Source organism: Panthera pardus, unplaced genomic scaffold (genome assembly GCF_024362965.1).
Source record: "Panthera pardus isolate Hobbes unplaced genomic scaffold, ASM2436296v1 HiC_scaffold_1, whole genome shotgun sequence".
In the NCBI taxonomy this organism is placed as follows: domain Eukaryota; kingdom Metazoa; phylum Chordata; class Mammalia; order Carnivora; family Felidae; genus Panthera; species Panthera pardus.
In genome coordinates, this window is record NW_026526654.1 from 53990953 (window position 1) to 54063041 (window position 72089).

The 72089-nt window shown below is 37.2% G+C and overlaps 1 protein-coding gene and 1 long non-coding RNA gene across 2 annotated transcripts; one reads left to right on the plus strand and one right to left on the minus strand.

Moving 5' to 3' along the window:
- Window positions 1-9151: 9151 nt before the first annotated feature.
- Window positions 9152-31020, minus strand: LOC109247145 (uncharacterized). Its single transcript, XR_002071603.2, has 3 exons — window positions 30747-31020; window positions 28997-29102; window positions 9152-9307 (listed from the first exon to the last, which is right to left on the minus strand). It is a non-coding gene; the product is annotated as an uncharacterized LOC109247145 (long non-coding RNA).
- Window positions 31021-31025: 5 nt separating this feature from the next.
- Window positions 31026-36789, plus strand: PCDH20 (protocadherin 20). The gene is made up of 2 exons (XM_019415590.2): window positions 31026-31475; window positions 32519-36789. The coding sequence occupies exons 1-2, from the start codon at window positions 31344-31346 to the stop codon at window positions 35243-35245; spliced, it is 2859 nt and encodes a 952-aa protein (XP_019271135.1). The 5' UTR covers window positions 31026-31343; the 3' UTR covers window positions 35246-36789.
- The last annotated feature ends 35300 nt before the right edge of the window (window positions 36790-72089 follow it).

Sequence of the window (72089 nt, forward strand, 5' to 3'; positions counted from 1 at the left end):
AAGACACTCATAAATATGGAGAACAAACTGAGGATTGCTGGAGGGGTTGTAGGAGGGGGGATGGGCTAAATGGGTAAGGGGCATTAAGGAATCTACTCCTGAAATCATTGTTTCACTATATGCTAACTAATTTGGATGTAAATTTTAAAAAATAAAAAATAAAATTAAAAAAAATCTCCTGCACAGCTATGCAAACCATCAACAAAATGAAAACACAACCTATAGAATGGGAAAAATATTTGTAAACCATATCTCTTGTAAGGAGTTAATATCTAAAATATATAAGAAACTGTTACAACTCAATGGCAAAAAAACCCACCCTAAATACCTCAATTAAAAAATGAGCAAAGTCAGGCACCTGGTTGGCTCAGTCAGTTAAGTGGCCGACTCTTGATTTCTACTTGGGTTATGATCTCATGGTCATTTGGGCTCTGCACAGTGCGTGGAGCCTGCTTAAGATTCTCTCTCTCTCCCTCTGCCCCTCTTCCCTGCTCACACATACCCTCTCTCTCGAAATAAATAAATGAATAAATAAAATCTATTTAAAAAATGAGCAAAGGACCTGAGTAGATGATTTTCCAAAGAAGGCTTGAAAATGGCTAATAGGTATATGAAATGACGTCAACATCACTCATCATGGGGAAAGGCAAGTCACACCTGTTAGAATGGCTATTATCTGAAAGGCAAGAGGTAATAAATGTCAGTGAAGATGTAGAGAAAAGGGAACTCTTGTGTACTATTGGTGGGAACAAGAATGTAAATTGGCACATCCACTATGGAAAACAATATAGAGATTTCTCAAAAAAAAAAAAAAAACCTATCAATTAAAAATTGATCACCACATGATCTGGAATTCCACTGCTAGACATTTTTTTTTAAAGGAAATGAAGTCACTATATTGAAAAAAATAACTGCACCCCTATATTCACTGCAGCATTATTTACCACAACCAAGACATGGGAAATAACCTAAATGTTGATCAGTGGGTAAATAAACATTATCCAGCCAATAAAAAGAAGGAAATCTTGTCATATGCAACAACAGGGATTAATCTGGAGGGCATTAGGCCAAGTGAAATAAACCAGACAGTGAAAGGCAAATACTGTATAGTATCACTTATATGGGAAATCTAGTTTTTTTAAAAAAAAAAGTTGAATTCAGAGAAACAGAATGTCAAACAGTGGCAATGGGGGGGCAGGGGCAGGGGCGGTGGGGAGGGGAGATGTTGGCCAAAAGTTACAAACTTTTAGGTTTTAAAAAGAATAAGTTCTGGAGACCTAATGCAGAGGTGGTGGCTAGAGTTGATAAAAATGTATTATATATTTGAAATTTGCTAAGAGAATAAATCTTAAGTCTTTTCACCACACATACACAAAATAATAATTATGTAAGGTGATGAATACGTTAACTAGCTTGATTGGGGTGATCATTTCACAATGTATATGCATATGAAATCATCACATTGTACACTTCATAAAACATTACGATTGTATTTGTCAATTATACCTGGGGAAAAAATGGTTGTTGATACACAGCTGGCACTGAACAATTATTTGCTGAACAAATGAATGCCCAACTTGATTTGGATGACAATCAATCAATCAATCAATTAATAGATAGAATCGGCCACTATGATTATGGATTTATTTCAATTGCCTTGCACAATTTAAGAACATTATTGAGACATGAATTAAAATAGCATACTTCCTTGGTGAACTGAATGCTTTTTTACCATTTTGAAGTAACTTTTATTTCTAAGAATGCTTTTTGCAACACAGTATATTTTGAATGTTATCCATATACTTTACATTGCTTTATTTTGCTTGGTATTTCCATGCCTATCTGAATGTAAGCGTTACATTAAAACTTTTTATATTACTATATTTCAGGTTTATCATAAACAAGTTATGATTAGATTTTATTCTTATCAAATGATTATCATCTTTGAATGCAAACATACTTGTACACTAACATATAATATGATTGCTGCAAAATTTACATTGAATTCTATCATCTTATTTTATGCTTCTATTTGTCCTCTGTTTTTTCTGTTTTTGCTTTCTGTAGTATTAAAGGATTATCTTCTTACCATTCCACTTTGTATTTTCTACCAGTGTGAAACTTACATATTTTGCTTCTTTCATTGGTTACTATAGTGGAAAGAAAGGAGTTAAACAGCTAACCTCTAATTCATTCCTTTCTAGATTACAGGAAGGATATACCCAGGGGAAAGAAAACAAGGCAGGTGAACGTGGTCTAATTTCCTGATCAATACGATTACTGGTATTCTAGGTAAATAGATTAACAATATTTTCTAGGAGGTGAGTCTTTATCAATGGAATGTTTTAAATAGGAATCTCAGGCTAAATGATTACTTATAATAATAAACCTTTTAGAATCCATAAATTTATGAAGCATTTATCTGTACAAATACATCACGTAAGCTGGGAACATGAAATGGACATGAATGAACACTCCCAGCTGTGTGAGGTAATAACTTATGTACCTCACTTAGAAATGACTTCCTGGCTGGACCACAGACTGGATATCTTTCCAGAGAAAGAAAGACTTGGGTAGCTACCTCAGTGCCCATACCCTCCCTGCTATGCAGAGCCTCCTTATCACTTCTATTCTTAAAATTAGTAGTAAAGCTTGATAAGGGGTAGGAGGTTGATTTGAAAATCAGGTTTTTTGTATTGGTTCATTGGATTTCAACATGCATCCTTTACTTACCAAATGTAACTTCAATCAAAATCTTTGCTCTCTTGTTAAAGCAATTATATTAAAGTACTGAAATGGTTTATTCTTTGCCATTTATGTACTATTTCTGTAGTTAATTCTCTATTTTGTAATCCAAAATGGTTTCATTTTCTTCTCTGTTTAGTAGGGTTATACAATTAATGCTCATTTGTCCCCCCACCCCCGCCACCACCCCCAGATATTTACTGCATTGCTTTGGCTCCTCATTCTTTCTTATCCCTCAAATCTTCCACTTCAGATCACTTTCCCTGACACTTACACATGTCCTTTATAATCTCCTTTAGTGTAGTTCTCTGGGTGGTGAGCTGCATGTTTATGTTTGTTTGAAAATATGTATTTTGAAAGTGATTTTGAAATATATAATTCATTGGGCATAGTATTCCAGGTTCAATTAAAAAAAAGCAAACTTTCTCATTCTATTGTAAACATATATTACAGAAGAGAGTAATAGATTATTATAATTTTCATAGTATTCTCAACGTCTCTTATTTTCCATTTTGTATTTTCCAAATTTTTCTCTGTATTCTTCAATAATTCTGATTCATAACCTTCATATAGTTGTGTTTAATCTGTAGTTTTTCATTTTCATTTTTGTGTTTTTCACTTTTAGAGTTTCTATTTGATTATTTTCCAAATCAGTATTTGATGTTAAAATTTTCTTACTCTCTGTAATAATTTCCAGGATTTCCCCCATGTCTTTCAAAATCAGTTACTTTATAGCCTGTGTCTGATAATTTCAATGTCTCAAGTTTTTGTGCTGTTGTTTCTTTTAGGTTTTTCACTGATTTTTATTCATTAAGTCTTATTGTATGTCTAGTTATTTTAGGCTATAACTTGAACACTGTGTGAAAATTAATTTACGGGATAATTTGAGGTCAGGGTTAGCAGATCTTCTTCCCAGGAAAGAATTTCATTCCAGCTTCATCTGGAATCCTATGGGCAACATATTTCCAGGAAATATTGAGTTCAATTATACATGTGAAGTTTACTGGACCATTCAGGTACCAGAACACTGAACTGTAATTATTGATGAGGTCCTGATAATTCCAATTACTTTTTCCATGAAATTGTAAACAATCAAGTCTCAGCCTCAGGTGGGGAAAGGTATCAAACTCTGTCTTGTGCAAAACCTGGTTTTGGCTTTTATTTCTTTTTCCTTGAATACTGCCAAAAACTGCCCAGTTCTATATAAGCAAATGTCCACAGGCTAAAGGCAGCTTGTAGTGTTAGGTTTAAATATCTGGATTCTTATCTTTTCCTAAAGTTTGGCTGGATTAATAGTGATATTGTTAGCGTTTCATTTGCTTTTCTAATGTTCTTTTTTTCTTTTTTAAATAATGGCTACACACTTTATAGAATTTTTTATAGAGAGAAAAATGGAAAACATTGATGTCACATACTTTTTTTTTTTCTATTATTTCTCTCCTGGTAGTACTTGTCCGATGACACTGTATTGCTGCTGCTTTATTTAAAGTAAAATAGGGCTCCTAGGTGGCTCAGTCGGTTAAGCATCTGACTTTAGCTCAGGTCATGATCGCAAGGTTCATGAGTTCAAGGCCTACATCAGACTCTGTGCTGACAGCTCAGAGTCTGGAGCCTGCTTCAGATTCTCTCTCTCTCTCTCTCTCTCTCTCTCTTTCTCTCTCTCAAAAATAAATAAACATTTAAAAAAAATAAAGTAAAACATGAGAATATGCTATTGGCAAGAAATGGTGAATAATTCCCCATTTATAAGTAATTTTACACATAGAACAGCTAAGTGATCCCAAATAATCACTATTAATTCAGTTCTAAAAATTATCAAAATATACAAATTCATAATATGAATGCTAATAACTAGGTCTCAAACTAAATAGAAAATTATGCCTGAACTTTTTTGTATAGCAAACTTTATATTTGTAAAAAAAAAAAAAAAAAAAAAAATACTGATAATACCTACAGGTATGTAATCCCTTCCTTAAAATAGTTGTTTCCCCTGAAAACAAAAAGTACTTTGAAAGACTGAGAATAAGATAACTTCACAATTTTATCAAATGGATTTAGAATAGCTTGTCCAGGTGGCTTTGGGTTCTATTTCTCCTCTCTTCCCCCTCCTATTCCCTGAGTTTCAGACATTCAAAAGTACATGGTTGTTTGAGGTTGATAATTAAGGGGGTTTAATAATACATAACTCTACTTCCACTTTTTAACATTCTACTTTACTGGCTAGGTAAATGTTGAGTTTGTGAAATAAACCATCCAATTAAATTATCAAGAACCAACTTGTTTTAGTAAATTATGCCTCCCTTACTTGAATGGAGTTATACGGGACATATAAGTACTCTGAATAATCTTGGAATGAATTTATAAAATTTATATCTAAAAGTTAGTAAACTTGTACGTTTATATTTTAGAAAAACAAAATTTAAGTAAACAATTATAGTCATTATCCCATTTTATTAATTCTTTACAAGCTGGCATATGTCCTTCTTATTTCAAGAAGCATTTTCATGTCCTAATGACTCATAAAACAGAACCCATAAATCTTATCTTAATGGAGAAGTATTTCACATTTATTTTAGAAGATTTATCATGATTAGGAAAGTTGCATGCTTTACTTTGTTCCAAAATAACTTTCTCAGGGGACATTAACTTTTGCAACTTTGTCCTGCAATATTATATATTATATATTATATATCTATAAGATATTTTTATGTCTTAAGTATCTTTCTATATCCATTTTTATATCTATTTCCAACTTTTAAAATTACTTTCTTAATACAATCAAAGCTTTTTCCATGTTATATTTTCAGAAGCAAAAGCTACTCACTTCCTTATAGGACAGCTAAAAGTTGTATGTACTCTTGTAGGGGAGACAATGTATTGGGCAGTTTTAGATGTGTATAATGAGTAAGTTTACAGTTTTCTAAATGATTTGTGGGTTGAAAATGTCTTATATTCCTGCATTTATTTTTCTGCCTTTTGTAATGAAGATAAACTAATTAACTCCAACATCTTTAACAGGCTAATATGATAAATATTTTCAGAGAAGAGTAAATCATGTTCAATGTTGCAGTGTTTTTCCTGATTCATATTATTATGAGACAAAAATTAAAATTAAAATATCCTTAAGAACAAAATATATACATAAGAATTAAAAACATGGGGCACCTGAGTGACTCAGTCAGTTAGGCATCTGACTCTTGATTTCAGCTCAGGTCTCAGATCTCACAGTCCATGAAATTGAGCCTCACCTAGGGCTCTGTACTGACAGTACAGAGCCTGCTTGGGATTCTCTCTTTCTCTCTCTCTCCCTCTGTCCCTCCCCTGCTTGCTCATGCATGTGCATGCACACACGCACATGCACTCTCTCTCAAAATAAATAAAATTAGAAAATTTAACAAAATTTCACAATGATTAGAAGATAAAAATAGTTGACTTATTTAAATTATCCTCAATTACTCCAATATTTTCATGAATAGATACATATTTTAAATTTTTGATTATATTAAAATGCATGGCCATAAAATGTACAATCTTAATCACTTCTAAGTATACAGTTAAATAGTGTTAAGTATATTAACAATGCGGTACAATCAATCTTTAGAACTCTCTCATTTTGTAAAACTGAAACTCTACATCCACTAAGCAACAGCTACCTATACCCCTCCCCCAAGTAAGACACATACTTAAATTGAAGACAATCTTTAAAATAAGACGTAGTGGCAATGGTTCTTGCCCACCCAGGATCGATTTCTCCTTTCTTTTTTTCAACAGAACCCAAACTTAACTCAAACTTAGTCTCCATTGCCAACTCCAGGGTGAGTGTGAGCCAATGATAAAATCCCTATTTCTAATGGAAATAGGATTTCTATTGGGAATCCCTATTTCACTCAGAAGTCCAGGCTTAGGCCAATCACCAGATGACATTCTCCTGTTCATCATTACTGCTCTTTAGGAGGGAGCATGTGCACTGAGTTTACTAACCACACCATGAAGAAGAATTTATAGTCCATAGTTGGAAGATAGATTTTCTTCTCTCTCCAACTAACCTTAAAGAAACAGACTGCTTTAATTGCTACTGAAAACCATGATACAACTGAACAAGACAGCCTTCACAGTCCCCTAGGCCTAACTAAACTTTAGACAGGCTTCTCCCTGACTCAGCAACCCCTGACTTTCCTTATCCATGAGATTTACTTTAGAAAACTTGTAATTATAAATCTTTTCTCTGCCCTTTTGAGATATAAATCTTTTAAAAAGACTCTTGCCAGTTTTACAAACCAGGACTGTCTTTCTCAAAGACTTTAAGCCATCTCCTTCAAATGTAATCAGGAAGGAGGATGGAGCCCCTCCCTCCCAATCCCATGGGAGAGTAGGAGCCTACCTTCTGCAAGTCCCTTTGCTCCAAGTTCTGAAACTACTTCCTGTCATGGAGGTATGAGATAGCTTAGTTTTCCTTTAGGTAAAGCCAATTAGCAAACACAGATGGGCTATGATACACCCCACCCTAGCTCTTAAAAATCCTCTGCCTTTCACCATACTTGAGTTTACACTCAGTTCTGACCTCTCTCCCCTACTGCAATATTATTTATTATCATTTATAATTTAGTATTATTATTTATTGAAGTATAATTAACATACAGTTTTATATGAGTTTCAGGTGTACAATATGATTCAACAATTCTATACATTATTCAGTGCTCATCATGATAAATGTACTCTAAATCTCCTTTATCTGTTTCACCCATCCCTGCCTCCAACTTCCCCTCTGGAAACTACCACTGTGTTCTCTGCATTTAAGAGTCTGGGGTTTTGTTCATTTGTTTGTCTCTTTTTGCTTTGTTTGTTTGTTTTATTTCTTAAATTCCATATATGAATGATATCATGTGGTATCTATCTTTTTCTGACTTATTTCCCTTAGCATTACACCTTCTGGGGCCACCCAGTAGCTTTGAATAAGATCTTCAATGTCTGACTTTGTCTAGTGAAAATTTTACCTTGACATAATCATGAGGTTCGCCAGCCTGGGGACAAAAACATTAATGTAAGGAAAAGAGTACAGAGAAGAAAATACAGGAGGAATGGAACAAGAGCCCAAATGATGCCATGTCTAGAATTCACCTTATATTTAGGTCTTCTGTCATATGGCATAAGTGTCATAAATGTTTAAGTCAACTTGATTGGGAATTTTGTGGACACTTATAGTCATTCATAATCATATATTTTAATATCAGATAATAAATATTAAATTACTGTTGGCTCAAAATAACTAAAGTCAGAAGTTAAGGCAGTTCTTGAGCACCCAGATGGCTCAGTAGATTAAGCATCTGACTCTTGATCTCAGCTCAGGTCATGGTCTCACAGTTCATGGGTTTGAGCCCTGTGTAGGTATGGAACCTGCTTGGGATTCTGTCTCTCTCCTTCCCTCTCTGCCCCTCCCTCACTGGCTCTTGCTCTTGCTCTCCTTCTCTCAAAAATAAATAAATAAACTTTATTTAAAAAAAAAAAGAAGTTAGGGGCACCAGGGTGGCTCAGTCAGTTGTGTCTAACTCTTGGTTTTGGCTCAGGTCATGATCTCACAGTTTGTGAGTTTGAGCCCCGTATCAGGCTCCATGTTGACAATGCGGAACCTGCTTGGGATTTTCTGTCCCAAAAATAAATACATAAAATTAAAAAATTTTTTTAAAAAGAAGTTAAAGTAATTTCTGCTTGTCTTCACTACTAAGTGTAGACGGGCTAAAGATTAAAGCTGTGAAAATTATAAGGAAACGTTATATCAAAGTTGATACCAAATTTTTCTTTGAGTAAGGTCAATTCTATTTCCAAAAATGATCTAAAAATTAATCAAGTTTAAGTACATTCATTTTATTGTGCTCAGTTCTTAGGACAGTGTCCGAAGTCTCTGAACAACGAATAAATGTGAATTGATTGAATGACCATTCACCTACACCTAATACACAGTAACTTTATCTAAGTCATACTAAAACTAAAAGAGGGTACTCAAAAGAAAGTATATTTTTTAAGAAATTATACATCTATTTCTAGATGACTATCAGCACATTTTATATGTATTGAACGAATGTCTTCCCTATCTACTTTGCAAAAAGAAAAACTTACAAATCAGAAGTCACAAGGGAATAGAGATTTATTCACTGCCTTTTTTTTTTCTTTCATTGAGAAAGAAGCAGGTGTAATACAGAATTACACAGTCAAATACACGAAATGGCTTAATGCCACGCAAAGTACTTATGCAAAACTATCAGCTTAAAGGGGATCGATAGTAAACTGTCAGATTGCTACCTCCACAACTGCAAGAAAGTCAGCAAGAAGACTGGCAATAAAGAAATAGAAAACTCTACAGACATACATACCTCTCCTTTTGCTGCCAACATGGTAGATGTGCTGTCTGTAGCCCACTGGTCCTGTGTAGTCAGCTGGATGACACAGCAGGATATCAGAGTCTTCATTCCTGTGTTCTGAGAAGTATCTGGCAAGGCCTACTCCTTTCTCTCAGGTGCTGTGCTCCGCTGCAGGTGACAGAATCTTCCTTGAGAGAATCCAACTTCTGGAAGAAAAAAGAAAGCCAACCTCAGCTGTTAAGCCATAGCACAGAGTCAACAAGAGCTTTTTTACAACTTTTAAATATTCATGAATCTCCAATAGTTTGTAGGCAATGGGGAGACTAAGCTGGCCAGGAGAGGAATGCTGTCCCTGTGTTAATGTGATAAGAAATGGTAGGAAAGACTTATGGTATTAAGCATTTCAGCTGTATCATATTAGCACTGTATCATAGACCTCGTTTTTCTCCAACACAATACAGAAATCATTATTATGTTAAGATTCCTAAGAATCTTATTCCTAAGAAATAATTGGGAAAAAAGCTAATGGGATCAAAGATCTAAAATGTATTGAGATTTCAACTTTTTTCTTTAAAAAAAAAGTGTATCTTTAAAGCTCTTCCCCAAATCAAAATGTATGAAAACATTTGGTTTACAGTATTTTCTGGAAATGTCATAGATATAATTTTGTTAAGCATTTTTTATTACAGCTTATTCTTATTACATATTGGCATAAATGTGGGTATATGTGCACATGTGTGTTTTGGGGGAGCGTGTGTGTGTGTGTGTGTGTGCATGTGTATGTGTGATTGAATATGTGTGAAGGTCTGTATGGGATGTGAGAATAAGGTATGTGAATGTCCACTTATAGGAATGGGCAATAACCATAAAATTAGAGCTGGAAAGGGTCTATCAAACCATGTAAGATGTTGACCTTCAAATTTTCCAAATGACTTGTGAAGAAAATACACACATATATGTCCTATAGAATTCCTATTCCGTTCTTTAGAAAAAATGGACACATTTTAAAATAAAAATTCATGAGTAAATCAACATTTAACATCTATAAGCAAAATTATCTAAAATGTTTCATCCATAAAATGGTTCAGCTATCTTATCTGAATACATAGCATATAAGGAGCTACGTTTTCTATTTACTAATTTCATTTTCGAAGGAGGGAGGGGAAGGAAAAAGGAAGAAAGAAAGGAATGAAAAGGAAGTGTCAAAAGTTAAAAATAGATGAAGTAAAACCAATGAATTACTGAAGTAATAATTGTAGAAGTTCACTGTGCACACACCAGAAAGACAGTATGTAAACCAGGAGCCCTCAAACTAAAACATGAAATGAGGCCCAGAGGCATATTGTTATAAAGCAGTGTATATAGTGAGAAAGCAGTGACCATTTATTCTTCCAGTGATTGGATATAATATTAGAATTTTCTTACATGAAAGGGAATTGATTAGTGGTTACCTCATATCAATTTGGGATAAAAGTTCAAGTTTTGCTGATGATTTCCAGAGGCACAAGCAAAAAATTACTCAGGTCATGTTAGTCTTGGTAAATAAGCTAACCTAAGCTTTGTTTGTATGACTAAATTGGTTTTGTCTGCTCAGGGAATTTTCAAGCCTGGCCTTCATTTGTTTTTTTACTTTAACAAAATAAAGGAAAGAAAGAAAGAGGGTGGGAGAGAGAGAGAAGGAGAGAGAAAAACCAAGAGTGAGATCTCTGATCCTAATATGTACATAATTAATACGTAAGCATCTGGGCTTACCTAGGCACACTATTGAAAGTTTCCCTCCCTAGCCACTCACACATTCTTGCACTACCTTCTGTGATTTCCCCCCCCCCCCAAAAGTTTAGGGATTAGTGTTGGGTTAAGAACAAAGGAAAAGATGAAAAGTACCAAATTCAAGAAGAACCTATTTTAGACACTGTCAGAACTCAAATTGGAATAACAGGAAAGGATTACAAGGATTCTCAGTCCAATGGCCTCATTATACAAATGGGTAAACCAAATAAGTCCTGGAATACCGTTTCAGTCAATTTAAGCAGCTATAATGAAACACCATATGGACTAAGTGGATTAAACAACAAAAAATACTTTCTCATGGTTCTGGAGGCTGGAAGATGATTAAGGTACCTACATGGTCAGTTTCCCTTTGCATGGCCTTTCGTTGGTGTGCACACACCTTGGGAGATCCTGTGTCTCCTCTTCTTTTTATAAGGGCACCGATCCCATCATGAGGACCCCACTCTCATGGCCTAATCCAACCCTAATTACTACTTAAATCCTCCCCACACTCTGTTCCAAATGCCATCAACATATGAACTTGGAGGAGACACATTCAGTCCATAGCAGACACTGAGACTTGCCCAAAGTCACTCTGCTGATTAGCGGCCCAAGGAGGAGACTCTGCCTCAGATATACTGACAATTTGTCTAATATAATTTCCACTGCAAGATAACCCAATACCCGTTATTCAAAGGGGTTAAAAAGAAGGGAGAGAGACAAATTATCAGGGGGTTCACTCAAATGTAATCTTTTGCAGGCATATGATTCAACTCTATGCTATCCACCTCCTGTAAGGCACTGAACCATCCGCTTTGCCATCTTCAATTTCTCTCTCTCTCTATTCTAGAGACCCTTCCTCCTTTAATTCCATTATCCTGTTCAACTACATCTCTGGTGCAATTCTTTTCACTGTCAAACGCTACAAAATACTCTACATTCATTATCTCCACTACCGTATTCCCATCTGCTCCCTGGCATACTGCAGTCTGGTTTCTACCCTTCTCAACTTCTATTATCCACTGCTCATACTGACAGATTGTATGTATGTTGCTCAATTTATCCATCCAAAACAAATTGAGGATTGTTTACATTTCAGAGGGGAGAAAACTGACACTATTAAGTAACTTGTCCATTACTGTTCAGTTTCTCTAACTATAGACATCATTGCTGCCTATCATCTTTGTCTTATAAATTCCTTGGTAACCTTCTTACTTCCAAGTTACATTTTAAAAAATATTTTTCCATGAATTCCCCAAGGTTTAATTGATTCCTACTAATACACCAAACTTGCTCTTACTAACTACTAAAGCTAATGACCTCTCTTTCAATCTTGATTTCATTCTCTAATTAATTTCCATTTGATTACTTTCTGGCTTTGGGCATTATCAACTCTCAATTTATTCTGGTACAGAGGGGCATTTAAGAGTGAGAGCCGCGGTCAGACAGAACAGAGTTTGAACTTCATCTCTCACGGTTACTAGATATGTGTGGCATTAAGCAAATTTAACTGTTCTCTGCTTCATTCAACTCATTTTTAAAATTAGGAACATAACATATTACTTCAGAGCCTATGGGGAGGACGGCATGAAATAAAGAGTGTGAAGGTCTCAGTAAAGTGTCTAACATCTAAGCACTCTATTAAGAGTATCCTTTATTCCCTACTGACATGATTACCTCTTTTGTCAGCCTTCCCAATCTGATTTCTCTTTCTCAGCCTCTTATGGCAGCCTCTTGATTATTACAATCCAGATTTCTGCCTTTGACTCATTCTCTCATTTCCCTCACCATTATCCCTAGATGTTTTTATTGAGTCCCTGGTTCACCTGTCACTTCTAAGCTGATGTTTTTAAAATATAATTAACATCTCCAAGTCTCACCTTTCCCCAGAAATTGGCCTGCACGTCCAAGTAATCTTGCTTATCATGCTTTATCAAATAAGGAATATGAAACCTAACAAGTGTAATAGATTGTCACCTTTCCCATTAAATATGGTCCCAGTTAGCAAAGAAATAAATCATAGTCATCCAGATTTTTTTCAATTCCTTACCAATTACCACCCAATTGTATTAATATGGAGGGCACACTCCTCATATCTTGATTTTCTTCTCTCCTCTGTTAACATACCCCTACAACTCTACTTCATGGCCTCAAAATGTCACACTCACTGGGCAACTTGATCTTCCCAAAATGTTTTGCTTAAGTATTCCTGAGCATCTGTGACCATGCTGCTTGCTCTTTCTTTTTCTTTTTTGTAATGATTTTCCTTTTGTAATATTTTTAACTTTAAATGCCATTGATTCCCTAGGAATCATCGGGGATTTCTTTTATGTGCTTCCATTAACACTTTGCAAGTGCTCTTCGTGTGATAGAATATTATAATCATTTCATGTCCCTCTGCTTCCAGAAGTCTAAATATTATTCACTTTTGTATACAACTAGATCTTGAAGTTCTTTGATACCAATTCATTGAATATTAATTTATACCCTAGTAACAATTTTTTCCCTTGGGGAAAAAGCTCACTGTTATATAACGTTTCTTATAGTTCCCGAAAATAATTTTAGTAAAACATTGAGATTCAATTCATAAAAGTACATATTTGCTATAATTACTAGTTAATGTTTACATTGCATAATACTTGATACAAACAAAATAATATGTCACATATAAATAAATTCTGACTAAAGACAATAAATTAACCCACCACCCAACTTAAGAACTAGACCAAAACCCACAATTCTTGAATCTTTGTTTCTTTTCTATGCCATCCCCTGTCTTGTTCTCAGATACAGCTACTAGTCTGAGTTGTATACTCATAATTTCCTTCTTAAAAAAACAAAAACCAAAAAACTACAGTTCTTTTACATATATAAGTATCCTTAAACAGTGCTAAATTGTTTCCTAAGGGAGGTGGGGGGTTGCTCTACCAACAGACTAGGAGTATATGAGTATTCCTACTGATTGTCATGTTCACCCACACTTGGTTTGGTCACACTTCTTAAATGTCACCAATTTAGCAAATATAAGCATGCCATCTCAATAGTCTTAATTTTAACTTCTCTGATTACTAATGAAGCTAATTCTATTTCTTTGTTGGCCCTTTGATTAAAATAAGAACTAATATTTTCTGCTTGTTGCTTCTTGCTACGCATGGTGAGTTTCCAGGGCGCCTGGATAGCTCAGTCGATTGGGCATTTGACTTTTGATTTTGGGTCAGGTCATGATTTCACAGTTTGTGGTTCAAGTGCTGACAGTGCTGACCGTGCTGAGTCTGCTTGAGATTCTCTCTTTCTTCCTCTTTCTCTGTGCCCCTCTCCTGCTGTGCACTCTCTGTCTCTCAAAAATAAATAAACTTAAATAAATAAATAAAATTTAAAAATTGCTTCAATACAAAAAAAAAGTAAAAGCTTCTCATTACACTATATACACAATAAAAAGTTTTATTTTCTGTAACTATTCATATCATAATCTCATAGACTCTATAAGAAAATAGGATTTCTTCTTTGAGATGACTAAAGTGGTATTGAAAGAGGATGTGAAATAAGAAAGAATATGTAATATGTAATATCCTTACATGAAATAAGAAGACAAGAAACCAGTGAGCCTTCTAAAGTCACAACTAAATTCACTATGATGTCAGGTTAATCGGTGCCTAATTCATTACATGCCACTGAGAGGTCACTTCTGCGTTGCCTCAATGCTGTTGTTGCTTATTCTATGAAATCTAAGGAATCTGTAGTAGGCATCTTCATCTATAATTATAACAGATCATAATACCCACAACTGAAAAATTTTCAGAACTGTAACTCAGTGAAAGATTAAAAGAGAGACATGTATCATTAGAAGGTAACTATAAATGGAATTCACATGTTCTACCTTGCCATTAGTGGCAAATTTAGTGGCATCACCTACACATTTCTGAGCCTAGTTTCCCCATCTATAAAGTGAGAACTTTATAATGTGGATTGGGCCCTAAGGCATCTTCTTAAGCTAAATGTATAAAAATATACCAGATAATTCTAATTTTTCAAATTGTGCAAGACAACCAAGTCTGAATTTACCTACGTTTATTCCATTTTGTATTATTAGACGGGTTTTTATTAAATTCTTCATTTAAGGTTTTATACTGTTGTCAATGATTTCAATGTTTTTCTTACACAGTAACAAAATAACTGATTAAAAGCAGTTAAAATTGAACCCAAATCAAAAGAAAGACACAAATCCCTAGGCACAAAAAATCAGGACATTCGATATCCTAAATTCTTTATTTCATTATTACATATACTCTTTCTAGCAGACCCATACAAATTTGTAACCTTATGTACACCTAAATTCCTTTGGCAATAAAATGTCTTTCTTTCCCCAGTAAGCACTCTTCAGAATGAGCTTAACACACCAGGGAGCTTTTTTTTTTTTTCCATTCCCACAAGAAATTCAGCATCTTCTTCAAGACTTTATGATCCTCATATTATTTACTGTTGAGCAGGCAATAACAAGAAGGTATCCTGAAATCTAATGTGTGGTTAAGTTTTGTTTTCCTTGACTAGGCTAAAGGAAATAGAGTAATGGGTAGGAAAATCAAATTTTATCATTTATAGCTTTTGCAGAGTGAATGTAAATTATAATATAGAAAATCTGAAATTAACCTGCTGTTTACTTAGGACATTAGGCAGAGTTTGCCCGTGCTTCTACTTACTAAAATATTGTTTTCTTTGTAGACTGAGAAAAAAGAATTTCGATAGCCCCGGGATATGAGTCGATTGTCCTGAATGCTTTGTCCTCCTTCTTGACTAGTAACCTTATAAAGTAACAGATAGAGTGTGATACTTAAGAGTCTGAAGAGAATGAGCAATTAAGGTACACTTTTTTAAAATATCAGATAAACCACACAGACATTGGAACAATCTCAGTTATTGTTGTTTGTTGGAAATATCATGTATATTTATATGCTAGTTATAGGTATGATACTTACACATAAGATTTACATATATATATATATATATATATATATATATATATATATATTATTTAAGAACATGCTCAATAGCTGTACTCACCTGTGGATGTATATTAGATAAGAGTAAATCTATGAATTTTTAAGTTTATTTATTTATTTTTTGAGTGAGAGAGAGAGAAAGAGAGATAAAGCACAAGGGGGGCGAGGGCCAGAGAGAAAGGAAAAGAGACTATCCCAAACAGGCTCCACACCATCAGTGAGTTTGAGCCCTATTCACAAACCGTGAGATCACAACCTGAGCGGAAATCAAGAATCAGATGCTTAAAAGACTGAGCCACTCTATGTATTTTTAAGAAGCCACTATTTTGTTCTTTAAATCAATGGATATTTGAAATAAATGATTACCAAATAAGTCAAGAAGAGTATAACTTGGAGCAAGACAGAGGTCATAAAATGACATCAGGCATTATCAGATATTAACAATAGTGAAGCTGTTAAGAGTACAGGGTCTGGAGCCAGTGTTTGTCGATTTTAATCGCAGTTTCACTGTTTACCAGTTATTGGACCTTGGACAAGCTACCTAAACTATCTGTTGAAATTATTCTGAGGGCTTAAATCTGATTCTCCTTTCCTTCCTAAGCACAAGGGAGGACTATATTTCTCTATCTCTTACAAACGAGCAGGAGATGTGATGAGTTCTGGCTCCTGAGCTATGAGTGGAAAAGATATGTGCATAATGAGGTAGAGATCAGTATGAGATCTCCATGTTTTCTCCTTCCCAATGTAGTGTCCCCGAAAGTTAAGAAATGGGATGAACCAGGGCACCTGGGTGGCATAGTCAGTTAAGCAATGGACTCTTGATTCCACTCAGGTCATGATCTCTTGGTTCATGAGATCCAGCCCTGGGTCAGGCTCTGCACTGAGCATGGAAAGAGCCTGGGGATTCTCTCTGTCCCTGTCTCTGCTCCTCTCTCTCTCTCTCTCTCTCTCTCTCTCTCTCTCTGTCAGAAATAAATAAACATTAAAAGAAAGAAAGAAAAAGAAAGAAAGAAAGAAATGGGATGAAAGGGTCACAAGAAAAGGAAACTCCTTCAACCTGATCCTGATTGACAGTACAAGGAGACCAACAGTGGACAAGTAATATAAGCAAGAAATAAACTATGGTTGTGTTAAGCTGCTAAGAGTTTGGAATTAATTTGTTAGTGTAGCATAACCTTGCCTAATATGGCTAATATACTCACCGTGCCTCAGTTTCCTCATCTCTAACTGGCATAATAACAGCATCTAATTATTTTTATGGTTGTCAGCTAGACTTACTGAAGCACAAGATCAATGTAGTTTTGTAATTCCTATTAATAGCGTACTTTTATACACCCTTACTGAATAGATTTTCAAGTATAGAATATATTATCTGTCATTAAGTCCAGATTTAGCCAGCAACGGGTTCACATTTCTGCAATGCCTATCATCTCAAATTAAAAATCAAAGTCTCAAATTCTGCTTTAATATAAAGTAGCTCTACTAGGACATATAATATTTTTGTGAAGTGAAATATCTGTATGTTGACAGAAATATCCCAGTAACTGTCTTACTTACTACCTTTGATTTTTAGAAACAACATATTTTTTCTATTATACAGAAGGAAATAGAAACTGGATAAAAGGGAGAAGTGGGGAGAGGGTAGAGAGAGACAATGGTGAAGAGTAATAGACATTGCAGTACAAAGATTACTGCAGGATTCTTCTGTAATGCTCTGGCTACAGCTTTATCAAGATTTGGGATTGAAGACCACTTGAACCCCAAGAGTGAAAAAAGAACGTTTTTTTTTTCTTCAGAAATGTAAGCTCTTTACCGACACACTTTTAGTTAATCCACATGACATCAGAGAAAGGTCTTATTTCCTGTACTTTGCAGATAAGAAAAATATACCAGAGACCTGGGAAGAGTAAAAGAGAGTCACTCCTCACCCAAAGACATTTACTCTATTGGAGAAGCAACTCTGTTTTCATTTTCATTCAGTTGTTCACTTATTGCTCTCCCTCATGTTTTAAACTGGAGCTAAAAATGAAAAGAACAGTTTATCAAAGCAAAGAAAAAAGGAAACATTTTCCCTGGAGGAGCAAAGTATCTTTACATGATTGTCATTTTGCTGAACTCTAGGGAAGAAATTATTGACCAAGAAAAGGAACAAATGGATTAGAAGATCTCATGGGACCAATCATCTCTGGATGCTAGGAGGTCCATCCAGCAGAGATGAAAATGAGAACATAACATTTCCTATATTGAATTTGAAAAGAAAGAATTTCATATTTCTTCAATAAACAAAGTTAGCCACATTATACTTTAACTCTGGAATGTTAATTATACTGTGTATGTTCACAGTAGAGTACTACCTTAATACATATTATAGTCAAAGTACCTTAATGTTAACACACATTATTATATTCGTTAAAATTAAATAAATAGTGCTATGCAAGTTCTGTATAAACAGGCAGAGTCTCCTGTGTTTAGAAATTTATTATCTGTGCTGCTAATGAAACTTAAAGACATGTAGAATATCTAATAAATAATTAAAAGCTAAGAGATTAGTGCTTTAACTATTTAAACATTATTAGTTGAGCGGGGCACCTGGGTGGCTCAGTCAGTTGAGCGTCTGACTTTGGCTCAAGTCATGATCTCACGGTTCGTGAGTTCGAGCCCTGCGCCGGGCTCTGTGCTAATAGCTCGGAGCCTGGAGCCTGCTTCAGATTCTATGTCTCCCTCTCTCTCTGCCCCTTCGCCACTCACTCTCTGACTCTCTCTCTCTCTCAAAAATAAATAAACATTAAAAAAATTTTTTTAAATTATTAGTTGAGCATTAACTATTTGCCCAGTCCATGTTAACCATGATATATACGCAGCTTGTTACTTAGTAGGGGAAATACAAGTCAAGACCAGAACAAATGAGAAATTTACCAAACATCTGAAAGAAATAAAATGGCACTGTGTGCCCTACTGTATAATGAGCTTTATAAGAAAAACCACCAATTCCCCCAAAAAATGAAAAACATAAAAGAAATCCATTTTTTGAAATTATTACTATTCCAATGAAAACAATAATAAGCGCTATTTGGAACCATAATATAGAAAATAAATTAAAAATGTATCTATTATCAGGTAATGATATCAATGTAGACAAATGACTATCCTCATACACTGCAAGTGCTATTACAAACTACCAAAAAATTATCAAGATATATTTACTGAAACACACTGAAAAGCCTTAAATTTTTACATCCCATTTTAAACACATATCCAATATTTAGTAACACACTAAATAATCATTATACCTCATATTGAAATAACAATAGTTGACAGTATCTAGCTTATATAATTGTTATAATTGTTTCCATGAACGAAAAGTTGTGGATAAAGGACACTTCATTAGGATGATATTTATATGAAACATTGAAATAAGTAAAATGTTTACATCCACATGGCAAACCTGCATGAGTATATTCTATTCTGTCCAAAAATGATATAGAAGAAAATGTGGAGACAGGCAAAAATGATCATAACTTATTCCAATGTTCGAATTAACAATAAAACTCACAGGGATGAAAACTGATGTGAAGGCACCACAAAAGCAGAAGGAGAAACGTCCCATACCCTGAACTGTGAAGAATAAGCATGTTTTTGAAAAAGCTCAGCAGAGAACACGGGATTTCCAAATTGAGGAAAAAGGTTTGGAAACAGCAATAATTACGGAGTATGGGAAACAAAAACAACCACGGTCTAATTTAAGTGAAAATGAAGAATGGGAAGGAGAGGGGAAGGAGTGAATGGAACTACTATTTTTACAGCTAGCACTTATAGAACCTTACTTACTCTGTGCTAATGACTGTGACATGCTTTAAATTCACTCTCTTATTTAAATATGTAGCACTAGTAGTAAGTACTCTCAATCCTGTTTTGTAGGACAAAGTACAGGGGAGCCGGTAAGTATAGGTTCTGGAAGCACACTCCCTCATTTCCAATCTCAGCTCCTCCACTCCTGGCTGTATGATCTGGGGCAAGTTACTGAGCCTCGTTATACCTCATATTAAAATAACAATAGTTGACAGTATCTAGCTTATATAATTGTTATAAAAATTAAGTGATTTAATATAGGTAATGCTCCTATGACAGTGTCTGGCAAATGGTAAGTGCTGAAAATTTTAAACCATTTTTTATCAAATGGAAAAATTGAGTCTTCAAAGTTCTAAGTAAAATTCAAGGGAACACCATCAGTAACTTGAAGAATGGGGAATTGAAGCCAGGTCTGTCTGACCACAAAGCCTAGCCTCATGGGCACAATGCTGACTGTCTCCTTGTCCCTACCTACAAGCTACAGTGGAATGCCCTTCCACACCTTGACAATAAGGAAAACATCCTCTTCCCTGATCACGCAATCAGAGCAGAAGCATGAAATTGCTCTTCAATGAAAAGGAATGGTTCCCAGATATCAGCTTCTTGTCCGACCCTGAGAAAGGGTTTTTGTTTGTTTGCTTGTTTGTTTGTTTGTTTTTTAAAGCAGCTGTTCATCACCACAGAGACCAACCAGCTTTGGAAATAAAAAAAGGAGCATCCTAAAGGATGTGTGCATGGAAGCACTGAGCAGTGACCTGGAACTGAAGCCAAATGGCTTTAAGGATCCCATTTCCATTGGCTGCAAAGTCCAAAGCTTAGTCTGCTATGAATAAACATTTGATTCACTTTACAGTTTGACCCTCCTTGTTCTTTTGCTTCCCACTTAGATCTGTCTTCAGAAAAGAATGCACTGACCATGCCACAGAAGTATGAAAGCCTTTGTAACAGTTATATTTTCATTGCACATTGAGTTTCTGCACCAATCTTGTAAATACAGTTCACTTAAGTTGGTCTTATATTTCATTATCTCAACCACAGTATTTTAAGAGTGAAAGAGGGTATGCCCTGGGACAACAGGCTAAAACAGACTTAAGAAACTGGGACATACAGTCAGGTTAGGTCAATATGAGTTAAGCTTGAGATTTTAAAATGTAGTCTCCCCTCCTTCCCCAAATTAGAATTTTCAGTTTGTGCTATATAGCTCAGTAATATATAGTGTCTGAATTAAGGTAATGTTTGGAAGGTTTTAAATATGGCTGTGTGGGGGCGCCTGGCTGGCTCAGTCAGTAGAGCATGCAATTCTTGACCTCAGGGTTTTAAGTTCTGAGCTCCTTGTTGGGTATAGAGATGACTTAAAATTTAAAGAAAAAAAATTCTTTCAGTGTGGTTGTGTGATCTTGAATAATGTACATAATGCTTTAAACTGGAATGTCCCCATTCTTAAATTGGAAGCAGTAATTCCTACTGATAGGGCTATTGTGAGAATTTATGTATGACACACACACACACATATAGACATGTATGACATATAGATGTAAGATACACACAAATCTATATGTGTGAATACGCATATATGCATATACAATGATCCCTGAACAACATGGGTTTGATATGCAGAGGTCCACTTACATGCAGGTTTGTTTTTTTTTTTTTTTTTTCAATAAATACAGGACAGTGGTGTAAATGTATTTTCTCTTCCTTATGATTTTCTTAATAACATTTTATTTTCTCCAGCTTACTTTATTGTAAGGATATAGTATATGATACATACACAAAATATGTGTGAATTGACTTGTTATGCTTATTGGTAAGGCCATTAGTAGTTAAGTTCGGGGCGAGTCAAATGTTATGTGTGGCTTTTTGATTGCGTGGATGGTCAACCCCTTAACCCCTGTGTTGATCAAGGGTCAACTGTGTATCTTAGTCCAGTGAATGCTCAAAACTCTGTGGCTGTTATTATTTTCTTACTACTCTAATTCAACTCTCTGGAGCCTCTTGCGAGGTAGGTTGCTGACTTTTCTCAGGCAACAGTGCTCTGTACTGCTATGTGATTTCTTCAAACTTCTGTATGTGCTATTTTCTAGGAACAGTCGTTATTTATGTTATCAATATGGTGAAAACAAAACCATGCACCTCAGTTCTGCCTTCCCTCAACAAATGGCAATAGCAGCTATTGGCTTCACAATATTTATGAACTACCCTTCAGTAATTAGTATGTTTTTAAGCTCTATGCTAGAAGCACTGTCATAGGTTAGGTTATTTGACTGAGAACAGGCCATTTTGAAGAAGGAGCAAGTATCCTTAAGGAGGGACTTTGGTGTCACCTAGGAGAAATACATTTTCAACTGTAGATGACTTCTAGTGACAGGAAAATTTTTAAATGTGTAGGATTTGGGGACTTTAGAAATGGTATTGGGAAGCCTAACTATAGAAAGAGATGACTAGAATTGTAATGAAAGGGCTCCCCAGTAAGTGACCAGAAAACAGAATCCTTGGAGAAACCTATAGCTACAAAGTGAGAAGAGGAAATCCAACCAAATCAATAAAGGTCATAGGTAGTGGATACAAAACATACTTAAGTGTAGCATCAGACATTCAGGAAAAGTAGACTATGAACATGCAAAGTCAAGGAAAGTGGGCTATAAATATGCAAAAGCAACAACAATAAAGAGTCTAGCACCTTCTATGTTGTATCTGCCATTCTTTAGCCTCTAATAAAGTCTAAGGAATATGCTGTCTACTTGCCAAAATCTGTTGAAGGAAAAAATATAAAGGTGACTCAAGACTTCTAATATTTTTTTATTAACAGTAAGTAGAAGTGAAAACCTATCCTTTTACCCCCCCAAAAAAGGTCACTGCTGGTTTGATTACAGTATGAAGGAGGTAAACTATAGGCTGTGGGGTAACTTCAGAGAGCCACTGGCAATGATGCAGATTCAAAGGATCCGTCTAGCCTAAAGAGCTTCTCTTACAGGGTGCCTGGGTGGCTCAGTTGGTTAAACTTTCAGTTTCAGGTCATGATCTCACAGTTTCTGTGAGTTCGAGCTGCATGTGGGGCTCTACATTGACGGTGCAGAGCCTCCTTGAGATTTTCTCTCTCTCTTCCTCTCTATCTACTCCTCCCCCACTCATGTGGTCTCTGTCTCTCTCAAAATAAATAAATAAACTTAAAAAAAGTTTTTAAAGAGCTTATCTTACATATATATGGATATGTAGAGATGGCACCTGGAATCAATTTTGATCCAGAAATACCACAAAAATGCTAAAATATTCACACTTGCAGCTAGCAAGGATATCTTAGATTTCTCAGCTTTATGCCTACTATATGCTGTGTGTAAAATGCCTTTTATGATCATTACTTAATAGTTTAACAAGCTCTGACAGGACTTTAATAGATTTAGATCTTCTTTAAAATGTACTGGACTATGGAAGTGGGGATTTTTTTGGTTGTTGTTTCAAGAAACCATGCCATATATTTCCACATTTAGAATTTAAAAAATCCCTTTTATAGAGAATATATGTCATGCTTATGGCACATTCAAGGAATTTTTAATCCTTTCCATTTAGAGAAAAATACCATACAAAAAGTTTGCTTCCCACATAAATCAATCTTTTTTTTTTTCTTTATAGCTTTCTTTTCTCCTTTGTCTATGAGTGTTATATCACACAAAATCTAAATTCTGGGTAATGAGAAACATTAATCTAGTAATAGTCACCCATCTACGTTTGTCTGACTTATTTTAAATCCTAAAGGAACATACAGATATCTAAATAAAGTTAGTAATACAACTTTGTCTTTAATAGCTAGTTATTATTAGTGCTGTTTCACTAAAATCTAGTTAAGAATTTATCCATAGGGAGGGAAAAAAACCCTATAATTATTATTAATGTATTTTAAATAAAGTTGATATCAACTTGACCAGATTTGAACATTATCTATAATTAAGAATTAGATGGCCTTTGGGATATTTACGGTTTCATTATCAAGAAGCATATTACTTTCACCAACTGATGTCTTATTGGCATATAATTCCAAACCATTAATGAAAATTAATTTATAAAATCTCCTTCCTTTTCTTGATAATCCAAATAAAGAAAAAAATATTTGTTATTTCATAAATATGACATTTACCTTTTGTCAATTATTATTTAATTTTTCTACAAGTTTGGTAGTTTTTAAATGATTCTGTTGCTGTCGCATTCTTTGCATTGTTTATAATGTGCACGTATTCAATACTCAATATATGTGCTTATTTCAGTGAATATGTAGGGCAAAGATTCACCAACATTAAAATAAACTACCTCAAATTTTTCTTGTTCAATCCTAACTTGGCCACTTCCCAGCTGTGTGACCTGGAACAACCCACTCACCCTCTTAAAGTCTCAGATTCTTTATCTTTAAAATGGGGTCATCATTAACTTGCAGCGTCCTTGTGAAGATTAGAGCTACGGTTCACCATGCACCTGGCAAAAGTTACGTGCTCAGTAATTGGTAGATGTTACCAGTAAATGAAATTGAGGTCAGCAATCTCTACCCTCTTCCTAAAAGGATATCCCAAAAGAAGAGGCTAATGATGACAGCTTTCACCACCATGAAAATGTTGACTTTTTACGTCACAGAAAAAAGCTTTCCTTGACCCTACAGTACTAGTTGGGTGCTTTTTTATACCCCACACAGAGAGATCAGAACAGTCATGCAGGTTTCATCCAACCTACCTTAGATTCAAAGAATTAGATGAAGAGATTTTATAAAGCCAGGCAAAAGATCTGTCGATCCATGTAAAAACATTACCTAAGCACAAATTTTCATTAAGCTTTTCCAAATGTAACATTTCAGTTTGTGAAGGAAGAAGTGGCATCTGAAGAACACAGGATATAGGATGGGGGGGATCAGTGCCCTCAAATGAAATTCGCAATGGTGTCTCTCCTTCCATGGATTTCTTTTGCCCCTGACCTAATTTCTGTGCTAATTTATAGGGCTTATGATTACTTTATCCTCTCACAGCCCATACCTCTCCCTTCCTTCACGTCTCCCAGGGACTGACTCAGGGAAGTAAGGCATACGTGTCATCAATAAGCTGCATGCATGCAGTTAACTGTTCACGATTCAGCTGATCTACTTTGTGGATTTTCCATGCCTTTCATTTTTGTCTCCTCCTCAATCCTACTACCTTTCTTCTGATGATTTCACTGCTCATTATCACCTCTACCAGAAGTGAGAAGAAAGAACGTGAAATTTAAATGAGTGGGAAATGGCTTTTAAGATTTATTTGGAGGATAAGGAGAGAAAGTCGAAAGTGTGAGCTAAAATTAGGCCTGGGGTTTTCTGATGACTTTGCCTTGCTATACTTACCCCTGTTAAAGTGATGCTAATTAAGCTCTGAAAATAAAAGAACTGCTCTACCCTACCTTGACTGTTCTACCCCACTCCAACCTTCCTCTTGCAATATGTGGGGAAAGAGGAGAAATGTAAAACCCATTTACACGAAGTTTTCTAAAACAAAAAGAAAGTACTCATTAGTATAGACAAATGCTTTCAGGAGTCACATACACTGCACATTCCCATGTTCAATGTTTTAGAATACAAGTTTGTATTATAGTAACTTATCTTATGTGCATCCTTGTATACACAGAGTATACATGCATATTTATTTACTAAAGCAATTATACAGCTTTTTAAGCAAAAGAACCAATATGCTCATTTCCTATTAGCCACACAATTAATCTCTGAGTTGTGTAGGGAAAATGCAATGTAGGCTCTTTCTTTTTTTAAGTTTGTTTGATATACTTGACCAACAATCTACCTAAATTACAGTCATCCCCTCCTTTTCCTCTGTTTTGCTTCCAGGGGTTTTAGTTACCCCCCCGGGGAAACTGTAATCCGGAAGCAGATGATTCTCCTTCCACAATGCTGTCAGAAAGACAATAGTAGCCTAATGCTGGTCACAGTGTCTACATCATTCCCCTCCCTTCATCTCATCACGCAGGCATTTTATTATCTCACATCATCACAAGAAGGATGAGTACAATACGGTAAGATATTTTGAGAGAGGGAGACAGGAAAGCCACATTCACATAACTTTTATTACATAACCTAATTTATAAGTTAAGCTTTCAGGGCGCCTGAGTGGCTCAGTCAGTTAAGTACCTGACTCTTGATTTTGGCTCAGGTCTCAAGTTCACAGTTCATGGGTTCTAGCCCTGCATTGGGCTCTGTGCTGACTGTGCGGAGCCTGCTTGGGATTCTCTGTTTCCCTCTCTCCCTGTTCTGCTCTCTCTCTGTCTCTCTCTCTCTCCAAAAATAAGTAAACTTAAAAATAATTAAGTTTTAACATTGGTATATATGTATAGGAAAAACAGCGTTCCGCACTATGTGTGGTTTTAGGCATCCACTGGAGGTCTTAGAACATTATGCCCTGAAGATAAGGGGGAACTACTGTAGTACTGATTCTTAAAAATACTTGTGAATTTGAAAAATAAAATAATATGAAGTAACTAACTGGTATTGATGGCAATGTTTGAGGTTAAAGTTTTAGGAAGGCATAGAAGGTATGAAAATAACTGCTTTTTGTCATAGTTAGCTTCTAATATCAGATACATTCCTGAGGCCAAAATCTACTATTCCATGAAATAGGAGTACTTCTAAACTTTGAATTAGTTATGCACCATCTCTCTTGCTCTCAACTAATATATAAAATGAGGGTTAACTAGGCAATGCATCTAAGTAATATCATTACTTGGAACTTTGCAGGACTTTCAAGTATACACAATAAATATACTTACATAATATATTCTAAGTCTACAAATCTTAAGAGTGAAGCTGGCCAGACACAGAGGAATTTGTGTTTCTGTATGAATATCTGTTTAGGACATAGCAACTGACTAAAGAAGTTTTTACTTCATAAAGGCATCATATAGCCAATCTAGGCTGACGGTGTTTTTCTTACTGTAGATCAGTGATAAACATTTGTTGGCTTGAAAAACATTTATTTATTTATTTATTTATTTATTTATTTATTTATTTATTTTGAGAGTGAGTGAAAGAGAGAGAGAGTAGAGGGAGGGGCAGAAAGAGAGGGAAAGAGAGAATCCTAAGCAGACTCTACAATGTCAGTGCAGAGCCCAACGTGGGGGGGTTGGGGTTGGGGGCTGCATCCCAGACTGTGAAACCATGACCTGAACCAAAATTAAGAGCCAGACACTTAACCAATTGAGGCACCCAAGCACTCCTTGCAATACATTTAAATATATACAGGGCCTAGATCCATCCATTCTGGTGAGGAGGGCATACCAGAGTAGAAAGACCATTTGCTTTGGAGGCCACAGATTGGAGCCATAGATATTGACAGACATGTAATTTATGGCTGTAAAACTGAACTAATAATACCTACATTTAAAAACTGTTGTCAGGAGCAACCAAATAGATAGCATGTTCAAAACATAACTGAACCTCAGTAGTTGGTCAATTTTATTATTTTTCAAATATTGTATTGGCTTTATAAATGTGATCATATCTCAATCTTGATTGTTCATTAGAAAAAGAATGTGTGTCTGTATACACATACATTCCATTTATACATATTATGTAATGTGTATAAATATATAATTTATATTTATAAAATAATAGATTTTAAAATATATATTATATAAATACATACTTAATTTAAAAACATTATATAAATATATATTTAATTATTATAATTATATTTAATTATAAATACATATTGTAATTATTTTATATTATACCATATTTATATTATATGTCCTATATTTTACACTATTTACATTTACATATATGTAATATATACATTATATGTTTACATGCATATATCTAAATCATCTAAAGGGGCTTCTCATTTCATATATTAATAAGCAAAAATGTAATATTCTTAAAATAAGGTCATATTCTAAATTTATACTTATTTACAATCCTGAATTAATTAGAACATTTATAGGACTATGGTTCAAAATAGCTTTAAATATCAGTGTATATATTAATTCCATGAACCTTTGTGAATACTATACTGTTATTAAAATACGTTAAATGGTTCGATATAAAAGCTACCTGGAAAACAAAACACTCCAAATATTTTTAAAGTTTAGAGTATGTTTGATAGATGTACAAAGTTTGAAGATGGTATCCTGAGAGACACCTATAAGCATGCTCACCCCTTATAAAGAGATCAGACTGCAATGGGAGAAGCCTTGCAGTAAATGGAAATTATTATTCATATTAATTAACATTTATTTATCATTTTACTAATTATCATTATATTAATTATTACACTTATTTATTATAGTAATTATTAATTATATTACTTGTAATATTATTTATTATTAATTATGAATATTAATCAATAATTAAACATTGCAAACGCAGTAAGTAATAATCAAATTGACCTGTGCATCATTATTCAGTGTCTATTAATGACAGATATTAGGTAATCCATTTAATGCTTATTAGTCCATGTAGTGTATAGGGGTGTATTTATAGGAAATTGAAACAGAGAAGTGTGATAACTTACCTAAAGTCACACAGTAACCTAGCAACAACCCAGAAAATGGAATCCAAATTTCCTGGCTCTGCTCAGTGTGCCATCTATTGTATCATATTGTTTTCCTTGTCTATAGAAAAAAATAGGCTCAGGAGGCATATAATCTAACTATTCTTCTAGATCAATTTTTACAAAACACCTGGGAAGCAGGCCCAGAGCAATTGAGACATCTGAGAAGTTCATAAGTATTATTTTTCAAGGGAGTAATAGCATAAGCTCCCTAAGTCATCTTTAGAAAGAAATATGTGACACCAGATGGTAGGTCACAGGGCTGGCCTCATAAGGAACAGGAGGGTGGGAATGCTTTCACTGTACCCAGGATGAAGGTACAGGAGAAGAAAGAGGGGTATTTGGTCTTCTTTCATTCAGTGTAAAACTGCATGAAACCTCTGCTTAGATCTTCAAAAAGGAGACACAATAACAAGTAGCTCAGTTAACAGCTGGGACTGTGACAGGAAAGTTTTACCTCAAATTGTGCCCAGGTCTTCCAGTTTTGATGACAAACTTCCATCCAGGGACTTTGCAATCACAAAGCAATGGGGCTTATTACTGACATTCCAAACGTTATCTCCAGAATGTTTAACTTCTGTTTCAACTTACATTATAGTTCATTTGGTCATGCTTTGTAGAAACACTCTAGCAAAATTATTGCTAAAACTATGTATTATAGAATACACAGATTTAATTTCTTGCCTACTTAATAAAGCAGAAGAGGCGCACTAACCTTTTCCATAGAGAGCAGCTGGATGGTATAGTCAGGAGACCAAAATTCTGCCGTGATGTGGTGTGGGGGACACTTGAAAATGGTGCATCTGTGCCAAAACTATCCACTGTAGAAAAAGAAAGAGTTTAAGAGTCCACAGACAGAGTCCAAGGAGCTTAAAGACAGTCAACAAAATAAATACAAAGAGGCAGTGTCCCTTCCATAGAATTATCTTCATAAACTACAGCTCCCATGTGGTGTCATTGTAAACAAGGGACAAATTAAGGAAAGAGATTCCCATATTTTCACCAAAAAAAAAAAAAAAAAAAAAAAAAAGGTGAGTGATTTTAACCTGTTGGAGAGGGCATGAACTGTAAGGGGGACACACAGTCTACCACTGTTGCCATCTGTACAGATGTAAAATTAATTCAGACTGTGGGTCCAGCCTACATGTACTCTGACGGCTGACATATTGCCTGATTCTAGCCATGTGCCCCAAACTTCCGGAAGCTGTGGGTAAGGTGTGAAGACGTAAATTAAACACATTTCAGAAGCAGCTTGGTACTGATTTTTGGAATCGGACATGTTTCAACTACAGATCCGTGAGTAAATATTTACCAATTATGGTAAAAGGTCAGCGGTAGGGCAGAATTAGCAGCTGAAGAGGTAAGGACAGACAAATCATACTTCTCTGACGGTACTTTGTTTATCAGCTGTATAGTGGCCTCACACCCACCTGAACACATTCCCATGTGTTCACCACTTTACTCCCGCTCAATTTTCATTCTAAAGAGCTTCAGGGAGCTAATTTTGTAAACCAGATCCCTAGCATATGCCAGATATGTATTATAAGGGATTCTGTTTGTGCACTCTGTGTATGGTCCTATTGCTCAATAAGAAACTTACATACACCAGGTGTTTTGATGTAGTGTGTTGTCAATATTTAGGACTCCGTGTCTCTAGAATTAGTTGGGATGAAGAGAAAAGAGGAAAGAGCAAAACAATCAGTTCAGCCAACCAATTTATATTCTAGTTAGTGTAAGGGAGAATAGGAAGATTGAAGTGGTGCCCATGGAAAGTACAGGGATGTTAGATCTTTCTCTGACCCAGGAGGAAGATTTTTGTATTCTGGGCTCAGTCACTAAATATTCAGTGGGGAGGATTTTATGTTCAGGGCAGTGCACAGGCTATCTGGAAACCCAGTGATGAAGAGAAATGTCTACGCAGGGAAAGACCAATGGTCTTTTCCATTATTTATATGGCACCCTGCAGATCAAAAAGTGTTTCAGAGACTTAATGCGTTGGAGTCTCTCACCAGCCCTGATTTTATAAATGAAGAAACAGGTCACATGGCCCTTGAGTGTGAGAGCCCGAGGAAATGTCCAAGCATTTTTGCACCACACTCCTCCAGGATTCCTTTCTAAAGGCCTGCTTTCCCAAGAAGTATTCCAAGGGGGATGGGGGGGGGGGGGGGTTGTGATAATTTGAAAAGTAACCAATTTTTTTTTTTTTTTTTACCTAAGCTTCAGTGAGTGAAAAAAGAAAATTCACCCCAAGAGAAGTATGTTCAAATTACTTACAGGCAGAACTACTTGTGTTACCACACAATTGTTTCCACTCCCCCCCCTCCTTGGCTCTTCCCCTGGCCAGAAGCCACAACTGCCTCTAAAGTAGGACCACAAGGAAGACACCCAGAGACCCTGGCGCGTACAACTAGGAAACTGGCCACCAACGGCGAAGCTTCAAAATTAGAGCAGGTCAAATCCCTCACCGAATTCATAGGTTTGCTTTTCAGGCTCAGACCACCTTAGGAAGAGTTTGGGATTCCTTCCCTCCGCAGAGAAGAGCGGGTTTTCTCTCTCTGTTGCAAACACCGCCTGATCCAAGTCTCTCCGAAGAACTGGTGGCAGGAGCAAGCGTTTGGGGCTCGCGCCTGTGGCTGCTCGGTAGCGCCGACTTCCTCGCTCTCTCTATTCAGATATACAGAAGCAGGCTTATTTATTTATTTATGCTAATTCGCCCTGTCGTGCTCGCAACCTGTGGACTTGAGCTGTGACTGGTGCGGCGAGGAGGGAGATCTGGTGGGCACGCGCTCCGGGGCCAGACCGGGTGGCGCCACGTCGCAGTCTTGAGAGGCAAGTCCCCCCGTTCCGGCTCCTCCGGCGGGGTCCGGACTCACCCACGTCCTGGGAAGGAAACCATGACCGTGCCCTTCAGCCCCGCGCCTTTCCGCCCCCCTTTCGCTCCCATCCTTAATTGACGAGCCAGTGACTATTGGCTGAAGTTCCCCAGCGATTTGCATGAACAGAGAGGGAGTGTCTTCTGCCGCCCTCCCGTCAGGAGCGCGCTGACTGCAGCCTCCCTGGGAATGCGCGGCCGAGGGAATGCGCGCAGCTCGCGAGCCCTGGCAGTGAGCTGGCGCCCGGCGACCTGGCACCCGCGCCTGGATATGGGGCGTCTAAGTCGTCCCAGGAGCAGCACCAGCCACAGAAGCCTGCCGGTAAGGGTTGGGGTCCAGACAAGTTGCGGTGCTGTGAGGCAGTTCCTACTCCTTGACGGTTTTTCGAACCTTTTACCTCAATCCAAACTTCACGGGAAGGTTGGGGGAGGGAAAGGGAGTTTGGGATAAGGTGTCTTCATTTTAGCAAGGAATCGGCTAGTCCTTGGGTCGGGAGAGGAAGTTTCTGAAATAGGAATGTAGGCAGATGAGGTGGGGGGAGGGGGTTATCGGCTTGAGACACAGGGGTGCGGAGATTATGTCCTGCTGCCGGCACCTGCTAGCACTGGCCGCTGTAATTGACAAATTGTTTTTGCGTAAGCATTTTCCGCCTCTCCTACTCTTCCCTTAGGGGAGGGGGATTAGTGAGGGCTTAATAGTAGGTGGCGATCCAGGTCCTTTCGGTTTGATAGATGAGAGCTAAAATGAAAATCACTTCTCTGACCCAAAGTGTTTATTTAATGGGGGAGGGGGGGGGGGGTCCGAAGGAAACGTGTCACTATGTTTCCCGTATTATTATTGATATTGTTGTTGGCAGCGGTGGTCTCACAAAAAGGGATGTAGCACATTTCGCGTTCCGGGGACCTTAGTGGTAGAAACATTTCAATGGGAAATAAATTGATGAATCGCCCATCATCGCTCATTCCTCTCCACTACCAACCTTCTCCCTCCCCATAGCCTACCCCGGTGGTTTCCCTGCGGCGTTGCGCAGTCCCTGAGCGGAGTCCTCTCCACTCGGCCGCGTGTTTCCAGGGATGCTTTATGGCTTGGGATTCCGATTATTAACTCAATGAGGGTGCTGATGGAGAGCGGGGGGAAAAGGGGGGGGGGTTGCAGAAACTGAACAGAAACATTAAGTTTTGGCGACAATGTTGCCCCAAAGATCTCCTTTACAGCAAGTTTCCTCTCCTTCCCTCTCCGACTAGAGGGTTTGCCTTTGGGAACGGGGATGGGGGCAAATAGGACCCCGTGACACTGGTTTCTGACTCCAATCTCCGTGTTCCCGCGTGTGTGTAACGAGCCTTCTCCCCTCCCCCCACTTTCAGCATCTCTTTCTGTTTTTCCTCTTCGTGGGACCCTTCAACTGCCTCGCAAGTTACAGCCGGGCCACGGAGCTTCTGTACAGCCTGAACGAGGGACTGCCGGCGGGGGTGCTCATCGGCAGCCTGGCCGAGGACCTGCGGCTGGTGCCCCGAGCCGCCGGGAGGCAGGACCAGCTGCCGCAGCTGCCTGAGCGCACCCTGGCTGAGCGGAGCCCCCCTCTCTCCTTCAGCCTGGCTTCCCGGGGACTGAGTGGCCAGTACGTGACCCTAGACAACCGCTCCGGGGAACTGCACACTTCTGACCAGGAGATCGACCGGGAGGCCCTGTGTCTAGAAGGAGGTGGAGGAGGTGCCTGGGGCGGCAGCATTTCCATCTCCTCCTCCCCTTCCTCTGACTCTTGTCTTTTGCTTCTGGACGTACTGGTCCTGCCTCAGGAGTACTTTCGGTTTGTGAAGGTGAAAATCGCAATCCGGGACATTAATGACAATGCCCCGCAGTTCCCCGTTTCCCAAATCTCAGTTTGGGTGCCAGAAAACGCACCTGTAAACACCCGGCTGGCCATAGAGCACCCTGCCATGGACCCAGATATAGGCACGAATGGGGTGCAGACCTACCGTTTGCTGGACTACCATCGCATGTTCACCCTGGATGTGGAGGAGAATGAGAATGGGGAGCGCACTCCCTATCTAATTGTCATGGGACTACTGGACAGGGAGACCCAGGACCAGTATGTGAGCATCATCATAGCAGAGGATGGTGGGTCCCCACCACTGCTGGGCAGCGCCACCCTCACCATTGGCATAACTGACATTAATGACAATTGCCCTCTCTTCGCAGACTCACAAATCAATGTCACTGTGTTTGGGAATGCTACAGTGGGCACACCGGTTGCAGCTGTCCAGGCTGTGGATAGAGACTTGGGAACCAATGCTCAGATCACTTACTCGTACAGCCAGAAAGTTCCACAGGCATCCAAGGATTTATTCCATCTGGATGAAACCACCGGAGTCATTAAACTTTTCAGTAAGATCGGGGGGAGTGTTCTGCAAACGCACAAGCTCACCATCCTTGCCAACGGGCCAGGCTGCATCCCCGCTGTGACCACGGCCCTGGTGACCATTATCAAAGTCATTTTCAGACCGCCTGAAATTGTGCCTCGTTATATAGCAAATGAGGTGGATGGTGTTGTTTACCTGAAAGAACTGGAGCCTATTAACACTCCAATTGCATTCTTCACCATAAGAGATCCAGAAGGTAAATACAAGGTGAACTGCTACCTGGACGGTGAAGGACCATTTCGGTTATCACCTTACAAACCATACAGTAATGAATATTTGCTGGAAACCACAAAACTTATGGACTATGAGCTACAGCAGTTCTACGAAATAGCGGTGGTGGCCTGGAACTCTGAGGGATTTCATGTCAAAAAAATTATTAAAGTGCAACTTTTAGATGACAATGACAATGCCCCTATTTTCCTGCAACCCTTGCTGGAACTAACTATTGAAGAAAACAACGCACCCAATGCCTTTTTGACTAAGCTATATGCTACAGATGCTGACAGTGGAGAGAGAGGCCAGGTTTCCTATTTTCTGGGACCTGATGCCCCATCGTATTTTTCCTTAGACAGTGTCACAGGAATTCTGACAGTTTCTACTCAGCTGGACCGAGAAGAGAAAGAAAAGTACAGGTACACAGTCAGAGCTGTTGACTCTGGGAAGCCACCCAGAGAATCAGTAGCCACTGTGGCTCTCACGGTGTTGGATAAAAATGACAACAGCCCTAGGTTCATCAACAAGGACTTCAGCTTTTTTGTGCCAGAAAACTTTCCAGGATATGGTGAAATTGGGGTAATTAGTGTAACAGATGCTGATGCCGGACGAAATGGATGGGTCGCCCTCTCGGTGGTGAACCAGAGTGATATTTTTGTCATAGACACAGGAAAGGGCATGCTGAGAGCCAAAGTGTCTTTGGACAGAGAGCAGCAGAGCTCCTATACTTTGTGGGTCGAAGCTGTTGACGGGGGCGAGCCTGCCCTCTCTTCAACTGCAAAAATCACAATTCTCCTTCTAGATATCAATGACAACCCTCCTCTTGTTCTGTTCCCTCAATCTAACATGTCCTACCTGTTGGTACTGCCTTCTACTCTGCCCGGCTCCCCAGTCACAGAGGTCTATGCTGTTGACAAAGACACGGGCATGAACGCTGTCATAGCTTACAGCATCATAGGAAGAAGAGGTCCTAGGCCCGAGTCCTTTAGGATTGACCCTAAAACCGGCAACATTACTTTGGAAGAGGCATTGCTGCAGACAGATTATGGACTCCATCGTTTACTGGTGAAAGTGAGCGATCATGGTTATCCCGAACCTCTCCACTCCACGGTCATGGTGAATCTATTTGTCAACGACACTGTCAGTAATGAGAGCTACATTGAGAGTCTTTTAAGAAAGGAACCAGAAATTAACATAGAGGAGAAAGAACCACAGATCTCCATAGAACCAACTCACAGGAAAGTCGAGTCTGTGTCCTGTGTGCCTACCTTAGTAGCTCTGTCTGTAATAAGCTTGGGTTCTATCACACTTGTTACAGGGATGGGCATATACATCTGTTTAAGGAGAGGGAAAAAGCATCACAGGGAAGACGAAAATTTGGAAGTACAAATTCCACTCAAAGGAAAAATCGACTTGCATATGAGAGAGAGGAAACCAGTGGCTATTTCTAATATTTGACATTTCATTGTGGAATAACCCAGAGATGTTTTCACTGACTTGGGGTAGTCTCATCACCTAAACAAGAGTGTGTAGATGGCAGTTCCAATGGAGGACAACTAATTTATAACTTGTACTATATTGTAAATAAGCTGTTTACAGGTTTTTAAATTCAAAATCAGAGGTTATAAAATGTGTACAGCATTTTCTAATGAAAATTAGTACTAACAGCTATAGAGAACTGTTATTAAAAAAAAAAAAAAAAAAGCTTGGACTGATTTGCAGCTTTCATTCACCAAGCAGATTGGTAGAACCTGGGAATAAGGTAAGAAAATGGTACATTGCATTTTTTTGTCTAAAAAGTCCTTTAGCCACAAGAGGGCATCAACTACTCCTTTGCAGGGAACTGTTTTGAGGTATTGTACATGACAGTTGTTGTACATGAAATTAATGAAAGAGTATATTTTAAATATATTGTTTTTAACATTTAAGAAATATGACATTGAAATAAATTGAATTTCACTGCACTTAAATGTATGATAAGAAAGAAAAGAAATGCATTTGTAAGCAGAATGTTTATTACCTCACAAGTACATCTTGTATAGTTTGAAAGAGAAGGCATTAACAAAGAAGCGCAATTCCTCTTTAGCAAGGGTGAAAACATGGCCACGTGTTAAGGATTTGACCTGCTGAAGAGTATTTCACTTTCCATGTACTCAGATTGCTTTCTGTTTGCTTTACCACTGCACTTGCTATTACTACATGGGAAATGTATATATTCTCCCTTCCAAACATTGTAACTGGAAATTGTGTCCAAGGAAAACAGCCAGGAGCAAAGAAATGTTTCAATCTTTAGTTGCTTTGTAGGTGTTCACGACATTTTGGTGCTTTGACAACTTGTCAGGTATACTTTATGCTTGGGTTATATATTAGGTTTTTATGTTCTTGGACTCATTTATCACCTGAGTAAGTAAAAATCATATTAAAACGGAATTATTCTAGATGCTAGTGAGCACTACTGGTTGTTTTAGTTGGGCCCCTTATATAAAAGTTATACTTCTTTTTTTGTTGTCCTTTAGGTTTGTTGGCCACCATTTCTGGCTTCCTTCCTTTGGCTTTGGATTAGGTCCAAGAGTTTATTTGTAAGCCCAGCAGCAGATTGCTTTGATAACTTAGCTTTTACTGAATCCTTTGCAATGAAGCAGGCTGGTTCCTCGGTGATTGATCTCTTTCACTTCATTGTGTGAGCTGGGAATTTTATTTTATAGGAGAGCTATAGCAAAATATCTGTGTAAACAAGGAATGTGTTAGCTTAAGCTGGACCATTCTACTTTTTGGCATCATGTGTCTGTACTGTACCAAACGTGTTTATATGTCTGCAAATTAAAGGTATATATTTTCATAATTTCTTTCTCATTTTTACCATTTTATATTTGAACACAGGCTTGTACTTTCACTGAAGTGCCTGTTATTGGCATTTGTTTGCTTTTAGAGATAAATGTGGGTACAGTATAAATATTCTGTTTGCTAGAGTTTATATTAAACTAATTCATTACTCAATTAAACATTGGGTAAAGCATTGAATATGTGTGTGTGTGTGTGTATGTGTGTGTGTGTATATATGTGTGTGTGTGTGTGTGTGTATGTGTGTGTGTATATATATATGTGTATATATATATATACACATATATATATATAAAATAGAGGGTATGCCTATATGTTTCACAGAAGTTCACATGAGAATTTATACCCACGCATGTGCACACGCATATTAATTTTTGATTTAGTATCAGCTATAAACATTCATCTTACTACATACTTATAACAAATCCTCTGTTAGCTGTGTTACAATAGCTTTCAATACATTTTAAAAATACATTGCAAAAAAAACTGAATGCAAACACCCAAGATCTTTTGAATTTGTATTAACTCATTTTTCTTGTTTTCTTCAGTTTGACAATTTGAATAAGTATAGGAGGCAGTACTGTTTGTTAAAAAAAAAGGAAATATATTTTTATTGAAAATTCCTTTTGTATGAGAGGCACCTGAGCTAAGAAACTAAGATCATTTAACCCCCAAAACTTTTCATTCCTAACAGATCTACAGCAATGGAGGAATCCATCCTCTACCATTTTTATACCTTATTTCTCTTTTTTAAAGGAAGGAACTAGGTATGAAACAAGTGGTGATATTAATTTTAAAAAACCCTCCAGAGTGCAGTGGTGTCAACAGGAGTATAAGTAACAAAATATTTTATTTATTTCTAAATTTGAAGACCGTTTTTGTGTTTCGGGGTATAGACTTCATCTCTAGCATGAGAGATGCCTGTAACATTAATAAAAAGACATATTTCTGAATAACGTCTTGTGCCAGGATTTCCTTTAAAAAACCATCTCCTTCACATTAAAAATATTTATAACAAGGAAAGTTAAAGCAAATTAAGCTCAAAGATAAAAGCCCCTTTTTACTAACACCTTGTGCTAGCACAGTTGCCAAAATGTATGCTAATCATGTCAATGTTGCTAGTTGAGCTGGCACAAAAATAAATGTTCCATTCATTAAAAACCCTAATATCCATTTAACAGTTTGAGAACCAGTGAGTCCTCTTTGCCCAATTTAATGAAGAAGAGATTGCTCTGATCTTTGCACTGCCAAATCCATTCTTAGACTACTGAGAAAATTGTTCATTAATTTGGATTGGGAAACTTAAAACCAACATAGCAATTTCAGCTACGGGGGAAAAAACAATTTCCGTTACTTGAATGTTTAGAGTCATTCCCTGACCCTATTAAAAAAAAAAAAAAAAAAGTTTTCCTGGCAGTAACACTTCTATCAATGGTGGTTACAAAGGAATAAAGAAAAATAGATCCTTCTTTTAAAATAATTTTGTAGTATGAGTGTATTAAAAACAAAATCCAAATCCTTTGTATTTTGGGTGTTCTGCATGTGTTTTATGAAAACAACAAGCATGATCTTGCTATGAAATTATACCACCGAAGCCGTATTAGACACAGTATGAAGTTGCCTTGATTTCAGTAAGATAGTTCATAAGGCTTCTAATTTGTACTCCCAGAAAATGTTTCAGATAACAACCATAAAAGGAGGAACTATATGCAATCCTCTCCTGAGTCTATGGAGACTCGGGTTCCAATCTCTCCTTGAAGCAGGGAAGATTCTGTGGGGTCCTGACCTTTGAAAGACAATGGAGAATGTGAGGAAAGACAGTACTGAACATAAGGCGCTTTTTGACTCAACATTGGGCAGCCTCAGCTCACAGAGGCCAGATAAATAGATATCTGAGCCTTCCCTTCCGTCTAAAGTAGTTTCACACTCCAAGAATGCAGCCAATTGCTGCAAAATACCATTTTGCTGACTTGTGCAATCTCTACCTAGCAATCTGGCTTTACAGTGTGAGTTGTAAATAGATATTTATTAATATGTAGAAAATTGACAGTCATGCAAATAGACTTAAAGCAGGAAAAACATGAATTAAAAAAATTGGTAATGCCTGAGGAGAGTTAGACCTGAGGAAAAAGGCCCACTGTAATGTCTTTTCTAGTTGCTTCTGTATCTGATAAGAAAAAATCATACATATTTTTCAGATCAATATATACATACATGCACACAGTCCATAATAACTTTTCAAATGTCAGTCATTGTACAAAGTTGTTTTTAAAATGGTTGCATTTTTTTCTCTGATAAACCCCCAGATTGGGAATGTATTCCTTTAAGGGTGTAGGACAAAACTGGATGAACTTTTAAGACTTAGCCCACTAATGTCAAAAGGTAAGAATACTGCAATGATTAAAAAAAAAAATCAGGCATTCATTCCATTTATATTTATTTTAGTTCTTTCATTTCATTTTATTTCAATCCAAGATAGTTAACATGTAGTGTAATAATGATTTCAGGAACAGAATTTAGTGATTCATCACTTACATACAACACCCAGTGCTTATCCCAACAAGTGCTCTCTTTAATGCCCATCACCCATGCAGCCCATCCCCCCACCTAACACCCCTCTAGCAACCTTCAGTCTTATGGTTTGCCTCCTTCTCTGTTTTTATCTTATTTTTCCTTCTCTTCCCCTATGTTCATCTGTTTTGTTTCTTAAATTCCACATATGAGTGAAATCATATGATATTTGTCTTTCCCAGATTTATTTCACTTAGCCTAATACATTCTACTTCCATCCATGTTGTTGCAAATGGCAAGATTTAATTCTTCTTAATTGCCAAGTAATATTCCATATACCATATCTTCTTTACCCATTCATCAGTCATTGGGCATTTGGGCTCTTTCCACAATTGGGCTATTGCGATAGCACTGCTATAAACATCGTGGTGCATGTGCCCCTTCAAATCAGCAATTTTGTATCCTTTGGATAAATAACTAGTAGTGCAATTGCTGGGTTGTAGGGCAGTTCTATTTTTAATTTTTTGAGGAACCTCCATACTGTTCTCCAAAGTGGCTGTACCAGTTTGCATTCTCACCAGCCGTGTAAATGGGTTCCCCTTTGCATCCTTGCCAACATCCTTGCTTCCTGAGTTGTTCACTTTAGCCATTCTGACAGGTGTGAGGTGGTATCTCATTGTGCTTTTAATTACTAGGGATTTAACTGAGAACAAGACAGAGTCTTCGACCCTTGATAACTTTAGATTACAATGCAGAAGCCCATTAAGAAAACAATCAATCCCAAAACAACGTGTGGGATAAATGCCTACCCCCAGGATGCCAAATGGACAGCACCTACCCCAATCTTAGAAAGTACTGGCTTCCCAAAGGAGGCAGGTTTCTAATTTGTAGCTTCTCAAAGGAGGTGATATCTAATTTAAAACTGTAGCCAGGGGAAGTTGGCAGAAACAGAGAGAAGGGTATTCAAGGAAGGGGGAATAATGTACAGGCACACAGGCAAAAGTGAGCATGTCATGATTGAAGACTTCTAGTATTTGTGGTTGAAGGGATGAAGAGAATCAACCCTGAGCTTGGAGCTGTCGGTGTGCCGCAGGTAATGAAGGGGGCCTCTGTGTCACACTTGGAGCTTGCAATTTGATCCCAAAGGTATCTTTGGGTATCCCAAAGGGAACTTTGAAGATTTTGGTCAAGGAATTTATGTTTTAAAAAGATCATTTTGGGGCACCTGGGTGACTCAGTCGGTTAAGCATCCAACTATTGGCTTTGGCTCCGGACATGATGTCACAGTTTTGTGAGTTCAAGCCCCACAACAGGCTGTGTTCTGACAATGCAGAGCCTGCTTGGGATTCTCTCTCTGTGCCCCTTCCCCTCTTGTGTGCACTCTCTCTCTCTCAAAATAAATAAATAAACTTTATAAAAAGATCATTTGGCCATGTATAAAGCTTGTGTTGAAGAAGATTCTAGAGACTCACTACAAGAGGTACTGACAATTTAAGGGAAAGATCAGGCCTTCAATCAGGGAATATAAAAGAGATATTCTATAGTATGGAATACAGGAGGTAAGTAATTTATAGCTGATAAAGCTATAAACTAAAGCTATAAACTTGTGATACCAATAGAAATGGAAATACACATGTGAGAGACCAGAAAATTCACAATTTTCATAATTGGTTTTCAGGCCTATTTTACAAATTTGAAAAGGAGAGGGAACTCATTCACTAACCATTAAATGAGCAATGAAAGCACTGGAGCTATAACCCCCTTTCTAATGTTGGGTTTTATGACACAGATGGAATTATAAAGGCACTAATATACCCAGTTTATTTCGTATTTATGACTGTCAATTCTATTCAATTTAACAAACATTGTGGGCCCATGTGGTAGATATCCCAACAAGAAGCTGACCTCATGACGAATATTTTATCTATTTGCTGGTAGTTGCCCTAAACATCTCCAGAGGCGGAAGAGTCATGTTAAAAATTTATGGAAAAAGACAACAAAATGTCAAATGGACAAATAAGATGCAAATATAATTTCATGTGTTGTGTGCCTATCAGGAAACAGTGAAATGTCTCTTGCAGGCAATTCTGAGCAAGATCCAGAAATGATGAGCCTGTGAAATGGGTACCTAGGGTCAAGAAGTACATAGGTCTTGAGGTTTAACATCATTTTTGGATGAAAGAAGTCATATAACATATCTTATGCCTCAGTTTATCTTGTGTAAGTGATTAATTTACTAGTATCTAGTGCTCACTGGTGGGAGTTTCAAACCCTGGCTCAATAAACACAGAGCAGATGTTAAAACAGTATTGTATGCAGTCCTAGATTCAAGAAAAGTCACTGTCCTCTCTTCCAAAAAGTTGTCCTCCTAAGACTTGTCGGCATGGAAATTATGAACTTGCTCTATCTCATAGTGAAATTTTGAAAATAAATGAATTTGTGTAAAATATTTCACACAAGTGAAGTGCTCCTCAAAAAGTAACTGTTATTATTGCTATTGGAATTAACTAATGTGTCGTGAAGTTGTCTTAGCAGTTTGTCCACTCATTCTTCCATTGGATTCATTGAATCAGCATTTTTATTTTACAACAAAAATCCATAAAATTGATAATGTTTTAGATTGAAGGCCCATACGCTCAAAGCAATCTACTATACTTATCCATTTCTTAAGCCCTCTGACTTTTTTTCCCTTTTTATCTTACAATGAGTTCATATGTTTTTTTCATTTGGAAATCTCATGAGGGACCAGGGCTCTGATTTAAATGGTCAGACCATGGAACTTTAGAGATACTTTCGTTCAACCCTCTGATTTTACAGTTGAAAAAATTAAGACATAGAATATCAAGAAAAAATTTTTGACAACTTAAGGAGTTAGAAGAAAAACCAGAAATCATGAATGTAAAAAATATTCAAAATCCTATTTAGAAAAGTAGTTACTTTCTTTTCTTCAACTATTTCCCTTAAAACATGTACTTCAATTTTACCTTCATCAGAAAGTTTAACCAAAGTGTTATACTTACAGAGAATACCAAAAGTAAAAAAATAAAACAACAACAACAACAATAACAACAACAAAAAACAAAAAACAGAACAAAAAAATTCTCTGAGATGAAATCTCATCTAACAATGAGGTCAATCAAAACTAATTATTCATTTGAATTATTAAGAATCATGCATCTTCCCTGCATGCACTAGGTGAAAAAACAGACACAAGTTTAAAGATAAAGTTATTAACATTAAATTTTTTAAAAAAAATATAAAGTTCCTCCTCATAAAGAGAAAAATATGGAAAGTTATAAAATTATATATCTGACTAATGTAATATTTGCAAGAAAATAGTAAGAAAACATAAAATGTTAAGAGGTTAGAGAATAGGGAAGAATAATCAAGGACAATTTTATGAGCCCTACAGAAATATAGAAGGAATACAATTTATTTAAAATATGGGAATAAATGTTTACTTATGCAAAATTCCTGTATATATTATAGAAAATGTAAGTCCAAGTGTGGATACAAGGGATATGACTGATTTAAAAAATTTTTTTTAACGTTTATTTGTTTTTGAGACAGAGAGACAGAGCATGAATGGGGGAAGGTCAGAGAGAGAGGGAGACACAGAATCTGAAAGAGGCTCCAGGCTCTGAGCTGTCAGCACAGAGCCCGAAGCAGGGCTCAAACTCACAGACCGCGAGATCACGACCTGAGCCGAAGTCAGACGCCCAACCGACTGAGCCACCCAGCCACCCCGGGATATGACTGATTGTAAAATGAAGATGACCAGGCTTACATATATAGTAGGGTAAACGAGGGTAACCCAGAATGGCTGAATGTTAAGAACTCATTAAATCACAAACTTTACAACTTCAAAGGAACTTTGTATTATTGTCCTTTTCCTTACAGTTTTGGAGACAATTTCCTGAAGCTTCAACAAAGATAAAAACTACTATCGTTAACTATTTATTCACTAGATACATTTAATAAACATGACTAGGTCATGCCTAATACATGCAAGACATCGTGCTAGGCACAATGGTAAGTTTTTTTCCATCTGCAAAAAGATTGCTCCCCTGTTTGGAGAAACTTATATAAACCACACAAATATAGAAATGAATATGCTGCTTCTCCCCTCTACTCCTCACCTGTTCCTCTTACGTGTGTACCTCTACCAGAGAGACAAGGGTCATAATAGCAGATCAAAGTGCTACCCAGAGATATGTAGTATATACTGGAAGCTAATGAGGAAACTATCAAAATTACCAGGGGAATATCATCTTTGCAATGTATACGAATTAGTAAATAGGAATTGAGTATTTTCTGTGGATAGAATGAGCAAATTGAAAGACTTTACAATATATATTTCTTTTCCTCATTTTGAAAATTGGAATTCCCTGACTCTCAAAGGAAACTGTCACTTAAAACATTAAAGGAATAAATTCACTAGGCACTGTAAACCACTTACTCCCCTCAGAAAGATCATAAATTTATATTTCAGAATAATTAAAACATAAATATGATATTCATGGACTCTACATATGTACAAGCAACTCTGCCTCTATATTTCACAAACAGCCCTGATTTCTATTTTGCAAATCGACTTTAAGTCATTGCAAAGTCATGGTTTTGTGTTAATAAACTTTCTTAAGGTGCCATCTTGGCAATGTGAGGTCTTGATTTAATAGGAGCGTAAAATGTACTTTCGGAATGGTTGTGTAAACCTTTCAAATAATACTATGGAACGGTAATTTTGAAAGTTATGAGATATGGCAAAATGGATGACGAGATGATATTTTAATTTTAATGTATAAAAAAGTACTGCACATACATTCTGAATTCTCTACTTCATTATGAAGAAGAAATACTCCAGGGAAGGTAACTCTAGAAAATTCATGGGGAAAAAAACATTGTACGTTAAAGGTAGAGTGGGATGAGCAGGGGAAAAAAAAATTAAGTGAACAATTTTGAAATTCTAAAAAATTAAATAGCTTAAAAGGTTTTTTTTTTTCCTTTTGAAAAGCATCATCCACCTAACTTCCCTCCTCACCACACAGCCCCACTGCCTTATTAACTTGGGAAACCAGTTTCCTTCACATTTGTTGTAGCTGTTATAAAATCCTAAACATTTTTGAAGTCCAGATGAGTGTGGGCAATGCTGACCATAAACCAGGTGCTAAAAACACTATTGCTTTGAGACAGCTTTCGATTTATGATCCTTTCATGTTCCAACAGTAAAAAAAAAATTCATTTTATTTACAGAATTTTTTGTAAATAGCAGTTAACATTCAATGCAAGGAGAGGAATTTCAGTAACAGGTATTTAGCTTATCTTTAAAATGCTTACACTGAGTCATCTAAGCATTCAAATTTAGCAAAGCCAACTATCCTGCATATGTCTGATCTCTCCATCTAGTCCACAAAAGACTTCATCCTACAAAAAGCACTATAGAACATACCATCTTCTCCGTTTCATTTACAGATGTATTTAGCAATTTAGCATGCAGATTTCTGTGAAGAATTACTGAGTAGAAGTTGCCTGGTAAGATTCTTTGAAATAAGAGATTTAATACAATTTAAGTGAATCAAATGAATTTCTTTTTTGTGCTTTATGCTTGACTCAGGACACACAGTTGGAAGGGTCGTAACATACCAACATTCTCAATCAAACTGTTTGGTGGGGATTGTCAATTAGCCCAATTGGAGATGATTTCTCAAAGACCTTAGTAATGAAGGTGCATATTGGAAGATGCAAATATCTATGAAAAGTTACAAAATATCTGTCTCATTGAGCCAGGAGGCATCTTCAGACATCAATGTTTTCTTCCCCTTTGAGCTTCCTTGATCCTACTCAAGCATCCTATTGGTGTTTCATAAGGAAAGCTCAATATCTCAGAATCCATCTCTTAGCCTATCTGCAGGGAGAATAGTTGCCCAAAGACGTCCATGCCTTACTTCAGGGAAATTGGAATATGTTATGTAACATGGCAAAAGGCGTTTGCGTATGTAATTGACATTATAGCCCTTAAAATAGGGAGATACCCAGACTTAAGGAAATAGACTCCTAATGCACAGTCAGCAAGAAAACGGGGCTTCAGTCCTGTAACCATACAGAACTGAATTCACAAACAATCTGAATGAGCTTAGAAGTGCACTCATCCACAGAGCTTCCAGAAAGCAGTACAACCCTGCTGATACCTTCATTGCTGCATTGTAAACCACCCAGGAGAGGACCAGCTGAGCTGCTCAGTACTCAGACTTCTGAGGAGGGGAAGAAGAGTTAATAAATGGGTGTTATTTTAAGCTGCTAATTTTGTGGTAATCTGTTAAAGCAATAATTGAAAACTACGACAGTATCCTGAAAAATATATTACACATCCATTAAAGGCCGAGTTTGGTTGACTCGTTATAACCAAATCCTTTTGAATTTTGGGCAACTTTTACAATAGATGTTCACATTTTTCTTTACAAGAGTGTTAAGTTCATATATAATTACAATTTGCTAAGTGAAGAAAAAAAAACAAATCTTAGAATAATCCACATAAATGTATACAGAACATAAAATCATGTATTGTGAATGTACTGTGTTCCAGGCAGTGTAACCATGCCAGTTAAACTCTGTGTTCACTTTATTTTTACTAGGTCACAGAAATAAACAGAAAACCAGAGGTATTTTTATTTCCATAAAGGATTTTCTCGGTTGACTAAAGCTGGAATAACAGTGCTGAATTGCTGAATTCATCTCAGACACAATTTGGGATGAGATGAACAGAACGGCTGATATTTGTAATTGAGATATACCACGGGTAGATGTGTTATGATTGCATTTGTAAAAGGTTGCTATGATTTAAAAAAAAAAGATGCATGTTAAAATGTATCTTTCTTTTGTTACTGCAGACAAAGGAGCCGTTCTGATGGGGAAGTCTCTCCAATCCATGGATCATTTGAAGTGATTTGTAATGTTTAATTCTTTGAAAATAAGCACTTTGGGGAATTTTTCTTTTTAAACACATTCTTACTCTACTTTTCTACCAACTCCACTTCCCATTCAAAAGCTACCGTAAAATAAATTCACTGTAGAAGATGAAGTTCATTAGAATCATTGATTTAGTATACACTGACTTTTATTGGGCATTTATTATTGGCATAACCAATACATAATAGCCCAATAGGACCAGATTATAGAATACATTTTGTGCTGGTAAAATGCTATAATTTTTCAGTGCAGTCAAATAGTTTGGATTCATATCAGAACTCCTGTGACTGAAAGGTTAAAATACAAAGTCCTATTATTCCTCAGTTGGCAAAAATTTCTCTTTCTTAAACGTGTACATTTCTCTTTCACTTTGTATGTCAGCCATTTTTGATGATTATAGGCATTTTGTTCTAAATTCTAATCTAAGAAAAAAAGTGGGGACAATGGTTCAAGTACATTTGAAATTCAAACATTGAAACATTTTAAAATATATTACAAGAATAGAATTTTCATAGTTAAGAAAAAAGAATTGGGGTGGAGACACGGGATTTTTTTTCATTTTTTTAGTTTGTCTTTAAATTCCAGTTAGTTAACATATAGTGTATTATTAGTTTCTGTAGTAGAACTTTGTGATTCATCACCTACAACACCCAGTGCTCATGACAAGTGCTGTCCTAATACCCATCACCCATTTACTCCATGTCTGTGCCCACCTCCCCTCCATCGATCCTCAGTTTGTTCTATATAATTAATATTCTGTTTTGTGGTTCACCTGTGGAGACACCACAAAGGGATCTTCTTCGGTGATCATTTAGAATACATTTTTGTAAGAAACTGGGGTGATCACTTCTGGGGCTAAATATCTCATTTCTAAATGTTGCCCAATTCTAAGCTATACTTTCATACACCAAAAGGAACAGGTCTTTCTTAACATCTGTCTAACGCACTAGGTTGTGGAACAGTTTATACTAGGGTTAATCACTTAGGAAACACAGTTAGAATAGGCAGAAGCTACAGCACTGCTGTGTCACATGGAGATGCCAAGCCTGGCCTTTTCTTCTCTTCCGGAGGTTTGGCTATTGGGTAAACATGAGCCAAGTACCGATGATGGTACTTCTTGAAGACCTTGGAAGAGATCAGTGCGTGCAGATGTATGTTCCAGCATTCCTGCTCAGGCTTGGGTTGGGATGGGAAGGTTTTCAAACTTGTCAGAAAACCTATGACATTGCAGTCTCTTCCCTGAATGCTTTTTAACAGTCCTTGTCATGGAACACTGACATGAATGGGGTTTGAAGTAACCGGTGCCCAGAAAAGGGCTAAGTAGCTAGCTACAGAGCTCTTCCAGTCATGTAGCTGAGAAGTGTTGTTTGGAGCCTTGCCACTTGATGTGTGGCACACAGGTCAGCAGTAGCAGCATCTGGTTGCTCATGGGACATGGAGCATCTAGGACCCACCCCAGATCTATTAAACCAGAATCTGTATTTAATAAGATCCCCAGTCAATTTGCATGTACATTAAAGGTTGATAAAAATGTGTTTGGATCACTGGCTCTCAAGCTTGTCTGCGTGTGGAAATAACCCAGGGAGTTAAACACACACACACACACACACACACACACACACACACACACACCACCAACAACAACAAACACCTGATACCTAGGTCCCACCTATTGACTTTCTGATTCAATGACTTTGGGGTGTAGGAGGGTAATCAAGATTTTTTAAAAGCTCCCCAGGTGATTTGAATATGAAACGAAGTTTGAGAATCACCAGGTTTGAATTCCGTTATTTCTGTAATTTGCCATTGTTACTTCATATTCTAACGTCCAGCCTATTAGGGATTCATTTCATCACTGGCATCCCCTCCAAACCTGCTATAAAATAGGACACAATTTCCAACAATACTTAAAGATGAAACTCATAAATTGGCATGAGTCAGGTCTTTTTTCATCAGAATGTTGTTATCATCATCATCATCAAAAGCAGACACCATTCACTAGAAAGGTATATGGCATGTCTATTCATCCCTTCTGGAAATTTTAGTCCAGGACAGTTATTGAAATATAAGCCTGATGTGCACAGCGACTTTGTCTTAAAAATAAAAGGCTGCCAGAGCACCTGGGTGGCTCAGTAGGTTAAGTGTCTGACTTATGCTCAGGTCATGATCTCAGGGTTCATGTGTTCGAGCCCCGCGTTGGGCTCTGTGCTTATAGCTTGGAACCTGGAGCCTGCTTCGGATTCTGTGTCTCCCTTTCTCTCTGCTCCTCCCCTGCTCGTGCTCTGTTTCTGTCTCTCTGTCTCCCTGTCTCTCTCAAAGATAAATAAACACTAAAAAAGTTTTTTTAATTAAATAAAAAAAATAAAAAGCTGTAGCTCTAAAACCTAATAATGTCTTCTACATAGTAGAGGCTTATACAAATATTCGTGGAATGAATGAAAGCACGAATGGCAGGTAGTCCTAACACACAAATTGGAATAATTATGCACTTTAGAAGAAAACTGTTATATCTTGACTATAAAAGGCAATTTAGCAGAGACTTAGAGCTAAACCTGGGAGTGCTACTCTAAGGAAGTTCTGCAGTGAGAACAGGTATGATCTACCCCATCATCATATAGACCTTATGTTCTAATTCATGCAAAAATGAGGGAGTGGGTAACAGAAGTATCATGTATGGCCACTGGGGCAAAAGATGTAATTATTCAGGAGGTTGTCTTCTCCATTATCTGGAAACCCTATTTCAACCACCAATATGAGAAGTGTTTAGTAAGGAAGAACGATGGAAGAAAAGGATTGAAAATATATTTTAGGTATGAAAATATGAAGGAGACAAAAACAGGATTAGTATAAATTTTAACTGGTAGGAATGAAAAAGGTGCTGATGTCAATATCACTATTTATCCTCCCATTTTATGTACTTGTATAAAATTATATTATTTTTTTTTTTTGAGAGAAAGAGAGCAAATGAGCAAGGGAGGGGCAGAGAGAAAAATAGAGAGAGCGAATCCCAAGCAGGCTCTGCACTGTCAGCACAGAGCCAGATGAGGGGCTCGAACTCACCAACCGTGAGATCATGGCCTGAGCAGAAATCAAGAGTCAGACGCTTAACCAACTGAGCCACCCAGGTGCCCCTATCCTCCCATTTTACATGACTGAAAAGAAATAGAAAACTACTGCCTAGCTCCATGAAGAAAAAAAGAACTGGCAACATTCAACAAGGTAAAAAAACATGGTGTTTATATCCTGGATTTTCCAACAACTGGTATTAAAATCTTAGGGAAATTTCATAAGTATCTTTGAGCCTCATTTTCTCCAAATGCACACAACAAGATGACCCTGGGGTTGTTCTGAGCATTGGAGATAATGCATGCAAGTGGGGAACACTATGCCTTGTACATGGCAGTCAACGGTTTACTTCTCTTTCACCTGCCCCACCTTATTTAAAGTATGACACATCAAGGGCATAGAAATTTCCAAGGCCAATTTTTGAATCCTCAGGGCCTAGCACTAAATATTTGTTAAATGGACAAATAATAATAATAATTAAAAAAAGATGGTGGGTATTATTCTGGGTTTCAGTTGCTTTGAATGGGGGGTGGGAGGGAAACCCATGAAGACATGTGAAAATTGATTCATAAATTAATTTATTGAAAATTCTCGTTACGTATCTAGCATGTGGCACGTACAGAGATGCTTTTCAAATGTGCTATTGGAACTACGCTTTGGAGCTCAGGGTTTAGTTAAGGACACCGAAAATAAAACTGCAATTTAATGAGATAAATGTCTTAATAGGGGATGCATAAAGCCAGGAGAATCATTTGAAGCATTCAGTCTACAGTATTTTGTATGCAGCTGGCTTCAGTTTCAAAATCATTAATAATCTCAAGGCTGAGTACATTTCAGTGAGTGTCCACATACACTGTTACAGCAGAACAAGCAGGAAAGGCAAGCTGAAAGGTTTGGGGAGTGTGGGCTACACAGGCATCATCTGCTCCTTAGTTTACAGACTTTTCTTCCTTTTTCCTGCCTCCTGCTTCCTAATTACATCCAAATGGTTCTCTCATTTGTTTTCCTGGCCCTTCCATCTGAGACATGATGCCAGTAATATAGGCCATCTTCATTTGGCTCCTTTCTTTCTAGTCTACACTGCCACCCTATTGTTTTGGTGAAAATGCTGGATTCATCAATTCCTTTTCACACCTGTCATACTGCTTGAGGTGGACACACTGATACATTTATGATTAAAAACTAAGTTGCCAAACAGTAAAAGTGCTAAGACAACCATCTCTCTCGCTCTTTACTAACCAAACCGCAAATGGACAATAGAAGGACACTATTAGATCCCGCTTTGCGAAAATACACACAAAGACTTCTCTTCTAATAGAATTGTATTATCATATTGACAATTACAAAGCTACATAATTTCAAGGAGTCCATGCTGGAAAATTCAAACAGGTAGATTTCTGATGCAAGTAAAAACTGGGATTTATTTTATGGAAGGCTATTGGCCAGTTATGTATACACCGCAAAATGTGCATTTTTTTTTTCCCTTTGCGCTTTGTACAGAGCTTCAAACTTGTGTGTGAAGACTTACTTTTTGCAGGGCTTAACAGTAATGAAAAAACATATATTTGCATCAACATAAAATGGGTGATATAAATTATGACACATAGTTAAGACAACATATGTCTGAATCATGAAAAACACCATAAAAATTTTTTGTTTCCCTGAATTATCTCTAAAAGTACTAGAGTTACCCTGTTTTTCTTACATATGAATTATCACACTCCTGACAAAGGCTCCCCATTCAGCTAGAACAGGGTTTCTTAACCTGGCACGTGTATAACTGAAATATGGGTAGAAAATACACATTTTGTGATCCAGGAATATGGGGACGAGTTTAGCTTAGCACTGCTGGTAGCTATTTTGATTTCTCCGTGGTAAGATCCTGCATGGGGATGGGGCTAACAGAGAAGGAAAAAGAGAAAAGAGGGAGGTGGGTAGAGAAGGAAAGGGAGAGAAAGACAGGAGAGGAAAACAAAACAGAAAACTAATGGCATCTTTTAAATCCTCCCATCCATCTGTCCTTGAAACCAGCCACTCTGGAGATTTTCCACTGTGTGAACAATAAATCCACTCTGCTGATTTTAGTTCTCCAAAGTACTTTGAATTGTCACCCTGGTAATTAGATTTTTGAGAGACTTGACTAATATTCCATTGGAACAACTGGTTGCACTTCTCTAAACACACCAGGGTATCTATGTCTCTGCATTTTGCATATGTTGGTCCCTCAGCTTAGATGCCTTTCCTCTCTTGCCCACTTCACTTGAAAAACATCTACAATCCATTAAGTCTTCGCTCAAGTGCCATTTATTCTGGAAAGCCTGCTCTCTAGAGCTTATTTTCTTCTGCTTTCAGGGAGCTTTGCACATACCTATACCATAGCAGTGAACTGAAAATTCTTGTGGATAACTATTCTCCATGAGTTTCTTACCACCAAAATAGAAGTTTCTCAACGGAAAGAGATTTATAAAGACAAAGAGAAAAAAAATGGATTTTTTTCCAAATCAGATCAGAGATCTATCATTCAATATTTGGTTTTTAAGCCCAATCCAGAAGCTAATTCCTAACAATGGGTAAGATTTTACTCTTTTGCTGTTTTTTTTTTTAAGAATTTCACTTGAGTCCATTTACATTACACAAGAAAAATAGTGTGTTTCTAACACGTTCAGTGTCTTCATGTTTGCTCAGAAATTCATGAGACAAAACTGTTCTCATTAGCTTCCCTTTCCCCAGAAATTTCTGGGTCATCTTAAATTATTAATAGCCTCAGATGCTGTGGCATCTGCTATCAATGTGGGCCATGGAAATATATAGAATTAAGTAAAAAATAAATGGTGAATATCCATGGAATAATGAATAGAAGTATAATTGATTCACCATATTTTACCGTGGCAAAACATAGGATCCTGAGTCAGAAGGCCTTGATTCGAGATCAGCTTTTACCAGCTATAGTTATGTTGGTGATACTGACCAAATTAGCTATCAGAATATCAGTTTCTTATTCAGAAAATGTAGATAATACTACGGGGTCTAAATGATACTAAAAGAAAAGCAGGTGTATGAAAATAATTTGTGTAGTCTCAAATGCTAGATTTGATTTAGCAGCAGAGGTCACTGTGGCCTTGACAAGAGAGGTTTCAATGCGTGATGTGAGTGAAGGTGAAATTGCAGTAGAATTCAGAGTCATCAGAAAGCAAATAGGGGCAGCCAATTCTCTTCAAGAAATTTGGCTTTGAGAGAGAGGGGAAATATAGGGCAAAGTAGAAGAAGGGTGTATGGTTGGAGGACGTTTTCTTTACTCCTGCCTCCTGTGAAAAACATTGGATGCAGTGGAATTCATATGAAAGGAGATTTAGAAGGAGAAAATCAAGAAGAATCAGTGGCTCAAGTTGAAGACAATTCAGGACAGCACGTTATCCAGAGAAGAGGTAGAGGCCAAAGATGGATGAGATTGTAGAATGGTATAATAAGTTGGTTGAAGAAACTTAAAGGAGTAATTACCTGCTCTGTCTGTGAAGTCCAAAGAAGTAGAAAGATGAAATTATCTGTCCAGAATTAATGGCAGAAGGGAGAGTCAGAAATTTGTGGACAGCAGAGGATGTTTGAAATAACTGGGTTTGGGACAGGGAAAAGGAGCTAATTATGGAAAGAACCAGTGGATGCCTTCAACCTGAATTTGCATGATTTTGTATTCTTCTAAGTCACTCTTCATGTACATGGATGCCAGTATGGAGAAAGGGGACCTATGATCTCAACCAGGTAGATTTTGCAAGACAGGAGTGATGAAAAGATAATGGGGTGAAGGTAACGAAGATCCTGGGAAAAGGGTGGTCAAAGGAGACGTAACATTAAAACTTAAGAAAGATGTAAAAAATTCTGATGAGAGAGCTGCTGTGGAGAAAGCAGGGGACTCCATAGGTTAAGAATATATAATGGGGAGGAATTGAGTTATTTAAATTAAAGGAGTAGGTTAGAGGGTCGTGGCCAGATATGACAATGTATTTATTATTCTACAAGTGGAGCCATTCTGGCCAACTGCATGATCCAAAGTGTGACGGGAGGTGGGAATGGGGGGGGGGGGAAGGAGGCTTACTCAGTGCATGTAGGAGGGTCACTGGATATAAGGCAAAGAAATAACACAATATGCGTGGATCAATTACATGGATGATAAAGTAACCCAGAGTGTCAGGACTTAAGGGAGTAGGGGCCACTATGAGGGATATGCTGTATCTTCAGTGCATAAGTGGGAAGACAATGAACTTTGGGGTTGGCAATGACCAAGAAAAATAGTAGAGCAGGATGTAAATGTTTGATTCTAAAACACTATTTGTGGCATGAAACAAAAAGCTTTGGTTTTTCCCCCACTGTTCCTCAGCATTTACTCATTTACTCACTGCCCCAAATGAAAAGTCACACAGGCCTTATGACTTCTCTGATGTATCCTAAATTATTTTTTGACTTAAAAATTAAAAAAAAAAAAAACCACTAACTCTAAATATCAAACCCTATTTCACCCCCAAATCCCTTTCATTCATCTTCTCACTCTCAACCCTTCTATATGCTTAAATTGAATGGAGACTGAAGGTCACATACCAGTTTTAGGGATGCCTGGGTTATGGCTCAGTCAGCTGAGTGTCTGACTCTTGATTTCAGGTCAGGTCATGATCCCAGGGTTGTGAAATCAAGCACCAACTTTGGGGTCTGCACTATCTAAGCCTACCTAAACTTCTCTCTCTCCCTCTCCTTCTGCCCCTCCCCTGTTCATGTGGGTTTGTGTGTGCACATGCTCTCTCTCCTTCACAAATAAAAAAATACTTTAAAAAGTCACACAACCAGTTTTATCAAAACTGAAAATTCTCACCTTTGTTATCATGGTTTAAAAAGTGATGTTAATTGTATCTCATTAGATCAGTGTCCATTTTAAAATTCCATCATATGAATTTTTTTGTGACTGCCCACGAGAGCAGTGCCCACAGGAGACTGGAATGATGAAAGTCATTCCCAGGGTCAGAGAGTAAAGAGGATGCATGGCATCTCTTGACCCTGAGCCGCATGAGGTGTGGGGAAATAGAGAAATAGGTGGGCTTTAGGGCAGTAGCACCCTCTGAAAAAAAACATGTTTCTGCTCAGATCAGAAAAGGAAAGAAAAAAATTAGAGTATGAAATTAATAACTGAGTGTGGCAGAATACTAATCTGAGACATAAACTGTAGAATCTTTTTTCTGCTGCCCATAATCACTGAAATTCAGAGTGTAGGAGCCAGCACCATTCATTGCAGCCAGGAGATGGATTAAAGCCAGGGAGAAAAGACACCACATTTTCAATGCTAGGAGCAAAAGCCTAGGATTCAGATATGAGGGAGAAAGTCCACATGTACTGGCCAAAGAAGTTCTTCCCTAAAATCTCTGAACTAGAAAACTCAGGATTTGTAAAGAAGGAAAAAAAGTTTTGGGGGAAAAAATTTAACATGTTAGAAGCAATTTGTGTGTGTGGCCGAGGATGGGAGGTTAAAGAGGGTGTGCAGGTGATGGTGTAAAATCACTGCGTCCACTTGTCAGTCTGGAATCTACCTTCCACTTTGGAGTTCAAAAGTAGGGATAACTTGCGCTTCTATATCTGAGTTCAGTGGAGGCAGAAAGAGAAAACCTGGTGCCGGAGAGAAGAAATTTCATTATGGAAATGTGTGGCATTTGAAGGCTTCTGATGCCTAGTGATCACTCACACTGTCTGGGTCTGCAGAGTGGGGTAGAATCTGAAAGCTCTCCTTGTCTCCAAATAAGATACAGAAGGTCACTGCAAGAAACCTATTGGGGCTGACATGAGATGGTTTTCCCAGTACAGTCTGGGCCATCTCCACTGGAAATTTTGTGAAGATATAGCTCATGTATTAGTGGGTCATTGGTAGCAGAAGCCAAAATTGAAATGGAATAATATACTTTAATTCCATTCAGCTCACCATTCTTATGCCCAAGCATATGACCTCAGCTCTATTTTATATCCTGAAGAACCTAGAGATTCCTATCTCCACAAGGACCCTTTAGCAACAGGTGTGCCTAGCAGGACTTATAATTTAATTGACCTCATTATGGACAGACAAGGAGAAAACCTCAGAAGTACATTTGAATCTTAACATGATTGGATTATAAACCCATATTAAACAGATATAACAAGTTTGACTGAATTTACTTTGAATTGGCAAGATTAAGTTTTCCATTATTCAATGGAAAGAAGTTTAAAATAAAAGTTAAATTGAGATAGAAAAATACAGTTACATTCTATACACGTGAGGATATAAACAGTAAAATATGTACCTACTACAAACACAATAGTGTTTGGGTCAGGCAAGTTAAAAAACTAGGAGACAGATGGAGCGGAACTCTGGCACAAAAGAAAGGACAATATGAGTTGAATAGATGGCTGAAGAGGCTTGCATCTAGAATATAGACCATGAAAATACAAAATGGTGGGTTTAAGGTGAACAAAAGAACTCCTGATGGTCCCATGGGGAATGGAAAATGGGAACTTGGGAGAAGAAAATACTGGAGACACTTAAGATTTACTTGCAGAATGAGTTTCACAAGGGATCAAAGTCTGTGAATATTTTTACACCAGTCTTGAAAGGTACTAACTATGTTTTGGCTGAATTTCAGAGCTTAAGGAAGAGGACCAAGGCTCAAGATCATGGGTATTTCTTTTAAAGCTCCATGGAGGATCCCAGAGTCAATAGTAAAGGGGCAGTACTGTATCTCATGAATTCTAAGAGGCAAAATTTTGCACATGTATCACCTCTGAAACAGAGATGGATTTTACACTTGGAATTGGCACTGTTTCTGCTAACTTAGCGCTACACGTTATAATCAATGCTGTCTAAGTTTTCAATAAAATATGTATTACACAGGTTTTCATTGAAGAAACCATAGTTTCATATCTGGTTCCCTGTTGATTGGAATGCCAAAGTAAGTCTTGGATCTTGTACTCAACTCACCTATGATCTAGTATGAAGACAATTGAATAGAAGGCTGTATGTGGCTTGGAATGAAGTTCTAAGTCAGAGTTAATTGACTGATGCACAAAACCTTGACAGCATTGAAATCTTACTTTAAATAACTTTTTTTTATTATGAGCACTATATTTTACCCCAAATACTCTAACATTTAGAGAGTTTTTAAAAGCATAAAATGATGAAATTATGTTACATATTTGTACATGTCATTTTACAAACTCTAGTATGAACTGTAATGATATAATATAATTTAACAGTTACTTTTATCTTTTTATCATTTTAAAAATCCAGAATTTTGTATTAGTTTTCAAAAGATTGTTTTCTTTTCTTAACAGAGGGAAAAAAACCACTTAGAATTTGCAGAAACTCATCAGATAATGTGAGGTGCCTTTTATATAATTATTTATATAATGGTCTTTTAAAATTTAGGACTTTTGATAACTCGAGGGCAAATTGTTTTGCATGCTAAAGATTATCTACAGGCTTTTTATCCAATTAGAAAACTAAGCTAATGTTTAATACCTTTATATTAAAAACTTTAAAACCTCAGGGTACCTGGGTGGCTCAGTCAGTTAAGGGTCCAAATTTGGCTCAGGTCATGATCTCACAGTTTGTGAGTTTCAGTCCCACATGGGGCTAGTCTGCTGAGGTCAGTTCAGATCCTCGGTCCTCTTCTCTCTCTGCCCCTCCCCTGCTCATGCTTCCTCTCCTCTCAAAATAAATAAGTAAATGTAAGAAAATTTTATATAAAAAACTTTAGGGGCACCTGGGTGACTCAGTCAGTTAAGCCCTGACTTTGGCTCAGGTCATGACTCATGGTTCACAAAGTTTGAGCCCCACGTCGGGATCTGTGCTGACAGCTCAGAGCCTGGAGCCTGTTTCTGATTCTGTGTCTCCCTCTCTCTCTGCCCCTCCCCAACTTGTGTGCGCACTGGCTTGTGCTCAATCTCTCTCTCTCTATCAAAAATAAATAAAAATATTTGTAAAAATTTTAAAAAACTTAAAAACCCAACTTTTCCCTTGGCTTTTACATTAATTTGATAAATCTTTTATTTACAGATAGGGAAATTTTAACAGTTACTTTTGAAAAGTGGTTAGTCCCATTTACGAACTTAGAAGACATTAAATCCTAAAACAATATGAGATAGTTTTCTTTTATCATGTTAAAAAAGTAATCTCACACTACCAATTTAGTTTCTTTTGAAGAATAAATTTTGAGTATTAGCAAATATGTTTTGACACCACATTTTTTAAAACACTATTAATACTCATTTCTGATTTTTCTTGAATATGGTGTTGAATTATTTTCAGGCATATTAATTAGGATTCTACACTTACATTCGGAAGTAAAACTGAACACCATGGAGATTAATTTCTTCCTTTTCTTTGGGGGGGGGGGGTTCTTCATTCACGCATTCTTTCACAATCCAGGTATGCCCTAAAATCATGACCATCCTGTGGAACAGTTAGGCAGAACTGCACTTAGAAAAGGCTGAGTGGAAGCGTCTTGGTGCCATTCAAGGAGCAGTCTCAGGAATGTTTGGCCAAAGTCTTCCATCTAAGAGTCCTGGCAGCCACAGCCATGTGTCCTGCCAACTAAGTCACTGTCCTAGAGCAGCCTGTGTGAGGCACGGCCTTGCCACAAACATGATGATGGATTTCAAAGAACAGCACCTAGAACGCTTGTTCAATTACATTCTGTATAGCAGTAGAGTATCGGGTGTATTCTCATGACAACGGCAATAACTGCTTTCAAAGACTCTATATCACCTCATCTGTAATACAGGGTAGAAATCATAACTTCTTTCAAGGTTTGTTTTCAGGATTAAACCGTGCATGACTACCAAGAAAATAAAAAATAAAAACCAACCAACCAAAAATCAAACAAAGCAAAAAACCGAACACAGAATAAACACCATAAAAGTGTTTTAAAAGTAAATTAAAATGTGCAAACTGTTCCTAAGAACGCTCCCTAGATATTCTATTTACAAGTACAATGTCTCCTTCATTCACGTGGAGAACAGAACTGATGGTGTTTTCTGTTTGTAAGTTTAAATCTGTTTTGAAGGCAGACAGTGTCTCTGAATCTCTAGAGACCTGGTTTCCTCCTAAGTTTTATCAGCAGTATCTTTTTGTAAGGATATGCTTTCTGTTGCTCGTGTGTGTGTGTGTGTGTGTGTGTGTGTGTGTGTGTGTTTGAGGAAATCTATGCTTGTTCAGTACTACAGCAATGTGGAAAGTAGGCTGTGTTGTGTGAAAGATTGGTGTGATTCTCTAACAAAATTTTTCTCAGTAGGTCTTCAGTGTGGATTAAAAGACAATGTTATATAGAAGATACACATACACACACACAACACTCCTCACACAGAGAAAGATGGACCAGCAGTGGCAGGTGACCAATTGGGAAATCTGGCTTCCACTTGAGCCAGAAAATAGAGGCACGTCAGGGTCACGTTTATGGAGTGTCCCTATGCCTCTGTTCCACAAAGGGGCCCCAGTGGTGAGACTCTTGACAGACCTGGAAATTGTCCTTAGCACCACCACCACTGTTCATCCAGGGCCTGTCACTCTCTTCGTAATTGAATTAGAATGTACTAAAGCAATTGTGCATTTCTTTACAATGTCTCACAAATAGCAAATAGTGCACGCTACCTACAATCCCTTGAGTTTGTCTTTTTGTGAACATTAATATTTCTTTCACAAAAGATCACTTGAAATGTGTCTATAATTTATAATTGCATAAATTAAATAAATGACATGAAATCTAGATTCAAATAATACTCTTTCTTGCCTTTTTATTCATCAAAATAAATCATTTTTCTAATTTTACATGAAATAGAACTGGAGCTTTTTTATTAAACTATTATTATAATGGTGCTTAATATTTAATAACATCACTTTAGAAATCGCCCTTAATTATTTGAATGTCAGTCACCCTTACTCCTCAAGGTAACTGGTCATTTACTTTAGATTTTAATAGAAAGTCAGGTCATCAGACTTGAGAAAAGAGAAAGGAGGCTATGGTTTTAAATAATAAATACAATATAAGGCAAATGTTTATGTGGCATTTTCAATATAAAAATTTGAGCTTATTTTCCCTAAAAAAGGAAGAAAAGAAAAATTTTGAAGGAGGCAGTACTTTTATTCAAAGTAAAAAAAAAAAAAATCATTTAGTTCTTTCAAGAAGGTCTTCAGTTGTGTTATGACCTTAGTAAAATAATTGGGCTTGTTTCTAATATTTTGGTGGTTTAGAATATTTATTCTCTGAGACAGTGTTTTGCTTCTTCCTTATTGGGTTTATCCATAATAGATATAGAGCAAGCTTATTTGAACTATTACCTCCCTGAATTTATATTTTGTACTCTTCTACCAGATACACGGAGCTGTTGTCAGCTCTGATCCCATCAATAATCTAGACCATTTATAATAACCCATCCTCGGGGAGCCTGGGTGGCTCAGTCGGGTAAGCATCCGACTTCAGCTCAGGTCATGATCTCGCGGTCTGTGAGTTCAAGCCCCGCGTCGGGCTTTGGGCTGATGGCTCAGAGCCTGGGGCCTGCTTCCAATTCTGTGTCTCCCTCTCTCTCTGCCCCTCCCCTGTTCATGCTCTGTCTCTCTCTGTCTCAAAAATAAATAAACGTTAAAAAAAATTTATAAGAACCCATCCTCTACTTCTTTAACTTTTTGATATTTTGCTCTTTGGACAGCTCCATTTTTATAATGATTTCTGAAATCGGTGTTTCAGTTTTATTTCTTCCTATTTGGTAATGACTTAATGGACTTGAGTTTTTTTTCTTAATCCTTACAATTGCCTAAAGAAGTTCCAAGTCATCTTCAGAACAAACACAGGCTGGCTTTCTTTCCAGCTTTATTGAGATATAATTGACTTACTGTGTAAGCTATTGTGATGATTTGATATATGCACATATTGTGAAATGATTACCGCTATAAGATTAGTTAACACATCCATCACCTCACATAATTATGTGAGTGTGTGTGGTGGGAATATTTAATGTCTACTTACTTATCAACTTTGGAATATATAATACAGTATTGTTAACTATAGTCATCATACTATACATTAGATTTCCAGAAATTATTCATCTTATAACTGAAAGTTTATATACTTATGCCAACATCTTATTTCCCTCAACCCCTACCCCCTGTAAACCACCCATCTATAGTGTATTTCTACAGATTGGACTCTTTTAGATTCCACATATAAGTGATATTATACAGTATTTGACTTTCTCTATCTGACATATTTGGGCTAGCATAAATGCCCTCAAGGACAGTACATGTTCAAGCAAAGACAGGATTTTCATCTTTTTATGACTAAGTAATATTTCATTGTATACTACACACACACACACACACACACACACACACACACACACACACCACATTTTCTTTATCCATTCATCTCTTAGTGGACACTCAAACTGTTCCTATGTTTGGCTATTGTAAATAATGCTGCAATATATATGGTGATGCATATTCTCTCTCCAAGATAAGTAATCTCATTTCCTATAGATGTATACCCAGAAATGGGATTGCTAAAAACAGAAGGTTATTCTCTACTTAATTTTTTAGGGAACATCAATACTGCGTTCATAGTGGTTAGACTAATTTATATTCCCACCAACAGTGTACCAGGGTTCTTTTTCCATCACATCCTTGCCAACATTGGTTGTCTGTTATCTTTTTGATAATTGCCCTTTTGACAGATGTGAGGGGATATCTCATTGTGGTTTGGATTTTTTTCCACTCAGATGATTAGTGATGTCAACCATCTTTTCATATACCTGTTGGGAATTTGTAGGTCTTCTTGGGAAAAATGTTTAGATCTTCTGACCATTTTTTAATTGGAGTACTTGGATTTTTTACTGTTGAGTTGTATGAATTCCTTATGTATTTTGCATATTAACTTCTTGTCATATTTATGGTTTGCAAATACTTTCTTCCAGTCCTTTAATTGCCTTTTCATTCTGTTGATAATATCCTCTGCTATGCTGAAGGCTTTTACTTTGATGTAGTCCCACTTGTTTATTTTTTATTTTGTTAGTGCTTTTGGTGTCATTTAAAAAATATTGTTGCTAAGACTGTTAAGGATTTTTTTCCCTATTTTTTTTAGGAGTTTTATAGTATCAGCTCTTACATTTATATCTCTAATCCATTTCAAAGTAATTTTTGTGAGTGGTTTAAGATAGGGTTCAGTTTCTTTCTTTTATATGTGAATATCCAGTTATCCCACCAGCATTTATTGAAGAAACTATCCTGTCCTCACGGAGTATTCTTGGCTCTTTTGTCAAATATTAATTGACCAAATATGTGAGGATTTCTTTCTGAGTTCTTGATTCTGTTCTATTTATCTATGTGCCTGTTTAAATGCCAATGCCATATTGTTTTGATTACTACTGGTTTGTAATAGATTTTGAAATCAGGAAATGTCATGTCTCTAGTTTGCTCTTCATTCTCAGGATTGCTTTGGCTACTTGGAGTGTTTGTAGTTACATACAAATTTTGGGATTGTTGTTTCTATCTCTGTAAGCCTTGCCATTAAAATTTTGATAGGGATTGTGTTGAATCAACAGATGGCCATGGGTAGTAGAGCAATTTTAGCAATAGTCATTCTGCTAATCCATTAAAATGAAGTATATTTCATTTTTATTGTGTTTTCTTCAATTTTTTCATCAATGTCTTAATCTTTTTAGTGTATAGATCTTTTTATCTGCTTGGTTGAACTTATTCTTTTATTAATTTTGATGCTATTGTGAATAGCATTATTTTATTTTTTTCAGATAATTTAGGGTTGGTATATAGAAATGTAAGTGATTTTTATATGTTGATTATATCCTGCAACTTTCCTGAACTCATTTATTAGTTCTAATAGTTTTTTGGTGGAGTCCTTGGTAGAATAACATATATTTTGCTAAAAGTTACCTTAGAAACATATACATTGCTTTATGTTTACAATTCTGATATATACTTCTTTTCCTAACTGATAGGATGTGAGATAGATTGATCAACACGAGTAAGAGAAAGGGCTCCATGAAGTTCTTTAGTTTATAGTTCATCTAAATAGATTGCATTGTTCTGTAGTGTAATATGCATTAGTTGGGTGGGAAATGTTTTATGTAAGATCAAAAAAGGATCACTCCTGAAGCCCTATTAAACATCTTCTTCCCTTGCTACAGTGTTTTAATGTACAATAGATCGCATCATATTTGCCAATGTATTTATCAAATACTTTGCCAAAGCACAAAAATATTGTGAAATGGTTATCTCTTATGTCAACTCTCCACAAATATGGATGAAAAAGTATTTTTTGTAAGCACCTAATAATGCTTTATATATTACATGCATTCGACAACATACATGCCATAATTTTTTATGCTCTAACTGAAATAGAAGAACTTCAAGAACAAAAAACGCAAGACACCTTATCAAAGTCTTTATAGACTTCTGCCTTAATGTAGCTTCTGAATATAATCACCTATGTAATCTTCCTACTGAAGTGCCTACACATATATAGAAAAATTATCAAAGTACGTAACTCAGAAAACTAAATGTAAAGGACAACCTAATGCCAAAATATAGGATGCTTGGCCAATAAATACAAAGCAGACACAATTGAATTGAAAGCAAATAATGAAGGAATTTGTACCATGGAAAAAATGGTTTGGAGCATATGAAACGGAGGCTACCTAAAATTTATTAGAAAGATATCATATTCTATAATGTTTATCATGGAATTCAAGCAACTAAGGTTCATCCCACTGAAGAAACTAAGCAGTTATTTCTCTATCCCTAAATGATGACTGCTGTTCCACTATCAAATGAATTAGTCAGAGCACTACCCTCTCACAGATAAACTCCCATCATCTTTCTACATTCTTTCATGAAGAAAATCCTCCCCCAAATCAATAAACTAAGTTCTCCTTTTGTCTCTGACATTCTCCAGGAGGGTCTTTTCACTCAATACCTAATTTAACATCTTAACATTTAACCTGACACTTGTGCAACACATCCTCCTTTTGAAAATTTCTCTTTTATTCTCTTTTCTTTTTTTTTTTTTTCTTTTCCTTTCTTTGAGAGAGAGTGCATGAAAACAAGCAGAGGAGGGGCAGAGGGAGAGGGAGAATCCCAAGCAGGCTCCATGTTCAGTGCAGAGCCCGGTGGAGGGCTCCATCTCATGACCCTGGGATCATGACCTGAGCCCGAATCAAGAATCTAATGCTTAACTGCCACCCAGGCAGCCACCTGAAAATTTCTTTCCTGACTCCTATGACCTCATGTTTTCAAATTTACTAACCTTCTGATCACTCCTTATTAACTAACATTAATCAGTGTTTTTTTCTTAATAGGCTGGATTTTGAGGGAAATAAAACTCAAGTTAAGCAACTATCTTAATGTTAACACCATTCTGGCAAGGTGACTCAGTGTCAAACACCATCTCCTTAAGTGCTATGTTTTTCCTCTTCATTGTATGACATATTCATAAGGAAAAAGACTGAAATTGTAAAAGAAAACAAATGAGTAAGGAAGATCATGAAGGAAACTATCCTGAGATGGATAACAAATATGAGAAAATGAGGTATGAGATGAGAAAAATCCAAAAGGGTAAAAAAGATGGAGAATGAAGAGAAGTACTATGAAGGAAGTACTGTGTTGACACATGAGTAAAAATAAAGGACTGGTGATGACATGATTCAAGTACTCTGTATAGAAGGAGTAGAAAATGGGAAGGCCCTATGGCCACTCAACTGAATGTCTCTGAGGAAATAATGAAGGTGAGGTGAGGTGGGAAGAGAACGGCATGAGATTAAAACAGGAATGTGGTGCCTGGGTGGTTCAGTCAGTTGAGCAACTGACTTTTCATTTCTACTCAGGTTATGATCTCATGGCTCATGGGACTGAGCCCCGCATTGGGCTCTGCACTGACATTGGAGAACCTTCTTGGGATTCTCTGTCTCCTGCTCTCTCTACCTCATTCTCTCTTTCAAAAATAAATAAAGAAACTTTAAAAAAAAAAAAAGGAATGGAGTGGCTGGATGAACAAGGTAAAAGTAAGTCACGGTAAGACTTTAGTTTTTATTACGAGCATGGTGAGAAGCAATAGGAGTTATTTAAGCAAATGATTAATGAATGTGATGTCATTAACTATGCTACAAGAGGGAACTTGTGTAATGTTTGGGTGTTGAAGAAGCAACACATGTGTTTTGAGTATGTTGAAATGAGGATGCCTTTCACACAACTAAGCAGATAAGAGAAGAATATGATCAGCTTTGGATCTTAAGGAAGAGGTCAGGACTGTATATAAATCTTGGAGTTGTGCATCTAAAAAAATTCTGAATCCATGATAAATAAGTTAATTTATCTAAATAAAATGAAGACAGAAAACAGAAGTTTAAGACCAGAACCCTTAGGGTTCACCAGTACATCAAGACCTAGAAGAAAAATAGGAGTTAGCAAAGAAAACCAATATGGATGTGTCCCTGAAGTAGAAGAAAAACCATAAGTGAGTGGAAAAATGGTGTTCTGAAAATCAAGTGGTAAAAGTATTTCAAGACTAAATGAAGAAACAATTTTGTTAAAGTTTTCTGGGATGCTGACCCCTGGATTAGCAGGGCCATGAAAAGAGCAGCATAAGGGGAGTGGTAAAGATGAAAGCTTAATTGGGATGAATTAAAAAGATAATGCGTATATGAGCAAACATAAGTTTTTATTGCTCGTTCTCCAGAGACTGCACTCCAATGACAGGGAAAAAAATATTAAGAGAAAAACATCAAAAGACAGAGAGAGCCCAAGAGGAAATAATAGATACAAAATTTTAGATACAGAAAAAAAGTTGAAGTGGCAACTGAATGAGCAGATCTGGGAAAAGAGAAAAGTCAGCTGACCCTGGGGAAAACTCTTAAACAGTGCAAGTGCCAAAGAGGACCAGGTGTTTTTGAAAGTGGTTGCACATTTTGGATTGAGTACAGAGAAATTGGTTGAAATAATATATAAAAAGCAAATAGGGGAGGAGTTAAGATGGCGGACCAGTAAGGGGAGGCTGGGCTTTCCTCCTCCCTCAAACACAGCTGTATGAAGTCAGATCACTGGGAACAGCCAGGAAATCGATCTGTGGAGTAGCAAAAGGATCTTGGTTGGAGAGAGACAGCCTGACAGGTACAAGGTATGAGGAAATAAATTAGGGGAGAGAAAATGGTGGTGCTGCAGAGGGGAGGGAACACTTCCTGTGGAGAGACAAAAGGGGGAGAAAGAGAGGTTGAGAAAGTGGGACATCGAGTTCACACAAGAGGAAAACCTCTCTGGACAACAGTGTGGAGCAGGAAGTACTGAGTGTTGCAGGGTTTTTGTTTGTTTGTTTGTTTGCAAAGAGCTTTTGGAGCTCAAATTCTGAGGTTCTAGAAGTGTGTGATCTTCTCTGAGTGGAGCTGTGGAGCACGCTCTCTGGGGAGAAGGCAGTATTTTTTGGCCCTGGAGTCCATAGGCTGATGTAGGAATCTTGGGGTGCACTAGCAGAAAACATTTCCTTTCCTGGAGCACTTTTGGATGATGGTATATTGTCTCCCCAAGGACAAAAACCCTGCAGGCAGCAGCGAAAGTCCTTTCATCAGCAGGGGACAGAGGCACACCCAGAGGGAAACTTTCTTGCCTTTAGTGGTGCTACACCATATAGATTCTGTGTACTGTGCAGGCATGGGACTGATTTCTAGGGACAAAGGACTTTAGACACAGGCTGGAGAGGTTCTACACACAGAACGGGAGCAGATCTGTGCAGTGCCAAGTCCTTTAAGACTTCAGGTTTTGAATCCCAGCAGTGCACCAAAGAAAAAACAAAGGAGAATTCTGTTGCAGGGTGCACTGAAAGGCCTCACTACTCTGTGAGAGCTGCTTGAATAGCAGGGGTTGAAATCCCTGGTCCAGGGACCAGAGATTGGGGTGGCACCATTTTTCCCTCCAATAGCAACACAGTGGAAGTTCAGAAAGCAGTACAGCGGTCCCCAGTAGAGGTGGGACAATTTTGCACCAAACACCACCCTCCTGTGCCTGGCAACTGCTTATTTACTGGGGCATGACCAACTCTGAGCCAATGCAGTGGGCCTTTCCCCCAGAATACCAGCACAGGCAGCAGACCCCATGCAGCAAATGTACTGAAAATTAAGTGCTTCAAAATGATACCCGCAGTTCTGGTGGAAATAGGACCAGGCTTAATTTTTTTTCTCTGTTTTCTCCTCCTCCTCCTCCTCCTCCTCCTCCCCCTCCCCCCCTCCCCCCCCCTCCTTCTCCTCCTTCTTCTTCTCTTCCTCCTCCTCCTCCTCCTCCTCCTCCTCCTTTTTTTTTTCTTCTTTTAGAAGCAGACTCCTGCTTTATGTTTGTTTTTTGGGGGGGTTGTTTGGTTTTTTTGTCTGTTTTGTTTTCCCTTACCTTTTCTCTTTTTTTGGATCAGGTTTATTTTCATTCCTCTTTATTTTTTCTTTTCTTCATTTTTTTCCCATTCTTTTTCTTTGAAATCAGCCTTATATATTTTTTTATTCTCTTTTGGGTTTTTTGTTCCCTTTAGTCATCTCTTTTTAGGAGATCAGGTTTTTCTATTCTTTCCCCCTTTTCTTCCAGGCTTACTTCAACAAACAAAAAAGCATACTAGTTAAAGGCTCAAACACTCCCCACTGGAAGCAAGGACTGAATGGACTGAAGAGAACCAACCAGTGGAAAAGAGCAGCACAAATGCAATAACAGAGTGAACAAAGCATACACCAGAAACACATCCTGAAGTGCAAGGGCCTAGACAGTGTATGATCATTTTAATATGAAATTTATTGTCAAATTGGTTTCCATACAACACCCAGTGCTCATCCCAACAGTTGCCCTCCTCAATGCCCATCACCCACTTTCCCCTCTCTCCCACCCCCATCAACCTTCAGTTTATTCTCAGTTTTTAAGAGTCTCTTATGGTTTGGCTCCCTCCCTCTCTAACTTTTTTTTCCTTCCCCTCCCCTCCCCCATGGTCTTCTGTTAAGTTTCTCAGGATCCACATAAGAGTGAAAACATATGGTATCTGTCTTTCTCTGTATGACTTATTTCACTTAGCATAACACTCTCCAGTTCCATCCACGTTGCTACAAAAGGCCATATTTTATTCTTCCTCATTGCCACGTAGTATTCCATATATAAACCACAATTTCTTTATCCATTCATCAGTTAATGGACATTTAGGCTCTTTCCATAATTTGGCTATTGTTGAAAGTGCTGCTATAAACACTGGGGTACAAGTGCCCCTATGCATCAGCACTCCTGTATCCCTTGGGTAAATTCCTAGCAGTGCTATTGCTGGGTCATAGGGTAGGTCTATTTTTAATTTTTTGAGGAACCTCCACACTGTTTTCCAGAGTGGCTGCACCAGTTTGCATTCCCACCAACAGTGCAAGAGGGTTCCCGTTTCTCCACATCCCTCTCCACCATCTATAGTCTCCTGATTTGTTCATTTTGGCCACTCTGACTGGCATGAGGTGATATCTGAGTGTGGTTTTGATTTGTATTTCCCCGATGAGGAGCAACGTTGAGCATCTTTTCATGTGCCTGTTGGCCATCCGGATATCTTCTTTAGAGAAGTGTCTATTCATGTTTTCTGCCCATTTCTTCACTGGATTATTTGTTTTTCACGTGTGGAGTTTGGTGAGTTCTTTATATTTTGGATACTAGCCCTTTGTCTGATATGTCATTTGCAAATATCTTTTCCCATTCCGTTGGTTGCCTTTTAGTTTTGTTGATTGTTTCCGTTGCAGTGCAGAAGCTTTTTATCTGGATGAGGTCCCAATAGTTCATTTTTGCTTTTAATTCCCTTGTCTTTGGAGATGTGTCAAGTAAGAAATTGCTGTGGCTGAGGTCAGAGAGGTTTTTGCCTTCTTTCTCCACTAAGGTTTTGATGGCTTCCTGTCTCACATTCAGGTCCTTCCACCATTTTGAGTTTATTTTTGTGAATGGTGTGAGAAAGTGGTCTAGTTTCATTCTTCTGCATGTTGCTGTCCAGTTCTCCCAGCACCATTTGTTAAAGAGACTGTCTTTTTTCTATTGGATATTCTTTCCTACTTTGTCAAAGATTAGTTGGCCATACTTTTGTGGGTCCAATTCTGGAGTCTCTATTCTATTCCATTGGTCTATGTGCCTGTTTTTGTGCCAATACCATGCTGTCTTGATGATTAAAGCTTTGTAGTAGAGGCTGAAGTCTGGGATTGTGATGCCCCTGCTTTGGTCTTCTTCAATATTACTTTGGCTATTCAGGGTCTTTTGTGGTTCCATACAAATTTTAGGTTTGCTTGTTCTAGCTTCAAGAAGAATGCTGGTGCAATTTTGATTGGGGTTGCATTGAATGTGTAGATAGCTTTGGGTAGCATTGACATTTTAACAGTATTTATTCTTCCAATCCATGAACATGGAATGTTTTTCCATTTCTTTCTATCTTCTTCAATTTCCTTCATACGCTTTCTATAGTTTTCAGCATACAGATCTGTTACATCTTTGGTTAGGTTTATTCCTAGGTATTTTATGATTCTTGGTGCAATTGTGAATGGGATCTGTTTCTTTATTTGTCTTTCCGTTGGTTCATTCTTAGTGTATAAAAATGTAACTGATTTCTGTTCATTAATTTTGTATCCTGTGACTTCATGTATCAGTTCTAGCAGACTTTTGGTGGAGTCTATCGGATTTTCCATGTATAATATCATGTCATCTGCAAAAAGTGAAAGCTGGACTTCATCTCTGCTAATTTTGATGGCTTTTATTTCCTTTTTTTGTCTGATTGCTGATGCTAGAACTTCCAACACTATGTTAAACAACAGTGGTGAAAGTGGACGTCCCTGTTGTGTTCCTGATCTCAGGGGGAAAGCTCTCAGTCTTTCCCCATTAAGGATGATATTAGCTGTGGGCTTTTCATAAATGGCTTTTAGGATATTTAAGTATGTTCCTTCTATCCCGACTTTCTTGAGGGTTTTTATTAAGAAAGAATGCTGAATTTTGTCAAATGCTTTTTCTGCATCGATTGACAGGATCATATGGTTCTTATCCTTTCTTTTATTAATGTGATGTATCACATGGATTGATTTGCAAATGTTGAACCAGCCCTACAGCCCAGGAATGAATCCCACATGATCGTGGTGAATAATTCTTTTTATATGATGTTGAATTCAATTTGCTAGTATCTTGTTGAGAATTTTTGCATCCATATTCATCAGGGATATTGGCCTGTAGTTCTCTTTTTTTTCCTGGGTCTCTGTCTGCCTTAGGAATCAAAGTAATGCTGGCTTCATAGATTGAGTCTGGAAGTTTTCCTTCCCTTCTATTTTTTGGAACAGCTTGAGAAGGATAGGTATTATCTCTGCTTTAAATGTCTGGTAGAATTCCCCTGGGAAGCCATCCAGTCCTGGATTTTTATTTGTTGGGAGATTTTTAAAAACGGATTCAATTTCTTCATTTTATGAAGGTTAAGTGTCTGTTAAAGTTTTCTATTTCTTCCTGTTTGAGTTTTGGAAGTGTGTGGGTATTCAGGAATTTGTCCATTTCTTCCAGGTTGTTCAGTTTGTTGGCATATAATTTTTCATAGTATTCCCTCATAATTGTTGTATTTCTGAGGGATTGGTTGTAATAATTCCATTTTCATTCATGATTTTATCTATTTGGGTCATCTCCCTTTTCTTTTTGAGAAGACTGGCTAGAGGTTTATTAATTTTGTTTATTTTTTCAAAATCCAACTCTTGGTTTCATTGATGTGCTCTACAGTTTTTTTGATTCTATATTGTTTATTTCTGCTCTGATACTTATTATTTCTCTTCTTCTGCTGGCTTTGGGGGTGTCTTTGCTGTTCTGCTTCTATTTCCTTTAGGTGTCCTGTTAGATTTTGTATTTGGGATTTTTCTTGTTTCTTGAGATAGGCCTGGATTGCAATGTATTTTCCTCTCAGGACTGCCTTCGCTGCATCCCAAAGCATTTGGATTGTTGTATTTTCATTTTCGTTTGTTTCCATATATTTTTTTAATTTCTTCTCTAATTGCCTGGTTGACCCATTCATTCTTTAGTAGGGTGTTCTTTTACCTCCATGCTTTTGGAGGTGTTCCAGACTTTTTCCTGTGGTTGATTTCAAGCTTCATAGCACTGTGGTCTGAAAGTATGCATGGTATAATTTCAATTCTTGTATACTTATCAAGGACCGTTTTGTGACCCAGTATGTGATCTATCTTGGAGAATGTTCCATGTGCACTCGAGAAGAAAGTATATTCTGTTACTTTGGGAGGCAGAGTTCTAAATATATCTGCAAGTCCATCTGATCCAATGTATCATTTGGGGCCCTTGTTTCTTTATTGACCTTGTGTCTAGATGATCTATCCATTGTTGTAGTGGGGTATTAAAGTCCCCTATAATTATCACATTCTTATCAATAAGGTTGCTTATGTTTGTGATTGTTTTATATATTTGGGGGCTCCCGTATTCAGCACATAGACATTTATAATTGTTAGCTCTTCCTGATGGATAGACCCTGTAATTATTATATAATGCCCTTCTTCATCTCTTGTTACAGCCTTTAATTTAAAGTTTAGTTTGTCTGATATAAGTATGGCTACTTCAGCTCTCTTGTGACTTCCAGTACCATGATAGATAGTTCTCCATCCCCTCACTTTCAATCTGATGGTGTCCTAAGGTCGAAAGTGAGTCTCTTGTAGACAGCAAATAGAATGGTCTTGTTTTTTATCCATTCTGATACCCTGTGTCTTTTGGTTGGAGTATTTAGTCCATTTACATTCATTGTTATTATTGAAAGATATGGGTTTAGAGTATGACCCCTTTTTAACATAGCAGTACTTTCATTTGTGGGAAACAAAATGAGCTTTAAAACATGCAAAAGGCAGAAATTTAGCCAAAATGACAAGATGGAAGAATTCCCAAAAGAAGGTCAAAAAGACATCACAGCCAGGAACTTGCTCAAAACAGATATAAGCAATATATCTGTACAAGAATTTGTAGTAAAGGTCATAAGACTAATAGCAGGGCTTGAAGAAAGCATAGAAGACACCAGAGAAACCCTTATGCAGAGATCAAAGACCTAAAAACTAGTCAGGTTGAAATAAAAAATGTTATAACTGAGATGCAGTAGTGACTGGATACAGTCACAATGAGGATTGAGGAAGCAGAGTTGAGAATAGGTGATATAGAAGATAAAATTATGGAAGATAATGAAGCTGAAAAAAAGAAGGAGAGTAAATTATTAGATCATGAGGGGAGACTTACAGAACTTAGTGATTTCATAAAATGAAATAATATCCATTTCATAGAAGTCCCAGAAGAAAAAGAACAGGAAAAGGGGGCAGAAGGTTTATTTGAACAAATTATAGCTGATAACTTCCCTAATCTGGGGGAAGGAAACAGGTGTTCAAGTCAAGAGGCCCAGAGAATTCTGCTCAAAAATTAACAAAAATAGGTCAACACCACAACGTGTAAAATATAAAGAGAGAGGGAGAATTCTGAAAGCAGCTAGGGACAAAATATTCTTAACCTATAAGGGAAGACACATAAAGTTAGCAGCAGACCTGACTACTGAAACTTGGCAGGCCAGAAGGGAGAAGCAGGATATACTCAATGTGCTGAGTGAGAAAAATATGTAGAGGAGAGAATAGAATTCTTTATCCAGCAATGCTGTCATTCAAAATAGACAGATAAAGAGTTTCCCAGACAAACAAAAACTAAAGGAGTTCATGACTACTAAACCAGCCCTGCAAGAAATTTTAAGTGGGACCCTTTGAGTGGAGAAAAAAAAAAAAAAACCAAAAACCCAACAACAACAAACAACTAACCGAAGCAACAAAGACTACAAAGGACCAGAGAACATCACCAGAAACACCAACTCTACAGGTAACACAA

Bases quoted from the DNA above. Each gene is read 5' to 3' on its own strand.
- PCDH20 (XM_019415590.2), top strand. From the start codon at position 31,344: ATGCGCGGCCGAGGGAATGCGCGCAGCTCGCGAGCCCTGGCAGTGAGC. The intron at 31,476-32,518 runs GTAAGGGTTGGG...CCCCACTTTCAG, and splicing joins CCAGCCACAGAAGCCTGCCG to CATCTCTTTCTGTTTTTCCT.